The 69,655-nt window shown below is 60.2% G+C and overlaps 1 protein-coding gene across 1 annotated transcript; it reads left to right on the top strand.

Moving 5' to 3' along the window:
* The first annotated feature begins 16,550 nt into the window (after window positions 1-16,550).
* APCDD1L (APC down-regulated 1 like) lies at window positions 16,551-60,063 on the top strand. Its single transcript, XM_036009987.1, has 4 exons — window positions 16,551-16,912; window positions 50,738-50,876; window positions 53,655-54,207; window positions 58,843-60,063. Exons 1-4 carry the CDS (start codon window positions 16,864-16,866, stop codon window positions 59,614-59,616), a joined length of 1,515 nt encoding a protein of 504 aa, XP_035865880.1. The 5' UTR covers window positions 16,551-16,863; the 3' UTR covers window positions 59,617-60,063.
* The last annotated feature ends 9,592 nt before the right edge of the window (window positions 60,064-69,655 follow it).

Here is a 69,655-nt window from a genome sequence, read left to right as displayed (position 1 = left end):
AGCTCTCGGGTCCTAAGTCATAAATTAAGGCCCGGGCCTCTCCGCGTCCTTGGTCGCCTCGAGCCTCTCTCCCCCCACCACCCCCTGGTCACCACCGCGTATGGACGCCATTGCTTCCCTGCGAGCGGGAACGTCCCCCCCTTCCCCCCACCCTTTGGCACTGAGTTGATTTTGTCCGGGGCCGGTTTTAGATCATCCCTTCAAATGAAATAACACCAGAAGAGATTAATCACAGCCCGAAATTGAAAAGGATAAAGCCACATCCCATTGTGACCTTCTAATTTCCATTGTGACCGCCTGGCCAGCCTCCGGGGGAGGCGGGCGCGGGGTGGGTGGGGATTTTTTCCGAGTGGCCCTCCGCTCTGAACCCCGCGCGCCGCCATGACTATGACAGCTTCTTGGATTTATGAATTAAGGGCGACCTCATGAGTATTAGTTTGCGGTCTCACAATGAAAGCCTTGATCATAAATACTGCTCATCAGCCGCTATTCTATCGGCTGTAATTTGGGGGCTGCTGGTGGGATTGCTGTCTGCCGGCGAAGGTATGAGGTTGGCGCTCCGACAGCAGTGACTAATCCCCGCGTCACCGAGAGCAGGGTGGATATTAAGTCTATTTTCCAGGAGATGAAACCCAGAGAAAGGTTAGGCGAGGCTGGCCCTGCTCCACGGGGAGCTGGTCCTGGGGTGGAAATGAGAAGCCCAATGTCGTGAGCGCCAAGCCTGAGATAAAGCCTTCATCCATGATAAATTACAGTTTGAAAACTCCCTGCGTCGGTGTTCAGGCGCGCGCCCCGACACAACCACTGATTCGAATGAAAATAAGGGTGGAGGAGGGAACACAGGGGCGCTCAGGAGCGGGTGGGCGCGGGAAGGGCCCTCCCTCCCCGAAGGGGAGAGGCATCAGCCTCATGGTGACAACCCCCCCACCCCGCACGCCAGCTCCCTCCCCGATTGCAAGCCCCCTCCCCGCACACAGGAGAGGAGAGCGGGGGCGCGTCTGTCGGGAGCCAAGCTCGCTCTGCGCCTCCTCGGGCTCCCCGCTCAGCTGTGAGACGCCGGAGAGATGAAGACGGATGATTCCTCACGGGCAGAAGCCAAGTTCTGAAAAATGACTCCTTGCTTTTGCTTTCATAACTTTTCAAGAAACGTGGCACAACTGTCCTTTCTCTCCCCTCCCTTCCAAGTTGAACTGAAATTAATTTTTTTTAAAAGGGGCTGGTTATAAAAGAAAACCATAATGCCTCGCCACTGGGTAATTCCTTCTAGATCAAAGACGGGGGCTGCTGGTAAAATGGATGCCCACTCCGCGCACCGCGGGGGGGGGGGGGGTGCGCCTGGTGCTTGGCCACGACTCGGGGGGCTGGCTGCTCAGGGAGGAGCGTGGCGGGGAGCGGGTTTCCTCGCAGGAAAGCAGAACACAGCAAACAGTAGTGCGTAACTGGGAGGGAGGGGACGCCGTGGGGTGCAAGGGAAAAACACAGGACACCCGGCCGACTTTCCTGCCCAGAATGACTCGACCCCTTTTCTAAGAGTAGCCCTGTAACAGGGGACACACCCCCAGAAACGGGGGGACACGCCCCCGGAAGTAGGGAGGGGCTTGAGCTGTGCACGCTGCACTGGAGACTTCGCCCCCTCGCTAAACGCGCGGCTGGAGGAGGGGCGGAGGCAGACGGGGTCCACTGCGGCCTCAGCGGTTGGAAGGCTGGCCACGCCCACCGACTTTCGGCACGCATGGGATTCTGGGAGGAGAGTTTTGAAACGCAGCTCGCCAGAGAGCAAAAAGGACACTTGGTTCTTCCCACCCTGTCTAACCTCCCCCCAACTGCGGGCCGGGGCATGTCAAGGGTCACCAACAGGCCTGCTGACAGCGGCCAGTGTGGGGCTGGGAGCAGTGGCCTGGGGCACAGACTCGGAGAGACACCGGGAGTTGGACAGCCCCTGGAGACCCGCTGGGCCACCTAGGCTCATGGTAGCTCTGGGGGGTGGGGAGGGAGGCTCCTGGCACAACCTTGAACTGAGCTGGCGGAGGGTCACAGGGTGGTTTTTCTTTGGGCCTCGTAGAGGGAAAGGGCCTCGAGGCAGAAGCTGGCTTTTATTTCCTAAGACCTGGGCGACATTAGCTCTGTGAACACATTTTGTTCTTGTGTTATTTTCAGCTCTCGAACCTGTGTGGCACTTCTCACGGGACTCTTTTTGATGTCATACTCTCTGACTTTCTCACCCAGGTATTTTAGGCAGGAACTTGCTGTTAAATAAAAGATTCCTTCCTTTTTCCACTGAACTTCGTCTTTGGAGATTATTTGCCTGGTCGGTGGTGAGTGGTAGGACCACCCCCCACTCGCCCCAGTGGGTAGGGTCTGGCAACGGCCCCTCAATTTTGCTTTGAAGGTTCTCAGTCCAAGAGGTTCATGTGCGGTGAGGGCAGCAACCCCACCCACCCTGTCCACCTCCAGGGAAGGGCCCTGCCCCCGCCGGGTCCCTCCCTCGCCCATCAGTCCCCGCTCCGGTCAGTCCCCATCTCTTCCAGGGGCTGAAGAACTGGAGGGATGAAAACCATTGCCGACACCCACAGGGAGCACCTTCTGAGAATCAGGCTGCTCTGGAGGAATGCAGGACCCGACAACCCACTGAAGTCACAACACACCGCCACGCTGGCTGCGGACCAGGTCTCCCAGCTGATGGGCAGCAGGGACCAAACGCTCGCCCAGCCACATGCCTGGAGGGTCCCTGCTTTCCAGTTCGCTCAAAGGTATGAGCTGGTCATGAGGCGGGGGCCTGCAGCGCTATGTCCGCCCAGAGGGGGCGCCTTCTTCAAATTTACACCAAACACCACACAGGCCAGTGTGGGCCTAGGTGCAACCTGGTCGGAAGCCATTCTGACCTAAGCACCCCAGTGCCATGAGCCAGTGTATTGCTGGTCGATTGCTTAAGCCGGTTGGAGATGGGCATCTGTCACAGGCACCAGAGGGGGACGCAGGAATCAGTAGTAAGCGCCAGGACCGCCTTCCAGAGCAAAAAGAGGGAGGGGTGCTGTCTGGAGGGGCCGCCCACGGCTGAGCCTGACCAGGCCCAAAGGGGTCTCCCCACTCAGCAAAGCCCAGGGATGCCGCTGGAAGAGACGGACAGAAGCTCGAGTTTTCCAGATGTAGCAAAGTTTTGGCTTTAAAACGACAACATTGTGTCCATAAATATATGACAAAGAAAAACTGAAATGAAAAAGCAAACAGGTTAAATGAAAATAACTGCAAACAAAGGGAAGTACAGGAGCCTATTCATTAAGTGGGTGGTTGGAGTCCAGGGCCCGCGAGCTACCGCCGCACACAGACCCTGTCTGACTGTGCCTGCCCGTCCGTGTAAACGGTTCTCTCCGGAACGCAGCCAGGCCGGCGCTCGCACCCCGTCTGTGCGGCGGCCTCGGAGCCCGAGGGCAGAACTCAGGAGCTGCCCCGGAGACTGGGCACCGTGTGCCCAGCAAAGCTGAGAACATTTACTCTTCGGATACACACCCTGGTGGGACGGAAAGAACTACAAATAAGTTTTACAGATTTTAGGCATAATCCCAGTGTTCGTCGTGGTATTGGTGGTGGTGTTTTGGAAAAACAACACGTACATACATGTAACGCCAATAAGCCGTTCCCTTAATTACCGCTCCCCTAAGAGAAAACTACAAATAGAAAATCAAAGTAATTAAGTGAAAACCCTGTCATCTACATTCGAAATGAAGCCATTCCCCACGGCCGCTCGCTCTAGGCTCTGCTGCCCAGCCCCGCCCGCGGAAACAGCCGAGAAAGGCGGTGGGTTGGGGAGCACTGAGCCGCCACGCCGCCCGTACCGGGGTCCCTGACGCCCGCTGATGAGACCCGTCTGCTCCTGAGTCTGGCATAAGAGGCACCCAAGATGGGCCGGCACCCCTCATCACCCTAGAGCGCAAGGCTCCCTCGGCCGGCAAAGACCCCAGGAGACGGGCAGGGGGTGTCAGAAGGATGCAAAACGACTTGGAGAGGCCCCCACTGGACAATGTAAACCAAAGTAATCACGATACTTAATAAAAATTCATCAACTATTACCAGTTAAAATCCATGAGTTCATCATAATTCCTGAATTAAAAAAAAAAAAACAACCCAACTCATTGGTCCCCTTCGCAGGTTGCTAGGGACCTACCACATCTTCCCAAAAACTGGCAGACAAACAGACCTCAGCGTTTATCCTGCCCTTCCTGTACCAACGCGATTTGGGGGGGGGGACGCAAATAACGAGGAAATGCTTTTCATAGAATTCCAGCTAATACATCAATACAATTTGAGTCTCCCCATTTTGCAACCCTATGGCTATAACAGGCCCATCATTGGCTGATGAAACCGTTCCGTGAGAGGCTGATGGGGCACCTGTCGGGGGGCACCTCCAGCTGACCACACCTGCAGCCCGTGGTCAATCGATGACAACACCAGAAAACACGGAGGCACACGCGGTGGCGCCACGTGGGGAGCGCCCGACACTGCCTCTGAAACACCCCGCTCAGAGGCCCTGGCGTGACTCATCTCCAACTTCTGGAGCCGAGCACTCGCTACCAGTTTGCAGGAAGCACCGGGGGGACGTGTTAAAAGCTCGTGAAAAGAGACTCAACCTAATTAGCCATCAGGGAGATGCAAATTGGAAGCACAGCGAGATCCTCTCCACCCACCCGGTGAGAATGGCAGACGAAAACAAACACGGGACTGCCAGACGACAGCGAGTATTTGGGGGGCGGGGAGCGCGGGCTCCCCACCCGGAGCAGGGAGACCATTCAGCGGACTGCACAGAGAACCGCCCCCTCGCCTCGGCCCGGGAGCGCGCCTGCCGCCCCACAGGGACCCATCCAGACGGCGCGTGTGTGTGCGTGCACGTGTGTGTGTGTGTGTGTGTGTGTCTGTGTGTGTCGTGTGCAGTGGCCCCAGATGGAAACAACGCAAACATCCATCAGGCAAAACGGATAAGTAAATTACAGCGTATTCGTCGACAATCCTCTGCCCGGAGCAATAAAAGAAATACGCCCACAGGCAACAGCTTGCTGGAGTCTCGCTTCTGAAGCGCCGTGAAAAGGTGCCAAACGCAAACGGGGACAAACTAGATTACTCCCTTGAAGGGACACCCCAACGCGGGCAGGATGAAGCCGGAGAGTGCTGGATGTCCGGGCGGCCGTTCTCTCGGGGCGGGGGGGGGGGGGCGAGGAAGGGGCAGGTGCTGAGACCCGCACGCAGGGAGGTGGCCGACCGGCCTGGCCGAGGGCCCACAGTGGCACACTGTCGGATGACTCCCTGAAGCCCGTTTCTGGGTGATATTGCATTTCAGTTTAGAGGAAAAGATCGCTTCGGCTGCTGTGGGAAATCGGGGAGGGATGGGCCCTGCTGTGGGGGTGCCCAAGGAGGGGCCGGCCCGGCACCCCAGACAACTTTGTCTTCCTCATTTCTTTCGGCGGGGCGGTTGCGGGAGGGCGGCTCCATTGTACTGAGCTGTGGGGCTTTAAGAAAGGGTTCTCTACTCCTGGCTTACCTGATCAGAGAAGAACCATTTCAGATGATTTTAGAATCCCCCAGTGTGGACGTGCATTCCTCGCGGGATGAAAAATACCGCCAAGAAGCCCTGCGGGGCGTTTAGGATTAATAACATTGTTAGTGATAACATTGGTGTTTTGCAATAGACAGAGCCAATCAGCAATTATCTTAATTGTTTTCAGCCTAAGAGGACAAGGAACCACAGACACAAAATCAAAGCAACCGAGGACACACCGAGGGGACAGGATACACGTGTCGTGGCTGGGACCCAGCAGCTGGCAGCTGGACCCTCTGCTGTCCTCCTGTCGAGAGCTGTGCCTCTGTGGCCCTGCCCCCCATGCCCTCGGACCCCCACTCACCCTGCAAACTTCAGCTCCAAACCCACATTCCCACGGAAGCCTCCCCCACGCCCCCAGGCTCTGTGGGCCCTCTCCCTCCACCCTCCAAAGCCACCGTTTGTCATCAACTATGTGTGTGAGTGTGCGGTTACTTGTTGCCCAGAGGCCACTATCGCATCCCAACCTAACAACACCGACTGGTGGCAGAAACTCAGCCCGTGCTACGTGCCAGGCCAGTGCTCTCTCCCTGACACTCTCAGCAGTCACAGCTGCTCCTGTGTACGCAGCACGTGCTCCGGGCCAGGCCCCGCCCTGACCAGTGGAAGGTGCCACCCCTCGGCCACGCCTCACGTGGGTCCTGCACCGGCAGGGGTGGCTGGCCACCACGGTCCACGGACTGGGCTGCGGGACCGAGTTGCCAGTACTGACCGGGGCATTGCTGCGGAGGCCTTTTGTGGACAGGTTAGAGTCCACAGGGGACTCGAAATACAGGTGAACCTCAGTTGTTTGGGGGCCCCCCATCCAATCTGCTGAAAGGCAAACTGAAGCTCCCCCAAAGCAGCAGGAGTTCCACCGGCGACAGCAGCCTCGGCTCCTGTCCGAATGTCCCCGGCCCGCTGGCCTGGCCTGCCCTAGCCAGGGTCCCCAACCCCTGACTGATTCCTTAAAAGGCGGCTCATCCCATGTCCCTACGGGTTCTGTTTCTCTGGTGTGAGCCTGGCCTAGGTACCATCGACATTTATAAACGGGGAAACTGAGGCAGGGGCTGGCCTCCATAGTTGGTCTGCTCTGGAGCTGGGATTCACACCCAGGCAGAGGGGCTCCAGGGCCAGCCCCCCATCTGCCACAGTGCTCGGTCTCCAGCGACGGAGCCTGCCTTCCCACCGGTTCTCCTGCCGACTGGAGGGGCAGTGCATCCCTCGGGGACCCGGGGGCGGGGCCGGGGGCGGGGCCCGGGGGAGGAGGGTGTGGCCGGCTGAGGGAAGTCCTGCAGGCACAGAAGCTGGGTTAGAAATTCCTGCTGCGGACGGATGTGGGTTGAGCTGGGTGGGGGTGGCCATTCACCGGGCGCATCCAGCCTCCGGGAACCTTTCATCTCCCCCTCCTGGCGGATGAGGCCAGGAAGCCACGAGCGAGCGGAGGCCCGGCCCAGAGCACCCGGGGAGGTCTGCGGGGACACACCTGGTGAAGGGTCTCCCTCGGGCTCCCGCGGGTGTCTGGGCTGACTTGCTGCAAGCTGAGATCAAAGGACGGGCTGGAGACACTGTTTCACGGATCCGGGTGAATCAGCCAGACACGCCGGGGCCTCGACAGCGGCTGACACTCCTCCCATCGGAGGTGCTGTGTCAGGAGACGTGCCAGGCTGTCACGGCGACCGGAATGCCTCCTCGGGAGAGGAAACTTCCAGAAGCATGGGTCGCCGGCTGCCGGACTTGCCCTTCACTGTTTCAGAGGCTGTAACGGTGAAGACCCCCGGGCCCCCTTTCCAGGCAGCCTGCAGCCCCTCTGCGCGGAGCTGAGCGATCATGTTGAACACGCGTGCCCTCTGGGTTTGTGGAGTTTCGGGGGTCACGGACGTGGCTGGGCCTCAACGTCGTACCCATTACAGGAGGTGAGCAAGGGTGGCAAGACCACTGCCCTCTCGCTGAGGAGAAACGGAAGCTCAGAGAAGGGTCTTGGCCAAGGTCAACCAGCCAGACACTTGGCTGACAAAGGTGAGGCAAAGGGTGGGGGGGGCTCGATCCCCAGCCCCACCCTCTATCCATCTGCAGACTCCCTTTGTTATTGTTTTGCCGATGTTTCTGGGAACGTTCTCCGTGCCCAGTACTGGGCTGAGCACTCCCACTCGCTCCTCTCTCTGTAAATATTTCCCGTCTACACGTCTTCTTCCGCCCTAGGGTACGCTTCCACGGGCGGAGGCAGTGGCAGGAGCTACTCAGGAGTGAAGAACCGCATCAGATCCCCACACTCGCACACACACACACCGGCCAGAGTCCAGGAGACACTGGAATCGTACATAAAAACTCCCGCTCGTTTCCCATTTGTGTGCATCTGGACTGGCCCCACACTGCAGCACTGGTCTTCAGAGCCGGTCCTTGAAAACGGACCCCCACCAGCACGTGCTGAGCACGTGCCGTGAGCTGAACCCCACGCCACACGCGTCCCACGTGTCCGTGCTTTTGCTCCTCCTCCGCAGCAGCTCACACAGGAGCCCCGTGGCATGAAAGGGAGAAGAGAAACTGAGACTCACCGAGGGCAAGGTCACGTGGACTCGAGGTCACGTGGACCCTGTGATGTGGGACGCTGGCCCCAAGGCCCTTGTCAATAACCCAAGGGTTCCCCAGATCACACTGGCCCCGTCGTCTCCCCATTTTCACCGTTTCACCTACCACCTGGCCTAGGTCGGCTCCCTTCCTGTTATGAACTCATCCTTTAGAGAGAACACTTTTACCGGCTCACGTTTATTTTTGAAAGAAGCCAGGTGGCTTCCGATGTAGATGGCTGGAGGGACGCCACTCCCAGTCCTACGGCCGCAACCAGCAAGCACGCCGGGTGACCTGCAGCATCCCCTCACTCCAGAAGGCAGCCGGGGGCGCTGGACTCCCGGGAAACACAGGCGCCTCCAAGGGGGGACAGGGCTGGAGCTCGCTCGCCTGGGCTGGGTGCCCGTGGACTCTGGTAGAAAAACGTAAGCTGACATACTTACCCAATTGCTAGAGGCGGAGTATGGGCTACCGTGGCAATACAGGACTTCTAGGAGCCACAGATACGAGGGGAAGTCACTCTGCACCCAGCTCGTGTCCACGGCTGAGCTGGTGCTCGCTGGAGGATGGGAAAGGGTGGGGGGAGGACCCTGAGAAACTCCCTCCCCATGTAGTCCCGGCTGGGGGGCCAGCGGCCACCGCAGGGACAACATGGAGCCCCACCTTGGCCCCGCCCCCTCTCCCCCTAGCACTTCTAGGGTAAGGGCAATGAAACCTGGCCCTCTGAGGACACCGGTGAAACACCGCTGAAGCTGACTGACGGAAACAACCACAAAGCCCACCTAGCCACATTTTGCCGTGTGTAATGCACACTCTTCTTACCCAAATCTTTGAGGGAAAAATAAGGATGCACATTATACACGGGTATAATGAGTACATACCACAGGTGTAATAATCCATGTGCAATGCGCACAAAAACATGGGTGTGCATTACACACGGCACAATACGGTACATGCCTGGATGGCTCTTGGATGGGCCGGAGGCCTCCCCGACCTGTCTCTGGAGGTCGGACTGGATCGCACAGTGCCTGGCTGAGACTGAGGCGTATTCAGCACGACAGACAGCGCTCCCCACCCCCGCCACCAGGCAAACCAGCCCGGAGGCCCCAGTAGCGGCACCTGCCACTGAGGGAGGGGTAGGGGCGTGCAAAGGAACCATCTCTTCGGCAAATTATTCAATGCAAAGGAAGACTGGAAGTGAGGATGGAGCAGACATTGAGGAAAACCCTCGAGCAAACCAGCTCCCAACCTAACCACAAACTAACACAAGAGAACTGTCTGTAGTTGTTTTGGTTTTTCATTTTTTTGTTTTGTTTTTAAAATTTACTGCTTTTAGAAAGAGAGAAGAAGAGAGAGAGAAACATTCATTTGTTGTTCCACTTATCTATGCACCCACTGATGGATTCTTGTATGTGCCCTGACCAGGGATCGAACCTGCAACCTTGGCATATTGAGATGATGCTCTAACCAACTGAGCTACTCAGTCAGGGCCAACACAAAAGAACTTAGAAGCTAGTGGTACACTAAAGGTGTACACTAAGGGTAACTATAGCAACAACAGAATCTAAACCCAGCTGAACTCCTAAGTAGATCAACTCAGCACCCCACACTAAAGGCCCAGCAGAAATAAAGGCACATTCTATTTCCAGACATAAAAACTATTTACATCACTCTCTACTGTCCTACACAAGACATCTGGCTTTGAATGCCTCACATTTTTTTATTGAAACAAGTAGAAAAAAATAACGACATACTTTCAAGAGACAAAAGAGCCAACAGAATCAGACATAGATGTGACACAGATGTTGGAATTACAGGACAGGAATTTGAAGTAACTATGCTCAACATGCTACAGACTCCAGTGGAAACGAGAACACTGTGAATGATCACAATGGTAATTTCAACAGAGGAGTAGAAATCAGAAAAAAAATCAAATAAAAATAAAAAGTCACAGTAACAAAGATAGAGTGATTTCAAAAGATGCATTAGTAAACTTAACACAGGTAATTACAAATGTGAAGACAGGTCAACAGAAATTATTAAAACTAAAACTCAAGGAGGAACACGAGTTTTTAAAACAGAGCAGGCGCCCAGGAGTTGTGGGACGGCAGCAAACAGTCCAGCAGGAGTGTGGCTGGAACCCCACAAGGAGACGAGTGAATGGGGCAGAGGAGGTTTAAAGAAATAAGGATCTAGTGGACATTTGTAGAAAACGACACCCAGGTACACAAGAAACGTTCAACAAGACAAACCATATGCTGAAACCAATGTTAATACTCTTAAATAATTAAACTATAAAAAAACATTTCCCCAAACTAATGCCAGACATCAAAGCACAGACCCAAGGAGCTTCGAGAACACCAAACAGGGTCAATCAAGCAAAACCACACCTACGATATCCAGGCTGCTGAAAACCATGGCCAAGAGAAAACCGAAGGAAGGCAGGGGAAAACACGCGTCACCTGCAGAGCGGCACAGAGGCACCGGACTTCTCATCTGATACGAGGCGAGCCCAAAGACGATGGCAACGACACCTCAGAGTACAAAAAGGGAAAAAAAACTATCAACCCAAAATTCTTCCCGGCCTGCGGGCCATGTCCAGCTACCTGTTCTTGTAAATAAAGTTGTATTGGATTTATAAAATTCATTTCCATGTTGTCTATGGTGGCTCTCACACTGGAATGGCAGACTCAGGAAGTTGTGACAAAAAACCATATGGCCTGTGAAGCCTTAGAGATTTCCTATCTGACTCTTTTCAAGAATAGTTTGCCAACTCTGCTCTAAAAGATAAAAGACCTTCAGGAAAGCAGCGGCACGCTATTGTACGCTCTCAGTCCACGTGCAAAACTAAAACAATAACACCAATGGCACAAAGCAAGGGAGGGAAGAATAGTTAGCTTATTGTTGTAAGTTTTTAGACTAGACATAAAGCAATACCATTTTATTTGAAGTTAGGAGTTTTAAGATTCATATTGTAAAACCTAGGGCACTCACTAAAATTTTTTTAAAGAGACATAAATGGTAAGTTAATAATGAAAATAAAAGAGAGTTATACACAAAAGGCTGGAATATTAAAGAAAAGAGCAGAAATTGCTGAAATTGAGAACAGAAAAGTCTGGAGAAGATAAATGAAACCCAAAGCTGATTCTTTGCAAAGAATAAAGCTGATAAACCTCTAATAATAAAAATAACAGAAATTATCAATATCAGGTATGAAAGATCAAATAGCACATTGCAAATACTAAAAGATAATAAGGGAATATTACAATCAAGTCTATGGCCCCATATTTGACAACCTAGATGAAACAGAGAAATTTCTTGGTAGACACAAGCTGTCAAAACTGAGTCAAGAAAAAAATGACCTGAATAATCTTTTACCTACTCACGAAATTAAATGCACAGTTAAAACCTTTCCCAAAGAGAAAACACCAGGTCTAGTGGCTTCAAAGGTGAATTCTACCAAATAATGTAACAAAGAAATGATATCAATTTTACCCATATTCTCCTGGAATTCAAAAGAGGAAGGAACACTGCCCAACCCATTTTATGAGGCCAGCATTACCCTGAAGCCAAAATCAGACAAAGACATTACTATAAAAAAAAACACAATCAACCAATAACCTTCATGAGTGGAGATAAAACCCTTCATACGATACAAGAAAATCAAACCCAGCAGTGTACATAGAAAGAACAATTCATCGCAGCCAAGTGAAGCTGATCCCCGGAATGCAAGGCTGGTTCAATACTCAAAAATCAATCATCATGATTCACCATGTCAGCGGACTACAGCAAAATCAAGTGATTATCACGAGACATTCAGGAAAAGCATTTCATAAACATATAGCCATGATTTAAAAAAACATCTCAGAAGCAAAGGACTAGATGGGCACCTAGCCTGCTGATATAGGGCATCCATGACTGAGTTCATGGGTAACGGTGGAGGGCTGAACGCTTTGCCTGGACAATGCCAACCAGGCAAGGAGGCTGGCTGGTCACGCCCAGTGACCCTTGGACAGGACCAGTAAGTCACCGGGGGAATAAGTCATCCCCAGTGGAAAGGAAGAAGCAAAACTATCCGTATTCAGAGATTACATGATTATCTACATAAAAATTCCCAAAGAATCTATGAGAAAGCTACCAGAACTAGAGAGTGAGCTGAACGAGGTCACAGAATACAAGGCCCACGTACAGCAATGAACCGCACTTCTGTGTGCTAGCAACGAGCAACCGGAAATTTTCACCACAGGCCTCCCCCGGGAGCAGGTGCACAGGAAGCCACCGAGGACCCAGGCCGTTGGCAGTCAGACGGAGGAGCCAGGCCTCCACGCCCAGACCAGGCTCTCCCCCCGGCTCCATCTCGCACCAGCTGTGTGACCTCCATCCGACTCCTCCCCGGGAGTCCCAGCGCCTCGGGAGACCGGACCCTGCACCCGGACCCCCTTCCGCAGCCCTCGGCTCCTTACCGCCCACCCCCGCCTGCCCGGGAGCGCAGCGTCACCACCAGTGCACGGAGAAGGGGGCCGAGACTCAGAGTGAGCCCCGGGCCGGGACCAGGGTGCAGCAGGTGGGGCGCCCAGCGCTCAGAGTGGAGGGGGGGCTCCCATTTGGACACCCGCCCTGCACCCGTGTGAGCCTGTGAGGGGCAGCCCCTTCCCGCTGAGCCCCGGCCGGGCTCTGGTGAGTCACCAAGCGGTGGTGCCGGGGTCTGAGACCAAGCCTCCGATGCAAAGCCCACGCTCATTCCCCGTGGTTTGTTCATCCATCCGTTCACCCGCCCGCGTGTCGTGGGTCCTGTTGCACACAAGGCCCGTGCTGGGCACAGCTGTGCGCCGGTGTTTGTGACTCACAGCCAGACTGATCCCGTGGCAGTCACCGCAGGGGACCAGCGGGTGTGGGTTACCCAACGCCCACATGCTCTCTGGGGGGCGGGAGCACCATTTCCCTGCCTCGGTTTCTCCATCTGCGACGCGGGAAGTGGGAGAGCGGACCTGGTCCACGCCGGCCTGCCCAGCAGGGCGCTCTGTAGGCAGCAAGGGGCACAGAGAGGGGGGTCCATCGCACTCTGGCCGGGCACGAATTCACCCCGCGCAGCCCTGCCCGCCCTTCCCACGGGGAAGCGGCCTGGATGTTTACCTGGTTATCAGATAACCAGGCCTGGGCACCATTTCTTTGATCAGACACCCCTGATAACGAGCGGGGAAACAGACCGTTTTACGGCACCATTCCGTGGGGGGCGATCTGATCTTAACAGGGACAGGGGTGAGGGGGTGGGTGTTGTCGGGGAGCAGGTGGGCAGATCTGCTCTGCAGAGCTTTCCCGAGGTCCCCCCCCCCGTATCCCCCCTCCCCGGCTTTGTGGGAGAGCGGTGGGGTGGAAAGGAAACCCAGAGGTGAAGCGCTGGCCGCCCCTCTCCTATCGCCAGCATCTGGCTCCTGGCCACCTCCCTCGTGCAGGCTGTGCCGGGCCCCACAAGACCCCCTGTGTGCCCCCCGCCCCCGCCCCCGAGCAGCTCTGACCACCTGGGAGGGCCCAGCTCTGGAGGCCGAGATGCCATACCGCTGCCCATGGATGTGGTCACGGCCGGCAGATCGGGGCTGGAGAAAGAATTTGCCTCTCCTCCAAACAACCTTATAATTACCACCGCCTCCGACGTTCCGGGAGACCGCTCTGACTGTAAGAACGGGGTCAGGGACTGGGCGCACACCCCCCACCCTCCCTCCAGCGAAACTCGGGGTCTGGACAACAGATCCTTCGGGTTCCTTTCTTCCTGGTTAAAGATAAATACACGTTTGAAGCCGATACCCAGGTTCCAGCTCAGGTTCCTTCTTCATCTTTTGTTTGCTCTCCTCAAGGTTGCAAGAGACTCGTGCACACAGGATTCGTTCATTCCTTTGCTTTTTAACTTTTGGAGAGTGAAACCTGCATCGCCTTGGCACAGGTGGCTCACCTGCCCTGCGCTCCCGTTCCCTTGCCCGTACAAGGAAGAGCTGCTCCAGGTGGCCCCCAACGCCCTGCCAGCTTTGCCCACCCTCCCCAGGGTCACCCCACCATTGGTGTGGTGACAGGGAACCTGCCCCTCCCCCCACGGGACTCTCAGCCTCAACTCCAGGGTTCTGCTAGGACGTAGGAAGCAGTTCACAGGCGTGCTTCCCCGTCACTCCTAAGCCTCTCTGTTGGGGACCTGGCCTGCGACCCAGGTGTGTGCCCTGGCTGGGAATCGAACCGGCGACCTTTTGGTTCCCAGGCCGGTGCTCAGTCCACTGAGCCACACCAGCCGGGGCCCTCCCTAGGACTCTTTGAGGAAAAGCTGTTACCACGGGATGGACTTTCCCAGCAAAGTCGTCAGATCTGGAATGGGTGGCAGCCCAGTGAGACGGGGCGCCCCATGCAGAGCGGAGCACCTGGGGCCCGTGCAAGGCCCGGGGCGTGCTGCCACCTTCCAGCCGTGTGGCCCCGGGCCACCGGCCCGGCCTCTCTGAGCTCCCCGCCCTGGTTCTCTAAAACGGGGCCCACCATCCTTCCCACTCCTCCGCAGGTGGTCTGCTGGCAAAGCATATGCATTCAAAGCGTCTGGCCCTCCCCGGTCCGCAGTAATTATCAGAGGTTCCTCTTATTTAAAAGCCAGCACAGCAATCTGTCAGACTCTGTAGGGACAGGTCCAGCTCTGACAGCAGTACACTCAGTTCCGAAAGTGCCGGACTGTGACCTCCGCCCGGGAGGTCCTTGCGGCACCCATAGCGCTCCAACCCCCACCGGCCCAGCGCCTGGGACTCGGAGGCGCCCTCACCCAGACCCCCCGGGGAGAGCTCTGCCTCAGGCTCGGCCAGAATCCCATGCAGTTTTTAAAACGGTCCGTAACTGTGACATCTGCAAATTCAGAGACACATAATTGCCACGAATAATCATAATGATGCAACTGCAAATATTCACCCCTGTGCAACTCCTCCCCCCACCACCCCGAGCTTTACCCCTGTCCTGAGAACCTCCGACGTGGCTCAGGGCCGCCGTCTGCCGGGGGGAGCCCGTACAACGCCTCAGCGGGGCCACCTCGAGCCTCAGGCTGTTCTGGGCAGCCCGAGGAGACCGGAGGAGAACGTCCTCTCCCGGAAGGGAGCCGGTCCTCCCCTCCCGCTTCCGTTTGGGGAAGACCACGCCGGGGCCTGGTTCTGCACTCTCCGAGATTCTGTCCCCTCGGGAGGAGAAGAGTGCTCAGGACAGCACGGGTGGCCGCTGCTGGGGTCCCCGCGGTCCCTGGGAGCTTCTCCCAAGGTTCTTGTAAGGGATCAAAAGCTGGGGTGCTGCCTCCCGACCCCCAGGGGCGAGCAGCCCACAAACACAGACAGATGTGTCCATGTGCCCTCACAGGACAGGCTGGCAGCACAGGCGTGCCCCCTGGGCACAGCCCTGTCCCCGGGCCTCCAGGCCCCCAGGCCCCCAGGCCCCCAACACGGGGACAGTCTCCATCGCTCTCTTCTCTGATTCTCTCTCTCACGTCTTCTTGTCTGTTCTCCCTCCTCTTCTCTCTCCCGTCTCTCTTCCTTCCTTTCTCCCTGCGTCTCTTTCTCTCCCCCCACTTTTTTCCTTTCTCTTTCCTCCTCTCCCTCCCTCTGTCTCTCTCTCTGTCTCTCTCTCTCTCTCTGTCTCTCTCTCTCCACACCAGGCAACACAAAGAAAACAGGCACGAGACCAACCCATCTGCGCCTCCGCCCGCCACACCTTCCCTGCGCTTGTCCACCTGGTCGGTGCAGGAGGAGCAATCCCGTTAAATTTTCCCCAATTCAACGGGTTCTTTCTCATCTCCATCCATAAATCCAGTTACTCGTGGAGGGCCTCTTGCAAACTGTCTTCAAGCCTTGTCTGCCGCTTGGGAGCTGCCCGGGGAGGCCGGTGGCCTGGGGTGGGGGCGGAGGTGACTGGTTTAGGGACGTGCTGTCTGTCCCCCTTCACCCCCACCTGCCTCTGGGCTATCACCCTAAAGGGACTCACTCAGAGGGGAAGTGGGGGGCGGTGTCAGGAGGAGGAGCTGGGGCAGGAGGGTGGGGGGACCCGCCCTGGTCTGGTTGGCTCCACCCTGTTTGCGGGGATGCTCTTGGAGCCCGGAGAAGCTCATTACAGACGGTGGCTGCTGGCTGAGGGGTGCCCTGAGTCGGCAACATTCCCTGCACCCCTAGCCTGGCTCCACGTTGATGCGACTTTTCCAAGAGTATCTAAACAGAAACTTCAGGGGGTTGGAGAGCTAGCCGGGGGGCAGAGCAGCTTCCCCTCGCTGCCCCCTGTCCTTCCAGGAACCAGCCTGGCTAGGGGTGCGCTCTGGCGGGAGGAGCGCACCGCTCAGGTTTGGCCAGGACAAGAATTGAGGGAAGCCCCCGCGCTCACCGCGAAGACTCTGGAGGAGCCGAGGGACAGGGGACGGAAGGGGGTCGTCTGGGGGCTCTGAAGGGCAGGAGGAGCGGCGCCAGAGGGCTGGGCGCGCTGCGCTGGTGTGCGCGCAACGCCGGGGGCTGTCTCCACCTCTTCTGGCAACTTGGACCTATGAGTGCGCGGCTCCACTTACAGCCGTCAACAGCCGGAGGGAGGGTGAGCGCCGAAGGGGGCGCAGGGCCCTTGCAACTTCTTCGCGGGACCCCAGCTGGGCTGCCAGCGTCCGCTGCCGCCCGAGAGCCCCGCGCCCGCGCCTCACTCCACGCACCGTAGAGGCGCCCCCGGGCCATCCCGCCCGCCCCGACGGGATGCCTGCAGCCATGCTTCCCTACGCTTGCGTCCTGGTGCTTCTGGGAGGTAAGTCTCACGTTCCCACCCTCTCCCGCTCCCACCGCCGGCTCCCTGCCTGAGGTCGGAAGGCGGGGAGCTCGCCGTCTGACGCCCCCGAGGGTCCTCGGGAACTGCCGCAGGCGCCTGAGCCCGCTCAGGGATGCTGTGCCTGCGCGCTCCGCCCCGGGCTCACCTGGTCGGCACCTGCCGCACTTGCAGGCTCCCCCTGGGCCCGCGCGGAGGGATCTGTGTCCCTGCTTCAGTGTGCGCCCCCTTGGCGCTGTGCGCCCCTCGGTGCTTGACCTCCAGGCACTGGGAGTAGCCCCTGGGGCGGAGCTCCGGGGGGGGGGGGGCGGGGGCTGGGCCCTCCAAGATCAGGAGGATCCCGGGGCCACTGAGCCCCTCGGGACAAGGAACAAACCCCGGGTGTTCGTACCAGGGCCACAGCGTACCTGGACCTGTAGGCGCTCATGACGTGTGTTCTGACGCAGACCTTGGGCGGGGGGATTCAGGGGAGGGTGCAGTGACCCTGGGCCCAGGCTGGTGCCCACAAGCCTGCTGGTGGGGCGCGGGGTGGAGGAGAGGGGTGGCCAAAGGACCTGGGACCCCCGGAGAAGGAGACCGTGCCTTCCAGGACTAACCGCTGTCCCGCCGGGTCTTCTTCGGGGGCGGGGAACGGACACAACTCTACCCGTGCCAGCTGACCGCGCTGTGCCACCATGGGCCACAGTGACCATAACAGCCATCCACGGCCCCAGAAGTGCGCCCAGCCGGAGCACCCTTGCACCGGGAGGAAGGGCTGAGGATTCTGGCCCTGGCGTCAAAACACCTGGCTCAGAAGCCCGGGCCAGCTTCCACCACCTGCGGCGCCTTGGTCGGGCCCACCCACCCGCTCGTGGCCCCACGTCCTCAGCCATCACAGAGCCCTCGCCTCCGTGCACGCTTCTCGGGAAGCCCCGAGCCCACGGCAGTCGGACACCGCGGGAGTGCCTGGCCCGCAGGCAGCCGCCCAGGCCCCGCCCCCCGCCCCGGGCACTCTCTCCTGCATTCTAGTCCGGGAGCAAAGGCGAGTCTGCCTGCAGGGACCCCTCCCCCAGTCTTCCTCCCCTCCCCCCCCCATTTCTGAGCACATCTTTGGAGGAGAGATGAAGGGGGTCTGAAGGAAGGTCAAGGGTGGGCGAGTTAGCAGTTTGAAGAGTCACAGACACATCCGTGCACGGGGTGCATTTGTCACGGGGCTGGAGGCGAGAAGTCACACAGCTGTCCGTTGCTGGTGAGTCCTCCAGCAACGTCAAAAAAACCCCCAACAACAACAACAAAAACCCAGCCCAGGCAGCCCTGCTCCTTGGTTAGGGAGGGCAAGGAATGTCAAAATGGAAGGTGGGGGGGGTGGGGAGTGGCTGGGCGCAGAGGTGGGCCGTGGAGAGGGAGGCAGCAGGGAGCCGTCGTCTTTATGGTCTCCGCCACCCCCCACCCCCCACCCCGTCTGCTCCCTCCCGTGGGGCTGGGACAGTCCAGAGCCGCGGGACCGGCGGCCCCAGAAACCTGCAGTCTCGGCCTCGGTGTGGGGCTGTTGTCCTTGGCAGGTCCCGGGCTTCTCGTCATGCCAATGAAATCACTGCAAGCTCAACATCGCCGCTCGCGCTCGGGGCGTCCTGCTGCTTTGCTCCTTGGCGACCTCTCGTCGCGGCCAGTCAGACAGATCCCACAGGAGAGGGGAGCCAGGAGCGCCCCCTGGGTCCCCGGGGCGTGGGGGGGGGACGAGCCCCGCCAGCCCTGGGTGCAGACTCCGACGCTAGGAAGGGCGCCGCGCCCACGTGAGCAGCCCTCGCCGCGGCCAGCCCTGAGCCGGGCACCGTTTTCCACTGAACACTTTTTTCAACAGTCCTTTCCACCGCGGGCTGCCTCGCCCGGCAACAAGATCCCTCTGCTTCGGTGAGAGGAAACAGACCCCGGTTAATCCTCAGATACTTACACAATGTAGGGACCGGGCCGAGGCGTGCCTGGACTTCATGTCTGCTCCCCAGGTTCCAGAAACTCTGTGGAGAAAGTCACGCCAACGGGCCCGCCTGGTGAATGCACACTGAGCTCGTGCATGCACGCACGCACCCCAGGGTGCCTCGACCTCCACACCGGTTGTCCAGATCCGCCTGCTGGGGGCCACCCCGAGCACTGCGGGAGGCGCAGCAGCGGCCCCGGCCTCTGCCCGTGTCAGCCCTTGCCCAGCGAGGGCACCCGTGCAGGTCTGCGGACACCGCCACATGCCCCCAGCCCCCGAGGGGCCCAGCCGCCCCTGGTGGAGAACCTCAGGAATGGCTCCCTCAGACTCCACGGAGAGCTTTTCCGATGAATCCGTCAGAATCCCCGGTTGGATGGATGTTGTTATTCTTGCTCTGAGCGACCGGGAAATCAAAGGCACAGGGAGGCCCCGAGGAAAACCACACCGCTGGGCAGCTCCTAATGGGCATGTGGATTTTTCCCATTTGTTCTCGCTCCTTCTTGTCTCTGAGAACGCCTCTCGGCGGGCGCCAGGGGCCAGGCTGTGGGTGAGTGCGGCAAGGCGCCCACGGCAGCCAACCGTCCTCCAAACCCCGGGATGCCAGCTCCGTCCCGTGCCAGCATCCCAGCCCCCGGCTCCGGTTCCCTCCACAGCAATTTCTGGCTTTAAAAAATCTCCTAACTCAACAACTTGTACCTAAGGGGGGGAAATGAGAAACCACAGCTCCGGGTTTTTTTTTTTTTCTCTTTCTCTCTCTCTCTAATTTTTGGGGTCTAATTTCAGTCCTGCTTTTATCTCGAACCATATACTTGGCGATGGCAAGTTATCATTTAGAGACAGATTAGCTAGAACGAAATCACAGGCTCGTCCGTGATACATTAGTTATCCGTGGGGGACTCCTCTTTGGACGCGAGGATAAACACTGGGGAGCAAATGGACTGGCGTACGCTCCTGGGGGCGGAGGTCAGTGCTCGTATTAATTATTTAAAACAAAGACAATGGTCAGCAGAACCTTTCTCCCGCTGCCGCGCCAGGCGGGGTTGTCGGGGCCGGCCGTTTTGTGTATCCCTCTGACCAAAGCCTGTAATCTCCAAGTTCAAAATAACCAGCTCCAGGCGAAGACAGCGGCTCCCTTGATTTCAAAACCATCTGGGCGGTGAGCGGTTCCGAAGCCGCTTGCAAAGAAATATCGGTGTGATGCACTGGAAGTTTAACTATGTTAATGACAGCTTTTGAGCCAGCATGAGCCCCCGATGAAACTTCCAGAATACGGCGCTTCACCACCCAAGTCAGTCTGGAAAACGAAGAGCGGTCGCCTAATGTGAGGGCAGGGAGGCCACTGCCGGGCATTTGAACTTGAGGGCAACTGAGCGAGGTTAGGGGCCTCCGGGGGAAAATGACGGGCTGCAGCCCGCACAGCCGGGGGTCTTGGGCGGCGGCCAGGGGGTCGGTGTGGTCACTCCTTACACTGGAATGGCTCTCGGAGGTCTTTCGTGCACAGCCAGCTTCCTGTCCCCAAATGACCTTGCTACAGGAGACTGGGACCTGGGAAGCCAGGTACGCAGTGGCGGGGGGGGGGGGGGGGTTCGAGGCGGGTGGCCCTGAGAATGTCAGGCCTCCCAGCTGGAGGGCCGGCCAGCCGGCCGGTGGGATGCCGGGACAGCCAGGAGGGCAGGGCGGGCTGGGCGCGGCTGCATGCCAGCGCTTTGCATGCTGTCCGGCGAGCTGGAGAGCGCGCCCAGGACCTGGGCAGCCGCGGGTCCCACCCTCGCTTGGTCACCTTCCCGTTCTGTGACCTGTCACTGGGACAGTTCAGCCTGCGTCCCCATCGGCGCATTGGGAGCCGCGGTATCTCTGGCCTCGTGGGGTGCTGAGAGGGTTCGGTGAGGGCTGTGTGGTCGGGACTTGACCCCCAGAACCTAGAGACCCCTCGGTGCTGTTCCCGGGATGCGCCGAGTGCTCCAGACCCGGAGGAGAAAGAGGCAGCTCCTGCCCTCAGCCGGCCACCGGCCTGGTTGAGTTTGGGCGGGCCGCGTCCAGGTGCCTCCCATCGGTGGGTGTCCCCGGGAACACTGATTATCGCCATGGCACCGGCCACAGCGACAAAATGCGTCATTGCTCCTAGGGAGTGAGCCAGGCTGCTGCTCGTGAGCTGCCTCCTGCCCTCCCCACCCCCGCCACCACCCTAGCCGCGGGCCTGTGACCGTCACTTGCCTCTTCCGTGAGATGGGAACGCTGGCTGTACTCACGGCTGGGCCGGGTGAGGTGGGCGAGGGACGGATGTCTGGCATAGGGATGGCGGCGTGGCGTGTGGCACTCCCCCGTGCAAGGCCCTGGGGACCTGGGAGCCACCTCGGACCACTGACCCTGGATGGAGCCAGTCACCACAAGGGAGTGCACTCGGGAGGAGGTCCGGCGGCGCCCAGCCCAGGTTGGGGGACAGGAAGGCCCCCCTGGAGCGGTGATATGTCACCTGAAACTTGGAAACCACAGGAAGGCAGGAGGAGGGACATCCGGGGAGAGGGACCTGCGAGGGCCGGATGTGTTTCTGACCAGAGGGGAGGCCAGTGGGGCCGGCCAGAGAGAGAGAGAGAGGGCAGGGTGGAGAGGTCAGAGGTTGGCAGGGCTCAGTTACAAAGGGCCATGGGGACCCCAGGGAGGACCTGGACTTTGTGTCCAGGGCAATGGGGGGGCCCACTGAAGGGTATTCAGCAGGAGAGCAATGGGTAGCAATTTAAGTAGTGAGTTGCCCACCAGTGGAGGTATCTAAGGACGAACTGAGTAATGTGATGGTGGCAGTGGCTACAGAGGTGCCTGGGTTTGCGTCCAGGCCTGAAAGTCTCTGCTTCTTAGGAGCCCCACAACCCCCTAGTGCTGACATATGCTTTCAACCGTCATCTTAGTCCCCATCGTTCCCCCTGAACCCAGTGCCCAGTAGTGACGTCGGTGGTTGTGAGAAGCTACACTCGCCCGCACTGACCACGTCCCGCAGGCCCAGCGCGGCCCCCGAGCGGCAGGTGGGCACAGTGCCTCCCTGACCCCACCTTCCAGCGTCCCCGGGACGAGGAGTACACAGGACCCTCGCCCTCCCCACCCACCTCCCCAGGGCGCTGCTCTGGCCCCTCCCCCTCATCGCTTCCAACCGAGGACGGCAGCCACGTTCGGGGGCGTTTTGGGGGGTTGTGGACGTTGCCGTCAGATGCAGACTGTAAGGAAGTCCACCATCTGGGGTCCCTCGGGGTCCTGCCCAGACCGCTGTCCACACAGCCCTGCCCCCCACCCTTCCTTCCCCACTGCGGCTCTTCCTTCCAGCGCCCTCCGGCCCCTCCCACCCTCATCCCCACGGGCCTCACAGACCAACTCGCTTCCCCCCCCCCAGAAGACAGCAACCCGCCCGCTGCCCCAGCAGGACGCAGCCACACGGAAGGCTGTCGGCCCGTCCATCAAGCCACACTCCTTTCCACCGCAGCCTCGGCCCGCCCTCACACCTGCCGTTCCTTCTGCCTGGGGCGCCGCTCCCCGCCCCGGGGCTCCCCTCCACCTGCAGATACGGGAGCAAATCCCTGACGGGGGAATCGCCGCGGCAAACGTGGGTGCGGTCTCTGACGGGCCTCCCTCCCACGCGGGGCGCGCGGTCAGCACATACCCTTCGGGGAGACACAGTCCAGCCCCTAACTCCCCAGAGGCCCGCTCTGGTGGGTGGGCCGGCACCGGGGGCTTCTGGGAAGTGGCGATTCAGGAACTTCAGTGGTCAGCCCACGGGTGAGCAGAGACCATTGGGATGGGCCACACCCGGGGACCCCGGGGAGGGGAGGGAGGCCGGGAGGCCGGAGCCTCAACACCGGACACCAGGCAATAACATCAGCAAATTTTGAGGGAATGACGCACCCACGAAACATTGTGTATCACGAAAATACTGAGTGATACGGGAAGATTTTTTTGGCATAATGTTAGAACAGAAACACAGTGTTGTACATGGGATTTCAATCATGTTTTCATTGCGGGGGACGGCATCTGTAATTTTAGAAAAACTAGAAGAAAACATAAGAAACGAGTGGTTATCTCTGAGAGGTAGGATTATGGGCAATTCCTCTGTTTGTCATTTTAGGGTTTGTCTGTGTTTCCTGCAGGGTCTGTTCCCTCTGGGACCCCGAGGAAGGGGGCTGGGCATTTGCCGCCGCCCCGATTACAGTCTCCCAGACTCTTGGACCCGGAGGCTGGCTGGAACCCCAGCAGGAGGGGCTGCTTAGAGAAGTGATGGGGGCCGGGGCTTGCGAAACCCGGCCTGGCTGTGGGGTTGGGCCCCGTGTTAGAAGTGGGACCACCCAAACTGGCACCCGGGGTCCTGGGCGGCAGGGAGGGTCCTGGGCAAACTGTGCTGCTGGTGTTGGTCAGTCTGGGCACCCAGACGTTTAGGAAGCCCAGGACTCGGGCTTCCGGGGGCCCTGGGTGCTAAGGGCCTGTCCGCGTGCTCAGTCCACGGGCCACGGGAGGCCTCGCCCACCACAGAGCGGGACCGGGGCCGTCGGTGGGTCTTTCACCAACCCCCCGGGAGATCCGCTGTGCTAGTTGTTGGCCCTGTTAGCCGTGACCCTGAGGAGTCCCTGCCCCTGCCCCCTCCCTTCTCAAGTCCTCCCCCGCTGGAAGCAGATCTGGGTGGACAAGCGCTAGGTTTGCCCCTCTGGGTTCCATACCCCCTTCTGCGGGCAGCTGAAGGTCCCGCCCTGACGCTAATCCTGGAGGAATGTCAATCAGGGCCCCTCCCCTCCCCCCAGGGCAGGAGTCTGGGCGGAGCCAACAGGATGCCGGCCCCAGGACCTGGAGCCGCAGGTGAGTGTGTGTGTGTGTGTGTGTGTGTGTGTGTGCAACCAGAAGCTGCAGGGCAGCTCCCTGGAGGACAGGGGAGTCCGGGGGAGGAGCTGCACCCCCGGAGCCCCCTCCCTCCAGCGCGCCAAGGAGCCCACCCGAGCTTCCCTGAGCCAGACTCGGCTCCTGTTGCCCGAGACCGGAGCACCTGACCAATACGGCTCCGGCGTGCGTGTTTTTAAACCTACATTTTATTGAATATGCTATTACAATTGTACCATTTTTTTCTGCCCTGTACCCCTCGAACCAGCAATCCCCCACCCTCAGTTCATGTCCGAGGGTCGTACATAAAAGTTCTTTGGCGTCTCCATTTCCCATCCTATTCTTAACCTCCCCCTGTCTGTTCTGCACCTTCCATTTATGCTTCTTATTCCCTGTACCTTGTCCCCATTCTCCCTTCTCCCACTCCCCCGCTGATAACCCTCCGTGTGATCTCCATTTCGGTGATTCTGTTCCTGTCCTAGTTGTTGGCTTAGGTTTCGTTTTTGTTCTGTTTAGGTTCAGTTGTTGATAGGTATGAATTTATTGTCATTTTACTGTTCATAGTTTTGATCTTCTTTTTCTTAGATAAGTCCCTTTAACATTTCATATAGTAAGGGCTTGGTGATGATGAATTCTTTTAACTTGACCTTATCTGGGAAGCACTTTACCTGCCCTTCTATTCTAAATGATAGCTCTGCTGAATAGAGTAATCTTGGATGTAGGTCCTTGCTTTTCATGACTTCAAATACTTCTTTCCAGCCCACTCTTGCCTGCAAGGTTTCTTTTGAGAAATCAGCTGACAGTCTGATGGGAGCTCCTTTGTAGGTAACTGTCTCCTTTTCTCTTGCTGCTTTTAAGATTCTCTCCTTGCCTTCAATCTCGGGTGATGTAATTATGATACGCCTTGGTGTGTGCGTCCTTGGGTTTTGGGACCGCGCTCCCCAGCAGGGAACAGAATCATGTGCTCGCCTCAGCAGGTCCCCCCACCCCCCACTGGCACTAACCCCGGGGCTCCGTGTGCACGGCCCAGTCTGAGCTGCCCTCCTCGAGCCTCGGCACAATTTAACTCGGAGAAGGGGAGGGGAAGCAGTAGCTCTCACCCAACCCCACTCCTTCCCCGCAAACTCACGTAAGAACAGAGCGCGTGGCGTGAACACATTTAGCTTGGGATGAGCCGTGACCACAGTGAAACGAAATGACTTGTTCTCTGAAACACACACTTAGGCTTGCCTGAGCACGTGCTTTGGGCGGTTGGGTGTGGTTGCTGGCCTGAAACTTCTGTCTCCTGCTTGGCCCCCGGGGGTCCCCCGGACTCGGATGGGCTGCTGCCGGGGAGGGTGAGTGAGAATCCCGGGCTTTCGTGACAAACATTGGTGTTTGGGCTTCTCTTCTCTTCCACGGCCTCACAGCTCTTTTGCATCATCGTCTGCCAGGCGGAGGGTGAACTGGAAGCACCCACTGAACCCTCAGAAAGGACAGTAACGACCCCGAGACTAGCTGCACGCTCCCCAAAAGCCCCGCCCCACGCTCTCGGGGACGCTGGGCACCGGCCCGTGTGCGTGTTTCTGCCACGGAGGGGCGTCGGGGCGGCCCGACCCCCTGAGAAGTCCAGGTTCCAGGTTCCAGGTTCCGGGGGGCCGCCAGGGCCGTCCCCATCCAGGCTGCTGGCTAGCGCTGCTGATTGGGCCGGGAAGCCGGGCAAGGGGCTGGGCCTCCGGAGTCCCGTGGGGCTCCCTGGAAGCGGCGGCACCCCTGGGTCGGACATGTTCACGGCCGAGAGCCCCCGAGGGCCGCGGAGGCCGGAGCCGCTGGAGCTCGTTATGAAGAGGGTGAGACACAGTCCCAGTGGGCGTAGGTAATTGGCTCCGAAAGTTCTTTTCTTTCTTCACGCAGCTGGGGTACAAAGACACCCTCTCTCCCTGTCTGCCCCCTCTCCTAATTCAGGAGAGCCTCAGTGAGTGCGGGCCCTCACCGGGGTTTCAGATAACTTCATTTCCCCTCAGCTCAGGGGCGGAAACCTCGCTCCATCCCGGCGGCTGTTAAACCAGCCTGCAGCCGGCACCCGCCGTGGGCCGGCACTGCTCTGCACCCTGGGGACACGGCCGTGGAGGGGACACGGGCCCGGCGTGGCCCTCGTGGGGCTGTGTTCTAGGCTGGTGGGGGGTGGGGGAGCACAGGCAGCGCATTAAAAACAAACAAATAAACAAACAAGAACACTTGGCAACATTTGACGGACGGCGATAGCACTATGAATGCAGAAAAGAATGGGTGCAGGGTGCCGGCAGCCAGGGAGGGGGTGCTGCCATGTGGGGTGTCCCTAGAAGGCCCCTCTGAGGAGGAGGTGACACAGCAGCGCAGTCCCAGGATTGAGACGGAGCCGGCCACGTGCAGCCCTGGGACGAGAGGCACCTGATGGGGCCGGGCAGGTGCAAAGACTCCGAGACGGATGTCCCCGTGGCCCACGTAAGGAGCTGATGGACCTCTGACGGCTGGCGCAGGACGGGGTGACGGGGGGAGTCGGGGAGGCGGGCAGCCACCTCGTCCTGACTCCAGGGTGAGCCTCACAGGTACCCGGAGTGGAGGGTTGGAGGCATCTTTCTAGGGGGCCCGACTCACCACGCAGCAGAAATATGGAGATGGCTCCCCAGTATCTGATACTGGGGGGTGGGGGGTGATGGCACCCAGGTGGGGGGGGTTGTGCCGCCATGTAGCAGTGGGCAGGCCGGTCCCTCTGCCGGGGTGAAATGCCGTCTGCTGGCTGTGCCCACCCCAAGGGCCCCCTTTTTCTAACTCGCTCTTGAACTCAAACTAGCTTGTGAAGGGCTAGCTGTCGTCCGGGAGGGGAGATTGGGCTGGAGGCCGGGGAAGTCGGGGGTCCCGTCCGGCTGGGTGGGGCTTACGCTGTCGCAGAGCAGAGCTGTCCTGAGCCACGTCCGTGCTCACGGAAGGCGCTGTCCCCTGCAGGAAGCTGTGCGGCCCCTTCGCAGAGCCTGGGGGTGGCTACCGAGAAACGTGTCAGCGGCAGCAGCCACGGGGCTTTCGGGCGGGCGGCGGACACTCCAAGGAGGCGGGCCATGCCCCTCACCCTGCGTCCTAACTAGTAGAGCCGGTGGAAGACGCGAGGAATTAGAGGGCTCTGAAGCCGGGGCGGGGCCCGGCCACCCAGGTGGACACGCGACCCAGGTGAGACTCCAAGGAAGGGGGACTTGGAGCCCACAGGCGAGAACAGTGGCAGTGGCCCGAGGTGGCACCCACGAGGGGGTGACAGCGTGGGGGCAGCCTCCAAGGACAAGGGGCTATGACCAGAGGGAGGAGGAGGAGGCATCTCAGCAAACAGCGCTGGCCTAGGACTGCCATCGGGGAGGCCGATGTCAGCGGAGACCCCGGGTGTCAGCGACAGGAGCTGTGGACCCAGCTGGTCCCCGGGTCCCTGCAGAACCCTGGTGGCCGGTCACGACAGATTGTCCTCCAACTCCCCCTCCAGCCGGGCTGGCCCCTCCGGCCCCTCTTCCAGGCCCAGTGAGTCCTCCTGAGCCTCCCCCCAGGCCAGTGACCAGTGGCCTTCCTTTGCACGGGGGCCAACGCAGGAGAACCCAGGATATACACAGATTCCTTTTTTTTTCTTCCTTGAAGAAATTATATCCTCGTTAATCAGGAAATGCAACACTTGAAATTGCACGTAAGCGCCCTTTAATAGGCTCCCAATTACCGACGGGGTTCGTGTTGGAGCTGGAACTTCAGCCACTGCACCACGGGCTCTGATGATAATGCCGCCCCCCCGAACAAATTTCATTATTATTAGTGAGCAAGACACTTCTGAAGCTCGTTTACATTGTCTCTGCTTGGCTGACCTTGTGCGTGTGGAATTGGAAAATGCGGTTTGTATCGGAAGGCCTCTTAATAATGTTTTTTTTTTTTTTTTTTTTTGCAACAGGGGACTTTTCCATTGCAAATGAGACAAAGAACACCATTATTTAGCACAAAGAATGCCTCAGTCTATTTTGAAACATAATTTTCATTAGGCAGGTTTCTCACCGTAACAGGGATTTAAATTTTATTTTAAAAACAGCACCCACCCCCCGCCCCCCTCTTCCCGATGCAACACATATTTATGTATATGCCTTCCCGGGAAAAAAAACATCTGGAGAGAAAGAGAGATGCTGGTAACAGGAGCCGCTGCTGGGCGGGGGGGAGGACGGGGCGGCGCTGAGGGTTATGCTGCCGGCCTGCGCGCCGCATCCTTTTATAATAATGAGAATACATTAGCCAGGGCTGGAGGGGACGCCTCCCGCCCGCGGTATGAGCTTGGGTGGGATTGTGTCTCTCCAACCCCGCCCCCCCGTTCCGAGGTTGGAGTCGGAACCCCCGGGACCTTGGAATGTGACCTTATTCGCAGACAGGGCCTTCCGTGAGGGGCTCGGGTCAAAGGTCGTTAGCGGGGTCACCCTCCAGAGAGGACCGGGGTCCTCCTCAGCAGGGGGAAGGTGGCGACGGGGAGGAGGAGACGGGGTGGAGACTGGGAGAAGGCGCCGGCCCTGCCCACACCTCCCTCTGGACTTCCCGCCTCTCTCCGCGCACACAGGGGAGAATCCGTGCTGTCGGTCCGGGCCCCCCGCCCCGCGGGGCTCTGCCGTGGAGTCGGACAGAGGGAGTCCCGGGTTTCCTCCTCCGTGACGTGGGCTGTCCAGCTGGACCCCACGGGTGGGGCTGAGCCGCGGACCCGGCCCCTCCAGCCTCTACTCTAGCCTCGTTTCCACCCGCCCCGCCCCAGCCCGGGACAGGCCAGCTGCCGCGCAGGGCGCGGTGCCGTTGGAGGGGTTATGGTCCTGTGACCTCGCCGCCGCCGGCCCCTCCCAGAGCGCCTGGCACGTTCCCCACGCCCTGCATTCAGTCCTAAAAAAGACGCCCTGAGTCCGTGGCACTGCCGGGCAGGCCTCCCGCGCGCCCCTCCCTGCCCCAGAGCCCACAGCCCCCGCCCAGGGCCCCGGCGATCCCGCCGGGCTGCCTCGTGGAGGTGCCCGCGCGGTGCCCCCGCGGCCACGTGGCGCCCCTCCCCCACACCGCACAGTGACGAGCTAGCTAGCTGGGGTCCGGCCCTCGCGCGGGGCTGCAGCCCCTCTGGAGCCACCGCCCCCTTTATTCCTCGCCAGTGCTCTCCCGCGCCCGGCCGGGCTCGGCATGGCTGCTGCGTTCCCTGCACCCATGGCCATTTCTTTTCAGGATTCAGAAAAACAACCTGAACTCATTAACCCTGGGGGAAGCGGGACTGAAGAGCGATGCCCTTTGCCTCTTCCGCTCGTGAAAACAGTCCTCCAGAGCTGGCCGGGTTCCGCCCTCCGCGTGGCAGGCCCCGCCCGTGCGCCGCCCCGGGACCAGGCGAGCCAGCGGCTGCGCAGCCCTCGGCTCAGGCCCAGCAAGCAGGGGGCGGGGCGGGGCACCGGGTGCCCACCGCCGCGGAGGCAGTGACCTCAGCTGGGGGCGGCTCCGCTGACGGCCCCGTCGGGACCGAGGATGTTGGGGTGCGCTGGGGCCAATGGCCCAGGTGCCCGCTGGCCCATGTGGCACCAGGGAGTACACACTGAGCCATCCCCACCACCAGGAGAAGGCCCCCGCCTGCTCCTCCCTCCCCACAGCGAGCTGCTGGCCCCTTCCACAGGCGGGGCCACGGGGGCTCACCAGCCTCTCACTCGAGGTCACACGACCTAGACTCCATCCTCGATGGGTCTGGCCCAGCCGCAGGGCGCCCTGGCGGTGGTCCCTGCCTTCCCAGAGCCTCGGGCACAGGGAGGGTGAAGACCAGGCGTGTGAGGGTGAGAAGAAGCCGCACGGAAGTGAACGTGAATGTGCAATGCAGCTCCGAGGCCCTGGAGTGTCTTGATAAGACTTCAGCTCTTTCTCCTGTTTATCACCAACGGGGCCAGCTTCCCTGGTCTGCACTGCCTGCCCGGGCTGAGCAGGGGTGATGACCAGAACCCCCTCTGTTTCCGGTGGAGGCAGTGGAGGGGGCAGCAGGCCCCCGGGGAGGGGGTCCTGGAGGGCCTACCTGCACACCAGGTCATGGGGAAGTTCTCACCGAGGAGGTGACACTTGAGCCGAAGCGTGAGAATGAGCCACAAGGTTCGGCATCCTGTGGCTGGAAACCGCGTGTGCAAAGGCCCTGGGGCGAGTATGGGCTGAGTGTCAGTCATTTCCGCTGTCACAATTCCCACGGGCTGGGAGGCTTAAGCAGCAAACAGTTCCGGAGCCTGGGAGGCCCACGGTCAGGGTGCCGAAAAATTCTCCATCTGGTGAGGGCCCACTCCCCAGCTTTCCTTCCGCTGCGTCCTCCCGTGGCCGAGAGGGGCGGGGAGAGAGAGAGAGAGATGGGGAGGTGGGGTGAGGGGTGGCTCTGGTCTCTTCATCTCCTTACAAGGCCCCGAATCCCAACCTGGGGGCTCTGCCCCCACGACCTCATCTCAGCCTCATCACCTCCCAAAGGGGCCGCCCCCAGTGCCACCCCACCGAGCGGCAGGGGCTCTGCAGGTGGATTTGGGGGGAGCAGCGTTTGGCCCGTAAGGCCGGGTGTTGTGCGAGGTCGTCGGAGTGCTGGGGAAAATGACGGGAGAGGAGTCGGGGGCGGCGAAGACTGGGCTTGTGAGAGGTGACCAGAGCCCGTTCTCACCACATCGTGCTGGACGACGACGGCGAAAACGCGCTCCCTCTGAAAGGTGACGTGCGGTGGACAGAGAGCTCTGAGCTCACCTCTCAGGCCGAGAGCCCACACCGCCGGCGTCTCCCTGAAGCTTCCTGAAGCTTATGTTGCAGCGTTCTCGGGCCCCAGGCGTGGTTTCCAGCCGAGCCTGCTCGGGAGCCTGTAAAAGTCATCTCACGCCGTGCACAGCTGGCCTGCGGCACGGCCTGTGCCACTCCGGGTTGTGTTTCTGAGACGTGTGCGTGCTTTTTCACTGCCGGGGACTATCCCCTCTGCAAAGAGGGGCCGGTTCCTTTTCTCGTCGCCGGTCTGTCACAGCCGAGGCCACCACCGACGTTCTAGTGGTCGTCACCTGGGACGCGTGGGCAGGAGCTGTAGTGGAACCTGAGCCCCGATCCGCGCACGGCCCAGGAAGTCGCCCCAGCGAGGCTCCCACGGTGCACTGTCTTGCGGGAACGGGAGGAGACGCTCGCAGTGACGGCCTGGGTCGCTCCCTGAAACCTCCGTCACGCGCGAGTGCGGGCGGGCGTGGGCGTGCCGCCGCGTGCAGGTGCGTGGGCGGGCAGGCGTGTGCCTCGGGTCTTGGTGAAAGGTACTTCCGCCCGCGAGGTACAGGAAACGCCCGTGAGCCGCTGCCCTCACGGGAGCGCCGGAGAAGCCCCTGGACCGGACGGTGTCACAGGGCGGTTGTCCCGCCCCCTGCCCCCACCGGCGGCGCCCCCACGAACCGCCCCCCGCACCCGCACCGTTGGAGCCCACGATTGCCGCTGGGCGCGTGAGTGTGGAAGCCTCCCCTTGCTGGGCCGTCACTGCCGTGGCCCTCCGAGTGGACGTGAGGAGGTCCCCACGGCGTTGCCGACCACTCCGTGAACTAACTCCCTGGTGAAACGCTGGCCCGCGGTCCAGGCTGGGTCTCTGGGGCGTTGCCGGTCTCCCCCGTGACATTCGTGGGGCCCCTCCACACACTGTGTGAGTCAGTCCCGTGCCGGCTGTGTGCGCTGGGACATCTGCTCCCGGTCTGTGCCTCTCCTCTTCACCCTCTTCATGCTGTCCTTTGGTGACAGAAGTTCCTAATTTTATTTTATTTTTTTAAAAAAGATTGTACTTAAGCCCTGGCTGGCATAGCTCAGTGGATTGAGCGCGAGCTGCAAACCAAAGCATCGCAGGTTCGATTCCCAGTCAGGGCACATTCCTGGGTTGCAGGCCACAGCCCCCAGCAACTGCACATTGATGTTTCTCTCTCTCTCTCTTTCTTCCTCCCTTCCCTCTCTAAAAATAAATAAATACAATCTTAAAAAAAAGGTGTATTTCTTTATGCTGAGGGGGAAGGGCGGGAGAAAGAGGGGAGAGAAAGATGGACGTGCGGCTCTAGTTTCAAGATGGTGTTAACACTCTTCGTGTTTTGTTTCATTTCCTCTTTTGCTCTCTTGAGATCAGAAAGGTCTTCTTCTACATTTTCTTCTAACAGCTTTAGCACTTTGCCATTTACGTTGAAGTCTTTGATCAATTGGAAATTGACTTGGGGGTACGATGTGAGGAAAGGGTCTGATTTTTTAATTTTGCAGGTGGGTAGCGGACCGTGTGAGTCTGTTTATTGAACAGCCAGCTCCCGCCCCCCCCATCAGCAGCCCTGACGCGCACCGCGCTTACGGATAAGTCCATGAGTCAGCACCTGAGCTCCATTCTCCTCCGGCGGCCAATTTATTTATCTTTTCAGGGAACATACAATGTTGCAATTACTTTAGTTCTCAATAAACCTTGATCTGACACAGCATGCCCCCATAGCTTAATTTTCTTCCATTTCGGACACCTTTGCTCTTTCATATGAGTTTTATAGCCATCTTTCAAGATCCTAAAACTAACTCTAATAATCTGTTGGGTTTGGACTGGGACCCGGTGTCCATGCCTCGGTCCTGCAGAGAACAGACCTCCCGTGGCATTTCCTACCCACGAATGTATCTCTTCACTCACTCACGTCTTCAGTGAGGCCGTTCAGTGCATCTGTATCATTTTCTCCACATAGGTCTGACGTATTTGTATTAGATTTATTCCTGGATACTTCACACTTTTTGCTACTATTGTAAATGGTATCTCCCCACGCCACCCCATCTGTCGCTGTTACAGAATATAATTGATACTTTTTACGGTGATTTCTTTCATCCAGACATCTTCCTGAACACTCTTGTTGTCCCTAACCACGTTGCAACAGACTTCGACTTGTGTCCTAGACAACCGAGTCACCTACAACTAGGAGTACTGTCACCTCTTTGGGGATCCTCACGCCTTTCCTCTCTCCTGTCTCTCTGCTGGCACCCACCGGCGAGGGCGGAGAGCCACAGACGTCCGGCGTGGCGGTGGCCCCAAACGTCCCGCACTTCCCCACGAAGAGCTGCCATCACTGTGGGCGTGTGGGTGATGCCCTTACTCATCAGCAGCATAATTCACACTATTTCTCTTTTGACCAGATTTCTTTACAACGGTGCGGGCGCGTGGGATTTTAGTGAATGCTTTTCCTGTGGCCGTGGGCAGGTGATGAGGCTTCCGGCTCTTCTCTTTTAATCAGCAGGCGTGAAAGGCATTCACAGCTTCTCCTGGTGTGGATGAAACACTCGCATTGTTAGGACGGACCCAACCTGCGCCCACTGCCCAATCTTTTCAAAATACTGCTGCGTGGTACTTGCTAAGGTTTTGTTCAGGATTCTTGTGACCGTGTCCATACATGAGACTGTCCCTCCTCACACTGTCCTCACAAGGCTTCAGGGGGTCCGCCCCCCTTGAGGGTCCCGTCAAAGCCCAGAGCAGGGCAGGAGCCTGAGCGGGTGCCCACATGGGCATCGGTCCCACGGACATGGAAAGCGTGGGGTGCTCTGGTCGGTCTGGAGACAGCCCCCCGCTGGCTCTTCCCACACGGACGTACTAACTTCTGTCCCCTCGCTGTCACATGTTGGTGTGTCCGAGGCACTCGAGGGGCCCGGCGCATGGAGGAGATGGGCTGGGCGTGCCCCGAGGTCGTGGGCCATGTGCCTGTGTTTTGCAGCCACTCGCGTGAGCAGATGAGCCCCACCCACCTGAGCAGGTGTGGGCTGGCTTCCTGGGACACTGCAGCGGCCTCTCACGGAGCACCTGGCCCCGGGCATGGCTTCAGGGTGCACTGGAATGGGTCCTCTGGCACCGTCCCCACAACCGAGGGGCCGGAGGACAGACAGGGGGCAGGACCCCCGGCACAGCAGCTGGCAGAGGGAGGCTGCTCCCCACCCCACAGCCCTCATGCCAGGGTGGCTTGACGGGCTTCTCCCAAAACATGATAGTGACCCCCCAACACGTGACATCATCACAGTACGGTGGGGGCTGGAAAAGACTTTCCTCCTGGTCAGGAGCCAAAAACATTTCCAGGCGACAAAGGCCCCAGGACGACCGGGCAGACCTCCTGCTCCCGCCCACACCGGGGCAGAGCCGAGTCTCCGTGCCGGGAGGGCGGCCGCACCGTCCAGGCCGCACCGTCCCACCAGCGCCGCGAGGGGAGGAGCCACCCCCAGAGGCGAGCAGCCGGTCCCTAGAACACTGTGCTCGTCCTCCTGGGTTTTGGTGTGTCTGGGGTCTCTGCCAACTTTGTAGAATCTGTCATTTCTCATGAAATTTCTCCTCCCTCTAAATGTTTACTTGTCTGCCGATTTTGAATTTTTGTAAGCGTTTTCACTCTTTTTCCTGCTGGGGGGGGCGGGTCTCCCCCGTTGAATAAACCTCAGGCTCCACAGAATCTGGGTCTGGCCTCTGTGACAAGACTCGCCGGGGGTGGGGCGGCTCGTCCTCCCGCCCCTTAAAGAGCTGGGGCGGCGCTGGGACAAGCTGTCTGTTTCGAGCTCCGCTGTGAGCCCGGCCGGCCTGGGGTTTGGGCTGGGTTGGTGTTCTGCTTACTGAAGGGGTGAGGTACATGCACATGTATGTCTGTGTATACAGATATCTCACCCCCAATAATACACATGCACACACATATGTCTCACTCCTCAGTAATGTATATATATACACACACACACTGGATCTTAATGTTCTTTTTTAAAAAATGTATCTGCTGGATCTGTAGGTAGGTCCCCCTTTTATTGTTTTTATCCCCAACATATTAATTTCTCTCTGCTCTTCTACCCACTGCCCCTTCCTTCCTTCCTCTCTCTGTTTCATTCCTTTCTTCGTTCATTCATTCATTCACTCGTTCGCCAGACGCGCCCAAGGTTTATCTGATCTGCTAAGGATTTCAGAGAAACGTTCTGGACCTGACTGATTCTTCCGTAGCTTCGTTTTTCATTTTATTAAGGCGTGCTTTTTCCTCCTTATTATCTCTTTCCGTTCGCATTGTGTGGGCTTACTCTGTGTTTCTTGGTCTAACTTTTTAAGCGGAATGAGCATCTTGACTGTTCGGACTTCCGAGTTTAAGACGGACGCTTACCAGCCTGTAGCCGCCCCTCGCGGCCTCGCCCCGCCCACGCCCCGCGGGCTCTGGCGTGTGCTATTTTCACTGCCTGCTTAGCTCCAAGCTCCCTATTTTTGACTTTTATTTTGATTTCTTCCTAGATGCCTGAGTGTTTTGGGAGATTTTTTAATTTCCCAACACAGAGACCTTTTAAAATGGTTTTATTTCTGACTTTTAATTTACTGGCCCTGTGGCCCGTGTGATGCCCGTCTCTGGACTTGCTGGGATTTATTCTCCGGCCCAGCGCAGGCCGGCGGCTGTGAGGGCCGCGCGTGCGCTCCCTAACCCCTGGCACGGTGTTTCACACACGGACGTGCGTGTCTGGGCAGACGTGTGCACACAGCACACACACACAAGTAATGTGCACGTGTGCGTGTGCGCACGCACATATAAATGATCTGTGCGGTTTGTTCAGCGTGTTGCTGAGTGTCCTGCATCGTTGCTGCCCTCCATCTGCTTGACCTACAAACCATGGCAAGAGTTGCCCTGAACGTCCCTCCTCATGGTCATGGGTGTGTCAGTGTCTCCCTGCGCCTGTAGGGGTTCTTCCTTCACACATTTGATGCTATTTTACGACCCGGTCTTCCTGGCAGGCTGGATGGGCCTTTTACGAAGCGAACTCTACCTTAATGATGCCTTCAAAGGTGTATCCAATTTTACCTGGCGTCAGTGTCCTTTGACTCCGTGTGTGTGGAGCACGAGCTTGTCGGCCCCTTGATTGCACGCCCGGCGTCCTTGTGCGGCACGTGTGTGATGACGGCGATCGAGAGTTTACAGAATCCAGTTTGATCACGTTCTTTAATGGCTAGTACACCAGATTTTTTAAATCGTCTTTTTAGCTCCTATAAATTGTGCTGTTAATGCTTTTTCCTCCTTTCTGGTCTTTATATATATATATAAATATATATATTTATATATATATATTTATATATATATATTTAAGGGATTAGTTGGGTTGTGTTTATTCCAATTTCTTCTTTCTTCTAGTTTAGAAGTTATTGCCTTGGCTGAGTAGCTCCGATGGTTGGTGCATCATCCATATACCAGAAGGTCGCAGGTTCAAATCCCTGGTCAGGGCACGTGTTTCTCTGTCACATCAATGTGCCCCACCCCCTGCCCCGCCCTCCTCCTCTCTTTCTAAAATCAATAAATTTATCCTTGGGTGAGGGTTAAAAAATAAAAGTACAGCCCTGGCTGGCATAGCTCAGTGGATTGAGCGTGGACTGAGAACCAAAGCATCGCAGGTTCGATGCCCAGTCAGGGCACATGCCTGGGTTACAGGCCATGGCCCCCAGCAACTGCACATAGATGTCTCTCTCTCTCTCTCTCTCTCTCGTTCTCCCTCCCTTCCCTCTCTAAAAATAAGTAAATAAAATATTTTTAAAAATAAATAAAAGTACAAATAAGAAGTTATACAATGCTTCTGTTGTTTTAGGGGCAACCTCTGAAATTATATCTTAATATCTTAACACTTTTCCCGAGAGTGCAAGGAATTTAGAAAACGGACCGAATTGCTCCTCTCCCAATTGCATGCTGCTATTTCCGGTATTTTAGTTTTGCCTCTTTTGGACCCCACAAAATTACAGATTACCAACTTTTTTTTTTTTAGATTTGCGACCGTTCAGATTCTTTACTCATTGTAGCTTCTTTAAATCCGACATCCCTTCTTCATGAAGTCCTTCGTGTAGAAGGTCACTCGGCATAGCAGCAAACACCCCAGCATTTGTTGGTCTGAAAAAGTCTTTGTTTCATCCTTGTCCTTGAAAGGTTATTTGGCTGGGCACACAAAGGCAAGCGGATGGCTCTGTTCTCTTCTTCGTCTCTGTAGTGTCCTTCCGGGTCAAGGGGCAATTTATTTTTATCTATCCTGCTCGGTGGGCACGGTCCTTCCTGGCCCCAGGGTTCCGTGTCTTCCATCACTTCCGGAAAATGATCGGACCTTTTCCTCTGCTCACTGCTTCTCCTCGGCCCCATCTCGTCTTCCGAGAGACCTTGAACTTTCGTGTTGTAGCCCCTACATCTCTGAACTCCCTTTTCTTCGTGTTCAGCCCCCTCTCGTTCCCGAATTCAGGGTGATTTCTTTACATCTGTTTTCCAGTCCACTGATTCCCTTTTCAGCTGCATCTAATCTTCTTTCTGATGCAGCCACTGAGTTTTTATGTCAACAATTGTGTTTTTAATTCTAAAAATTCTATTTGATTCTTTTTCACATCTGTGTGGTGATTTTTATAGGCTTGTGTTTGCTGCTCATTTTTAAAAATCCCCTATTTTATTTCATCAAACATTTCTTACGCACTTTTTAAAAAATAATTCCAGTATCTGATGTTCTTGGGATATAAATTTTTTTCTGATAACTCTCTGTTCATAGTGGGTTGTTTACTTGCGTGTTTGGTGATCTCTAGTCGAGAACTCCTGTTGATTGATCTTTTTTCTTCCCAAAGATTATATTTATTTATTTTTAGAGAGAGGAACAGGGAGGGTGAAAAGAGAGGGAGAGAAACATCAGTGTGTGGTTGCCTCTCAGGTAGCCCCCTACTGGGGACCTGGCCCACAACCCAGGCCTGTGCCCTGACTGGGAATCGAACCAGTGACCCTTTGGTTCACAGGCCGGCGCTCAGTCCACTGAGCCCCACCGGCCAGGGCTGACTGATCTCAATCCATGGAAGATCTGGGAGCCTAAAATGACTGTGCATTCCCCAAGAGAGCACTCACGTCTGCTTCTCCCAGGAGTCAAGGGGCGCCAGCACCTAACCCCCGGCCCCTCCCCACTCCTGAGCACAGGCAGTGCTGGCATCGGCGCCGGCCCTCGGGACGGTCTGCGTGGGTCCCGCCGCAGCTCACTCTGAGGCCAGGGAGCTCGGAGGACCCGCCTTCTGGAAAATGACCCTTTACATCAAATCACTTGCGTGCCGTGAGGGTGTCCCTCAACTCGTCCGGAGAGCCACTTGGCAGAAGCAGGGTGCTGACTTCCGTTTCCCGAAGGTCACGGTGGCTGCTCCGAGGAGAACGGGTGACAGGGGCTGAGCGGATGCAGGGCGAGCAGGGCGGGGCCCCACCAGTCCCTCCGGGGAGAAGGAGGGTGGCGTGACCCGGACGGTGGCAGTGACAATACACAGAAGGGTGCGACTCCCAGTCAGCAGAGAACCCCGCTATTAACTTGTTTATTTCCAGGCACACAAGTGCGTGAATAGCCACCACCTGTCACCCATGTGCAATTTCTCTTCCACGGTTCATGTTAGATGCACAAAACAGCCAGTGTGGCCCGAGATGGAGGGACGCTGGCCCTGTCGCCTGCCGAGGAGGGAGGGAAAAGGAAGCAGCATCTTTGGAGGACAATGTGGTCAAGTCTATCGACACCGTAAATGCAAACACAACGTCTTGGTGAGGAGTATCTCTAAGGACACGCACAAAATCTAAACTAAGATGCATGTAAAGGATGCCCGACATACTGCATGACATAATAGCAGCGAAAAAAAGAGCCACAATCTGCAGGACCACCTACAGAGGCAGAGGACGGGCTGACCAATCAGGGCGCACCGGGCCCGTGGACCCCTGTCTGTCTTTCCCGCGAAGAGATAAGTCTAAGGCCGGAAGAGAGCGCTGATCGTTTAGGTGTAAAAAGCCAAGTGCAGAACAATGTGTAGAGAAAGAGAGCGTTCATAAACAAATTTTTAATAGCTGAATAAACAACACAGACATTTATATGCAGCGATCGGCATGAAACCATTTTCTGGGAGGATGCACAAGACACTGTTGGAATAATTCACTTCAGAGGGAGCAGCCAGGGCTTCGGGGCAGAGAGGGACTTCCAGCCTCCGTCTGCACCTTCCTAACTTGACCGAGAGTTCCCCGGGGGCCACGCACGCGGCTCCGGCTGGCCAGCTCGGCCTGCGTTCGCCGGCCCCTCCCTGAGGACAGCCCCTGCTGGAGCCACGGCCGCCTGCCCTCTGGTCCCTCCCCCCGGGAGCCCCCGAAAGCCAACCTTCCTCAAAGATGTCTAAAACCTATGGTTAAGATAAAAACACAGATTTCAAACAATAAGCACAGGATCCTCTTGTGTTTGTAAAACATGATTGGGGACATGCATGTAGCTGTGTGTAAGAAGAAAAAGGCCAGGAGGATGTGATCATTCGTTCAACAGAAATGCAACACGTGTCGGCCGTGGGCCTGGCCTCTGCTCGTCTCGGCATCCCAGACTCCACAATCTAAAGGGCCACGCGCACCCGCGGGTTAATGACATTCACTGGGAGCGGGGGGACTGTGGGTGAGCTTGTCTGTCACCTTCATGCGTTTCTGTATTTTCTGGTTTGTTGTTTGGCGCTGTGTGTGCGGCATGAAAGAACTTACGTACACGTAATGACGACGGCGTAAAACGCAGCCTCCCTGCCCTCTGGTCTCGCCTCCCTTCTCCAAACCCCCGCTGTCGCCCCGGCGACGCACCGACACCACAGAAGAGGGCCGTGTGTCTGGAAAGCAAGTGCAGGGGGGGCACGCTGTGTTCCATGCGCCCCCTCGGGGAGCCCCTCCCCACCTGTCCTTCCCTGGAGACTGACTTCCACCCCCCCCCCACCCCCAGACTCGCCTCTGCGGGCCCTCGGACAGCTGTGCGGCCCCAGGCCCGCCCCTCCCGGAGCCGGCCCACGATGCCCTGTTAGGTTCGCAAACGGCTCACCCCCCAAACGGAACTCCTCCCGGGTCCCTGTCTCTGGAGCGGCACCACCGTGCCCCCGGGGCCCGTCCGAGGGGGGACACCCACATCGCCCCCCCACTCCACATCTCCCGCCCCCTCCGCCACTTTGCCTGCGGGTCTGAGGCCATGTCTCATAGGTGGCCTTCTGCCCCCCTCCCCCACACCGGGTCATCCTGAGCACACGCCGACAGGGCCTTACGGCCTTGGTCCCCCACCACCCGGCCCGTCCGATGGCCACCATCCTGGGCTCCACGCGGCTCTCCAAACCCACGCTCTTGTGTTCCCTTATTTTAAAAATACCGTCGCCCCGGGGGCATCAGCCGCGTGCCCGCAAGGTCGCAGTTTGGCGTGCCCATTATCACTTGGGGTCGGAAGACACAGGCAGGTGGCCCCCCGTGGACTGCTGCCGCATGCCCCTGGGACCACGGCGGTGCCACCAGGCAGACCCGGTGCCCTGTGGAGAGCGCTGCCTTTCAGAATGCCTACAGGCCGTCCTCCACCCCGCTGCGTGGCTCCTTCTGTCTGAGGACACTCCAGGCTCGGCGCCCCCCGCCCCCACACATACATACAGTGGCTCTCGGCCTCTCCATCGCTCCCCACGACAACCCCTCCGTGAGCGGTGCAGCCCACACCGGACTCACTGCCTCCCTCCCAGCTGCTGGTTCACACCCCCCTGCCAGCTTCGCGGCCTCTGCCCGAGGACTCACTAAGGCCCCTCCCAGCCTGTCCCTTCAGCCAGCGCACCCGCATCCGCAGCTCATCCCCAGGGTGCTCGCGGCCAGGCCGGGGTGTCAGACCCTGCGCCCCCAGGGAGGCATCTCAGCCCCCGTGTAGCAGGCACACAGTAGGTGCTCCGCACACGTCCAGCAAAGAGTTTCCAGGCCCCAGACCCACTTCGGAGTTTCGGCCGGTCCGCTGGTGCACTCGTGGGACCGGAGCTGGACACGCTCAGGCTCCGTGTCCGTAAAAGGGGGACAGTCACAGCACCCCGCACAGCGGGCTGGTCAGGAGGGTCCCGAGGACAAGTCAGTGTGGGCTTTGCGGCCCCCAGAGCCTTCCACAAGTGGCGGCTTGTCGTTGCGGTGGTGACAGGGAAAGCGACGGCTAACCCGCTGTGGTCCCCCGGTCTGCGCCGCGCCACCCCCTGCGCTGGGCTGGCTCTCCCCGGAGGTGAGCACCGCCGGGTCCAGGGCCACCAGAGACGCAAGAACTACAAACCTGTTTATTTAACATTTAGGGAGCCGACGCATTTCCCTGTGCTCTGCCTGCAACGCTGAGGCCAATCTCTGCCTGCGTCTTTGGGATTCTATTTGTATGGTAATTTAAAAATAGGGTTTGGACTCTCAGCCAGCCTTTCTCCCGAAACTCTGAGAGCACATTAATTTTCTAGACGGTAAAATAATGCCGTAATTAAATATTACCATTTCTCTTAAAATAAAATCTGGTGACTCCTAACAAAATGGGCTTTTTTTTTTCCGAAACATGATGTCGGTTTTCCCACAAAATTGCACTCTGGGGAAATTCTTTATTTTGAATGTATGAGGAAGACCACGAACTTAATCTCAACACAATGTAGGAAAAATTGATTTGTTAAATTGCAATAATTTTTTTGCATTTAAAATCCCCACGTTTCCTGGAGTGGCCGACCCAAAGCCCCCCACTCCCGCCTCTTGTCTTGGGGGAAAGGCGAGAGGAGCTGAGATGTTTGTTTCATTGCTTATGAAGCTTCCCAGATGCCTTTCTTGTGGTTCCCATTGGAATGTTTGCCCTGTGTGGCAAGTATCTTTGAAAGGAGGCAAGGCTAGGTGACCCGGGTCCCCTCGCCGTTGAGTCTCCAAAGAGGTTCTCTGTGGGAGTGGACGCGAAGCGCTCCCACGTGGAAGACAGCGTGGGCCCCAGAGCCCACCTTCCCTGCGTTGCGTCTTCACCCAAGTCCGGTGGCCGGGAGGGACCCCGGTGGCCCTGGGCTGCAGGCGGAGGCCGGACGAGGTGGTGCCGGGTTTCACCGGGGCGCCCAACCGCCCCAACCAAAGCTCAAGAGGGCCCCCTTGTGGAGACTCCCAAGAACAGCCCCATAAGCGGTCCGCGTCCCCGACGCCGTGCCCGTGAGCCCCGACCTCTCCCGGCCCTTCCCAGACCCAAAGGCGCTCAACGGCGGCCACCATCGTCCACTCTTCTCTCCTCCGGACTTCACCATCTCTTTGAGGCGAGAAGGTTCCAGGGCCTTCCGAGGAAGACCTGGGAGGGAAGGAGGCCCCGAGGGCTCAAGAAGAGTTAAACTCCTCAACGTGCCTGCCCCAAGCTCCCTTTTCCGGGAGCTGTCACCACCGCCACACAAGCGTCCCTTTCTCATGGATCGTGTCAAAACCGCGTGGTCATCTTGCCAAATTCCTGTTCTATAGAACAATGAAGGCTTCAGTCTTCTGCCAAGAGAGGGGATGGGACTCGGCCCAACGGGGGAATGCGAGACACATGTTCCGTTTCGCTAACACTGGCTAGAGTAACTGCACCCCCGGGGAAACCCAGGCACGTCTCCGGCCGCCCTGAAACCCCACTCCTCCAAGCACAGGGTGGGGCGCGGCCATCCGTGGAGAGCGTTGGCCAGGTTCGGCGAAGATGACCAAGAGCCGAGGGCCTGCCCGCGTGCGGATCTGGGGACACAGGCGCTAACGAGGCCTGGTCTCCGAGACCCCAGAACATCTGGCTGGCAAGGGAGCATCTCCCATCCATCACCCGGATGCCTCAGCTGCTCGGAAACAGCTGGCCTCCGGCTGGAATTTCCCAGCGTTCCTCTGGGCTGAAGCCCCCGCCAGGGCCAGGCGTAATTAGCATTAGCGTGGGGCCCAGGGAGAGTTTTGCTTGAACGGATTTGTGCTGGAACATTCCTAAACAAACAAACCAAAAAAATCTGGCCGAAGAGCCAGTCCGGGGGAGCCAGACCGACTCCCCAAGCCCCCCAACTCCTTTCCCACTCGGAGAGCCGGGGGCTCCTCTTCCCTCGGCAGGGAGGGCCCCGCCGCGGGCGTGGGGAGATGTGACTAAGGCTGTTCCGTCTCGGAATCACCAACGCGAAAGCATCGCCTTCCCCGAGTGGCACCCAGCAAGGCCCACCTTTGCCCCCGACCCCAGGGGCCAGCCCAGCCTGGGACAGGTCACAGAGGATGGGAACAGCCACGACGAACCACACTAGTCCCTTGGCTGGCCTCCCGCCATGCTGGCGGTGGCACCTGCTGCCTCTCCCCAGCTCGGACCCCACTTCCCCAGGCCGCCAGGCCCTGGCACTCCCCGGGGCACCTTCCCACCCTCCGGCCCACCGGGGAAGGAGGGTGAGTTTCATGGCCCTGGGCCAAGCAGGGATTGGGGTGCGGACGGCACGTGATCTAGACCACGGGACGAGTGAGCTCCCTGATAATGCGAAGCCTGTTCCCCGCCCTTGGCCTTGAAGGTGAAGACCCTCGAATCGGACGGCGGGCGAGATGCAGGTGCGGCCGCAGGGGAACGAGTGAGGGATGGGACGCACGGCCGGCACAGCCGATTGGGGGCTGGGGCTCCTCAGGACGCGAAGTCCGTCTCCAGAGTTCTGGGCTTGGCTGGGGCTGCCATGGCATGCCAACCTGCCGCCTCCTCGGGGGACCTTACATGCGGAGTCTGCGTGTCTTTTGTGCGGTGTCTGCCGCATCAATAGCCGCTTTGTGAGGCTCACCGGCCTGGCCACCGGTGCGGACGTGGCACCGTCGCGTGACACACGTCCCCATGGGCAAGTGGCACCACTTCCACCCACCAGAGGTGATTCGGGGGGGCGGGGCTTTTCCTCTAAAATGTGCACAAGGTCCCAAGCCCAAACATTCTAGGTGAGTTACCTCGGGCCGAGGATTCTGGAATAAACCAGAGGGTTTCAGAATTTTTTTTTTGAAGCAGGAGAACAATTTTTTTTTACAAAGGAGATCTTAAATGGGATTCCGGTACATAAACCAGAGCAAAGGGTTTGCTTGGGTGAAAGTTGGGGGAGAGAAAGACCGGAGCCCTCCTCACTGGGTCTACCCTTGTCTCCCGAAAAAAACCTGCCAGTGTCCTCCAGAAGCAGCGTGAAACCCTCAGACCCGGCACGCCGTGCTTCACGGTCCTCTCCCGAGCTGGGGCCACTGGGCCTCGGCCCCGCCCAAGGGCAGCCTGCTCTACACCGAGCTGGGCTGGGCCCGTAAACGCACACCCAGTTCCGAAGACTTGTATGGACAAAAACACATGAACTATTTCATTAATAGCCTTCATATGTATTACCTGTTGAACTATCATATTTCGGGCTGGCTCACATATCATCAAAATTAATTCCACCCACTCCTTTTCTGCTTTTGTAAAGGTGGCTACTCAGAAACCTGAAGTCACGCAGGAGCTTGCATGTGTGGCTCGCGTCGCCCCTCGGGACGGACCGGTGTGCCACGGGTGTGGGCCGGGCCTTCTCTGTGGGTGTGACACGGCTCCAGGCTCCTGGCTCAGCCGAAGCAGGTCCCGAGGGTCAACGGGGCGTTAAAGCAAGCCCCCGCATCAGGCTGCTACTCCGGACCCGGCCTGCACTCAAAGCCCTCGGCGGGACCTGCGGCTCACGCTTCAGCGTCCCCTCACCCACTCCTCCTCCCTCTCCGGCCGCCTGGGCCCCAGCCAGTGAGGGACGCCCTTGCCGACCCCCCTTTCGCCCGCAGCCAGATTCTTAGTGACCGCGGCAGCTGCAAGCCTTCTCGTCCCCCTTCCACTCCAAGCCACGCTCACAGTGGGCGTCAGCGGCCAATCTCACGGGGCGGGGGGGACTCCTGAGGGGTGGGAGGAGGGGTCACCAGGGGGTCACGTGCATTGGTCTCGCAAAGCACAAGTAACTCATCCACTCATTCAGCCATTTAGTGGAAAGTGAGGATGAAAACCGGCACATCACTATGTGGAGGTATTGTTCTAAGTGTTGCCTTCACACAACTCAGTTACGGACCATCCCTCAGGCGCGTGCCAGGTACGGAGGAACCATCTGGACCTGCCCTCATGGAGCTGCACAACTGGTGGGGTGGGGCCAGTGAGAGAGAGAAAGGGAAGAAAAAGAAAGGGAGGAGGTAAGGAATGGAGGAAGGGAGGAAGATAGGCAGGGAGGAAGGAAAAAAGGAAAGGAGGAAGGAAGAAAGGAGAGAGGGAGGGAGGGGGGAGGGAGGAAGGAGGAAAGATAGAGAGCCCAGAGTGACACCTCAGTAGCAATGAGCACACCCAGCATTCAGATCTTGGTTTCTAAACACCGTTCTCCAACCAAAGGAACCAGGACTCCTTGGAGAAACGGCTGATTCCAGAGTTGGGGCAGGGAAAGTTCAAAACGGGCCTGGAAAATGCTCCGGCACCAGAGAATGAGGAAGCATCAAAAAAAAAAAAAAAAAAGACAAGAACACGTGTAAAGAACACACAGGCTGAGTTGGGGACGATCTGAGGCCCAGGATAAATGACGACGGCACCAGCCTGTGACCTGCAGGGTAAGGTGGGTACCTGTGAGTTCCCGCTGGTACGAACACCGATCAGCCGAAGAGAGGGATGAGTCCGGGGGCAGCGCTGTCTCGCCGCACGGTTCCGACCCGCACATTCAGAGAGGCCGTGGGACTGCAGAGCAGCCTTTCGGGAGACGCCGTGGTGACAGCTGTTGTAGGCAAGGACCACCCATGGTCACCAGCAGATGCTGAAATTGGAGGAGGGGGTGTATAATGAAAACCAGGATCTCTGCATTATTGCTACGCCTACCCCATAAGATAACGATCACGTATAAAGACACAATGGTGAGGAGACAGTGGGGAAACCCAGAACACTCCTCCTTAAGCACGTGGTCCAACTTAGCATCCCCGGTGTCGGGACAAAATGCCATCGTGGGCTTCCCACGGTGACGCCGTGGAAGAGCACACAACGGCCATTCGGCGTTTGTGGGTGAAAGGGTGGATGGAAGGGATTTGGGGGGACCCGGACTTGGGGAGGCCCTGGGTTGAATTGTATCTCCAAAAAGATGTGTCCAAATCCCAACGTCTGGTCCCTGTGCGTGTGACTGCGTTTGGAAGCAGGGTCTCCAGCGATGTCATCGAACTAAAAGGGGGACGGGTTGGATTTGGGTGTCTGGTGTCTTTGCAAGAGGGAGGAGCAGGCGACTTGGGGCAGAGACGTGGACACACAGAGAGGAAAGAGGGCCGTGTGCCGAAGAAGGCGGAGGTTGGGGTGATGGGGCCACAAGCCAAGGGATGCTTGCGGCCACCAGAGGCCACCAGAGGCCACCAGAGGCAGGAAGGTCCCTCCCACGGGGCCTGGGGAGGGACTGTGGCTGAGACGTCAGGCGTCTGGTCCCCAGCCTGGGAGAGAGCACAGCTCTGGTGTTTGAAGCCGTCCAGCGCGGGTGCTTTGTGAGAACGAGCCCAGGACAGGCAGCCGTGAGGTGGAGCGATGAGGGGACCTCCAGCCAGGCCCCTGCCTTCCAGCAGCCTCTCAGGTCACTTACCAAGTGACCACCGAGTCACGCCTACATCTACGTGCTACATACTATCTCCCGAGACTGGTTCTTAACACTTCAAAATCAAGTTCAGATCACGCCCTTTTTTCCCCCCATGTGTAGAGCGTATTTATTTATTTTTAATTATACTTTATTGATGATGCTATTACAGCTGTCCTGACTTTCCCCCCTTGGCCTCCGTGCCCCCAGCACCCCTCACTGCCGCAGACACTCCCCCCACCACTGTTCATGTCCGTGGGTCACGCGTGTAAGTTCTTTGGCGTCCCCACCCCCCACACTGCGCTTCACATCCCCGGGTCTACTATGCAGCCGCCTGTTGGTATTCCTTAACCCCCTCCCCCTCCCCCATCCCCCCCCACAGCTGCCTCCCATCTGGCAACCGTCAAAACCTCTCTGTGTCCACGATTCTGTCTCTGTTCTGCTTGTTTCTTGGTTTGCTTTTTAGATTCAACTGTTGACCGATACGTATTTTTTTTTGCCATTTTAGTGTTCATAGTTTTGATCTCCTTCCTTTTCTTAAACAAATACCTCTAACATTTCATATAATAATGGTTTGGTGACGATGAACTCCTTTAGTTTTTTTCTTGTCTGGGAAGCTCTTTATCTGCCCTCCAATTCTGAATAACAGCTTTGCTGGGCAGAGGGGATGGTTGTAGGTCCTTGCTTTTCATGACTTCGAATATTTCTTGCCAATCCCGTCTGGCCTGAAAAGTTTCTTTTGAGAAACCTGCGGACAGTCTTATGGGAGCTCCCTTTTGCATAACTAACTTTCCTCTTGCTGCTTCTGAGATTCTCTTTCTCTTCAACCTTTGGGATTTTAACTGTGATCGTCCTGGAGTGGGCTCTCTGGGCTCATCTCCTCTGGGCCCTGTGCTGTGTGCACTCGCACGTCTATTTCTTTCACCAAACGGGGGACGTTTTCTGCATTTTTTTCCCAAATAGACTTCTAATTTCTTGCTCATTGTCTTCTCCCGCCGGCATCCCGATGATGTGAATGTGGAGCCTCTTGAAGTTATCCCAGAGGCTGCTCATGCCAGACCCACCCCCTCCTACAACTCAGCCTTGGCCTTGGCCATGGGGCAGGGACAGCACACGGCTGCTCCGGCGAGCGGCTGCCTGTCACACCCTCTGAAATCAGCGCGTCACCATGGGAATAAACACGCAGGTGGCTGCCCCTGACAAACCCTGGCACCCACCCCGCCCCCCGGAGTCCCGGAGCATGCCGGTCGGGGGGGCAGAAAGGGGTGCCTGGTTTCTGCTGTCTGTGAAGACCTACCACGTCTCCATCTGCTCTGGGCCCGAACCTGAGACGCCGCTCCACCCCCTGCCCTGCTGGAGTCGGACCCCCTCTTGTCACCGGCTGTGGGCCCGGGAGGCCACCCGCAGCCCCTGGGGCATGAGAACAGCCACGGCCACTGACGGGGGCAGCCAAGGACAGGGCCCCTCTGTGTTTCTCCGGCCTCTGAGACACACCAGGCGCGCAGAGCTGCGGGTGCTGGGGCTGGAGAGGAGAGAGGAAGAGACGGTGACTCCTAATGAGTTGGGGGTGTCTTTTGGGAGGGGACAGAAACATCCAGGAAGGAGACGGGGGTGATGGTCACACAGCCTGGTGAATGTTGTCAACACCGCTGAGTTTTTCCGGTGCCCTTTAAAATGGTAAAAAGGGTGGGTTTTACGTTACGTGTATTTTACCATTTGGGGGAGAGGGACACCAGCCAAGGCCCTCCACCCCTCTGAACCTCGGTCTCCTCATCTGAAAAATGGGGCAGTGACCACATCTCCATCCTGCCTGGTTGTGCACGTGCCAGTTGTGGGTCCCCAGGAACCATGGGCGTGGGGCATTGGGCCATCGAGGCACTGGCAGGCCGCCTCCCCGGGGCCGGACGGTGGGGCGTCCCCACCACCACGCAGGCAGAGCAGCCGACCCGAGACAGTCTCAGCCAAGTGCCGCACTCGGTGGAGACGGAGCGAGTCCACCTCCCCGGAGGCCCCGGGCTGGTGCCACGCCGCAGGCCTGTTCCTGGAATTCCGAGTCCCAGCGAGACTCAGACCCGGCTGGAGCAGGTCAGATTTTAAACCCCAGCAGCCGGGGCTGAGTTGGGCGCTCCGGATTTAATTCCACAGGTAATGTGAACAATGCCATCTAATTTCAAATGTCCCTGCTCGTACGAGTGCAAAAGCAGCATAATTTTTAATTAGCGGGTAAACAGTAAATAATGGATGGCGGTAAGTGGACGCCACCGTTAATTAAAAATCCATGGCTGATAGAAATCAATTTGGCCCACGCATTTAAGCCCGTCTACCCAGGTCCCTGCTTAAAGTTGCTCAGCCTGGCCCCCCGCACCATCTGCTTCTGGCGGCTGGTTCTTTACTGAAGACTTTTCTAGGGGGAAAAAAGGAGGGGGGGGGGCAAGAGAAGACAAGAAAATGAAAAGACTTTCTCAAAAGCTGCCGCGGAGAGAATGTCACGTGCTCTTCCCGTGTCCGCGAACTGGGCGCGGCCTGGGAGCGGGCGGCTCCGCCCGGCGGCGGCAGGGGGCGCCGTCTCGCTGGGTGTTCCGTTCTGCGCGTGCGTGCTCGGCACGCAGGGGGCAGTCGCTGCATCACCTCATCTCCCGACGCATTAAAACCCTAATTTCTTGCAGCGGAGCGAGACGAACCCTTAGCGCCGGCAGCACTTGCCTGAGGATTCAGGACCGGGCCCTCCGAGAGAGCACGTGGGGGGGGCAGAAACGCAGCTCCCCGAGAAACCGAGCCCCATAGGACCCACACTGATGCCATGTCAGGGCTGGTTCGGGACCCGGCTCCAAGACGCAAGCTCGGCAGAGCCCAGGGCGCCCGCCCCCGCCGTGGCGCGGCTCCTGTCCCCACAAGACGCACGTGCCCGAGCCCCTCCAGAACCAGCCGAGGCCCCTCTCACTCAGACTCCCCCCCAACAGGGAGCCCCTCGGCGAAGGGGCCCTGGGAGCCCTCGGGGAGCCTCGTGGGGACACCGGAGCCTGCGTTCGGTGGCCGTTTGTTCTCACGGCTCCTGCTTGGCTGGCTAAAGGCAATAAAAAGCAGTTGGAGGAGAAAGCAGGACCACAGCAGGGACCCAGGCTGCACTGCACTCCTACCCTCTCCTCCCCCTTCCGTCCGTCACTGCTCGTGGGGCGCCCCGCATCCCACCGGGTCTTGAAAACAGACCCTTCCCCTTGCCCCCCCCCCCCCCCCCCCCCCCACACACAAGATGAGCAATGGCTCAGACGTCAGGCCAGAGCGGGACGGCCTGGAGTGGAGCCCCAGCGTTGTCACGTCTGGGCGCCCCGCACCCCAAGACAGCTAGGCCCGTGTCCCCGAGGAGGGCACTGCCGCAGACCCCGTGTCTGAGAGAGGTCGCAAAGGTCAGATAAGGCAGAAAACCACACGGGGCCAGTGCTCGAGTCGTAGGGTCTACACTTGTCATCGTCCCCACCATCCTCGTGGCTTCGGCCGCGTCAGCTGATCAGTGGGGACCCCAAGAGTCTCTGGAGGAGGCCCCTGACCTCCGGGGAAGCGGGAAATCCACTGTGCCTCCTTCTCCCGAGCGGCTGCTGGGGCCCCTGTCCCGAGCCTCCCCCGGCCCCGCTCCCCAATGGGAAGGTGTGAGCGTGCAGGGGGAGGGAACAGAACAGGCCACTCGGTTGCTTCTCCACACAGCACCCCAGCCTTCCCGGGGCCCCCGGGGCCACCAGGACCCGCCCCCCTGGGCTGGGGGACATCTTTGCCAGGACTGGAGCCCCTGCCTGGCTTAGGCCACAGGCTCGGGGGGAAGAGGGCCCAGAGAGCCCTGGAGGGGGCGGGCCAGGGTGGAGGCCGGGAGCACAGCCCGCTGCCATCACACGGGGACGCTGCTGGCCGCCAGGCTCCCACAAGACGCCACCGTCGGGGCCGGGGCTGGGCTGTGGAGCAGAGGTGGTTTCCAGCGGGGTCGCCCCTCTCCAGCTGCTGAGGGCCCTGGAGCTCTCGCCCCTGAGCGTGGGAGCAGAGAGGGAGCACCCCGACGCCAGGCCGGGGCCGGGCTGGTCTCCACATCAGGCACACTCACAGGGGCCCACCCAGCCGCCGTTCACACCCTTGCTCAGCCCCGGCCCGCTGTGGGCCTCCTGCGTCAGCCCCAGCGCCCACCGCACACTTCCTGAGCACCCACTGTGTGCTGGGCGCTGGCCTGGGACCCAGGAGGGGGAGAGGGACCGAGGAGGGGCCTGGCTCCAAGGCAGGGCTGTCAGCTGGACTCCTTGGGTGTGTGGGCCTCTCCCTGGGTCGAGGGTGCCTCTACCCAGGGGTGCGGGGCCCCTGGGCTCCCACCGGGGGTGCTCGGCCCCGGCAGCCAGTCCGAGCAGGGCCGGGGCTGCCAGGGGTCCGGCTCGGCACAGTAACTTTCAGAGGCTAGGATGGTCTCGCTCCAGGAGGCGTGGATTCCATGGGGGTCACATCAGGGGATCCAGGAGATGAGTTCTGAAGCTCCTTCTATGCACCCCAGTTTTTATCACCCCATCATTGTCTGGGGACTGGGGTGGCCTGAGGGGGCGCTGGGGATGGGGGTGGGCAGAGGGGGAGGCCGGGGCAGGTGGCACCCCTGGGAAACACTGGGATTGCTATGCTACCCCGGGGTCTGTCTGCTTTGCAGCCCGCACCACGGAGACGGACAGGACAGCGGGCCGTGACCGCCTGCGCTGGGCGCCACCTTGCCAGCAGCCTGTGGCCAGCAGAGCACCCGTGACCGCACTGCTGCCCCCACGCCTCGAGGGACCCTGGATCTCCACTGGGTAAGGCCCCAGGGACCCCTGGACCGTGAGCCCCCGGACTGGGAAACCGCTCTCCGAGCCTCAGCGCCCACACCCGTGAGGCAGGCACAACGTCTGTAGCTGCTCGAGGGGCCGCCGCCGGCCCCCACCCCAGAGCGAGTCCGGGAGGCCGCCCTGGGCACCTCCCGCCCCAGCCGCAAGCGGCACGTGCACACCTTCCCCCTGTTCCACACGTCCGGCGCCTACGCTGCCCACTCTTGCTGGGAGCCTCGTGTGAGCCAGCCCCGTGGGGACGAGCCCTAAACACACGAGCACAGAAACAAGTAACGCAGACTCAGGGTGGTCCTGAGCTCAGACATGACGGGAATAAAGCTGAGGGTGAGACCGTGAGTGACTAGGAGGGGTTTCGTGAGTGTGGTCGGGGGGGGGGGGCTTCTCGGAGGTGGTGACATGCAGCTGAGGGGTGAAAGAAGAGCAGTCAGCCATCCAGAGAGCCAGGGGAAGAGTCAGGCGGCCGGAGCAGCTGGTGCAAAGGTCCCGCGGCAGGCTGTGGTGGGCTGGAGCGTGCCCGGGGTCCCGCCTGCCTGTCTGTTCTCCTTCTAGCCTCACGCTGCTGCCACGTGGGGGCAATGGGCTCTGGGCCCTGGGCCCTGCCCTCGCGGGTGGGCGGGTGGGGAGTGCTCTCCGCAGCAGCCAGCCGAGTCCCCCCTCGCGGGGCAGGGGCGGGGAGAAGGGGCCAGTGGCCTCCTCCACAGCTCATGCGGAGCTGCTTTCTCCGCCACCCCCCCTCCCACCAGCCCCATTCTGGGATCAGGGGCTGGGTGGACCCTCCCGCTCCTCCCGGACCTTCTGAGGTCAGGGAGGAAGCAGATGCCAAACATCTGCTGTGGCCCCAGGGGCAGGGAGGGGACGAGAGCTCGCACAGCCTCTGGGATGCAGCCCCAGGCTCCCACCCAAAGGCACGGCCGGCCGGGGTCATCTCAGACGGAACTGGGGCCTGGGAAGGGTGAGGCCCAGCTGCAGGCTGCTCCTGCCCTGGGACAGCAGCATTCCGGGAACAGGGCTTCTGGAAACTTCTAGAACCTTCTTCCTAGAAAGTTCCCCTGTGTGCTTTCCAGAGAGGCTTTACTGCTTCCTGGAGTAGTGCAGAGAAGCATCCAGAGTCTGGGGACCACTGAGTGTCCAGCGTGACCTGCTGTGACCCCTCAGGCACACCGTGCCCTCCCGGGGCCTGCCTGGTCTGAGACGCGGGGGAGGGGGCGCCGAGGCCACCGCCCGGGCGTGCGCGCCACCCTCGCTGCGCTTACCAAACACTTGAGCTGGCATCGCCTCCCGACAGTTGCTTTAGACCAACTTGCTTTTGTCCCCTTAAATGTATTCATTTATTCGTACAGCTTTATTGAGGTGTAATTGGTACACAGTAAACAGCACATTCACGGTGTGCGCTAATTATTTTTAAAGGGAGCGTGATACCTCCCTGGGTATGGCGAGCAGAGCCACTCGCTGCAAATGGGAGGCAAAGCAAAAAGAAAGTCAATGGAAACAAAGCAACATAATTAAATGCTCACTAGATCCGTCGCCTGCCCGAGGCCCCGCGGCCGCTCTCCGTGGGGGGAGGGGAGGTCGGCGCCAGGGACGCGTGAGCACCCACAGAGATTTTTCTCCTTAGCACAACCGGAGACGTGGAGAGACAAAATCACGGGCCGTGTGTGTGCTGGGTGTGCGCCAGCAGCCCGGGTGCGACAAACACAGAGAAAGTAACGGTGCAGGTGGCCCTGGTCAGAGGGACGCTGCTGAAGGGGCAGCTGCGTGCTCTTCCCCCGCCCCTGGACTCACCCGCCACACACCCTCCCGGGCCCGTGGTAGGAGAGTCCCAGGGGTGTCCCTGCTCAGCCCAGGTGTGGCGTGGGTCTCGCAGTCACTCAGGGTTTCTTAGCGCCCCAGCCCACCCTGTGCTCACCACCAGCAGAACAGGGCCTGCGCCTGTTCTTGCAAATAAAGTTTTATTGGCACACAGCCATGGACACATTTGCACAGGCCTCTGGCTGCCGTAGCTCTGCAACCTTGAGTCGGTGCGATGGAGACCAACAGGCCCGCAAAAGCAAAAATAGTTACGGCCTGACCCTCTCCACCGTTGGCTGACCTCCGGTTCCCACCCACAAACCCGGCACGGGTGTGGGGGACGCCTGGTCAGGCGAGTCTGCCTTGCAAGAGAGATGGGCTACCTGAGCGCCGACCACCTGTGCCCATCGGCGGTCCCTCGGCCAGGACCCAGGCAGGTCCCGTGTCCCGGGCTCTGGGCCAGGCGCCTCAAGAGCTCTCAGCGCAGGGGCCCCCGAGGGGTGCCCGGAGCCCGTCTCAGTGCCTTTCTGGGACACCGCCGTGTCGGGGGTGTCCTGAGAGGAGGGAGCAGGGCCGCTCCCCGGGCTCACTCCCCCGGTGAGGGTCAGAAGTAGGAATGGGCCCAGGTCTCCAGCTGCAAAGCCTGTGCACGCCCAGGGCACCCATGGGGTCCACAGGGACCCACAAGGGAGAGGGTCAATGGAAGAAGGCAACCAGGATTGAGCAGAGGGGGGGCTCAAGGCCTTGTGTTGAAGCCACGAGGCATGGCGTGGAAGACCCCCAGCTCCCAGAGGGGAGCTTACTAGGATCACTCAGGGAAACTGAGGCCGCAGGAAGCCGGCCCTGAGCTGGGGTCTGCACTGGGGTGGAGGGGGTGGGAGCCCACCCAGAGGGGAGGGGCTGCCTGCAGGTCTCACTGCTCTCCCTCCCCCTCTTGCCCCCCCACCCCCGCCACAGCTGCGAGGTGCGCCCTGGGCCGGAGTTCCTCACCCGATCCTACACCTTCTTCCCCGGCCGCCTCTTCCGAGCCTACCAGTTCTACTACAGGGACCCCCTCTGCCGGGATCCTGCCCACTCGCTGGTCATCAAGGGCAAGGTCCGCCTGCGCCAGGCCTCCTGGGTCACCCGGGGTGCCACCGAGGCCGACTACCACCTGCACAAGGTGGGTATTGTCTTCCACAGCCGCCACGCCCTGCTCGACATCGCTGGGCGCCTCAACCGGACCCAGGCGGGCCGGGACTGTGCCCAGCAGCTGCCCCCTGCCCGGGCCTGGCTGCCCGGTGCCCTTTATGAGCTGCTGAGCGCCCGGGCCGAGAGGGACTGCATGGCCGCCCTGGGCTTCACCATGCACGAGCTCAGCCTGGTCCGCGTGCAGCGCCGCCTGCAGCCGCAGCCCCGGGCCGGGCCCCGGCTGGTGGAGGAGCTGTACCTGGGGGACATCCACACCGACCGGGCAGAGAGGCGGCACTACCGGCCCACCGGCTACCAGCGCCCCCTGCAGAGCGCCCTGGTGAGTGTGGGGCCCCGGAGGGCGGGCTCCGAGCCAGGCCCAGCAGGCCTCACCTGCTGTGCTCCCCTCCCGGGGCTGTCCCTGCTTCCCCAGCCTGGTCTGCTGGCCGCGGGACATCTGCACATGCTGTTCCCCCTGCTTGAGCTGTCTTCTCTGGGGTCTTCACAGGGCTGGCCTTTTTCCTGAAGGAGCCGCTCTTCAGCCTCCCCTCGTCTGACCCTCCTGGCACCTCCTCAAAGGGCCTCTGGGGGCCCCTTTCTGCCCCACTCAGCAGCCCTGGGCTGTGTGTGTTTCCTTGCTTATGGCCTCTAGGCTGAGACCCTCCACTGGGGCGAAAGCCTGCCCCTCCGCGTGTCCCCACACCCAGCTCGGCGGGTCTGGCTCACAGCCAGGGCCGCTCACGGCCAGGGCCAGTCAATGTCGGTGACTGAACCGAGGAGACGGCGGGCGTCCTCCAGGCCCTGCTGGGTGGCTACACAGCGCTCAGAGGTCCCCCCCCCCCCCCCCCCCCCCCCCCCCCCCCCCCCCCCCCCCCCCCCCCCCGGCCAAAGCTCCAGGTGGTGCACACCCATGGGGGTTGGCCCTGCGCCAGAGGCGTTGCGCGCTGCTTCGTGCTGACCGCGGGGAAGGCGGCGCGCCTCACCCGGGTGTCCCGGTGGAATGCGGAGCCGGGTTCCACGGGGCTGTGCTGGCACCCGGGGCCGTGCAGTCCTAACCGGCTCCCCGGCAGGCCGTGGACCACCCTCCCGGCCGGAGGCTACGGTGCAAAGGGAGCTGCCCTCTCTTTGAAAGGCACCCTGGGGACTCCGACACCGAAGTGACTACCACGTAAGCGTATTAACCCAGATTTTAAATGAAGCCGTCACAAACGTTCTGTCCGTCCGGATGCGCGGGAGAAAGAAACTGAATTCCGCTTGTGTCCCGCCCCCTGCGCCTAGCACCTGGCAGAGAGCCTGGCCAGTGTGGGCGGAGCCTCGTGGTCAGTGTGGGCGGAGCCTCGTGGTCAGTGTGGGCGGAGCCTCCTAATGGCTCCTGTGCGTCTGAGGAAGACCAGGGACCCCTGAGCAGCGGCAAGTGTGTGAAAGCACAAAATTAAATACATCTCATTTAAATAGAAGCCAGCGCTGTTCAAGGAGGTGCCGCGTCTTAGAGCATCAGCTGGTGACGCAACAGCCCTAGGCACGTGCGTCCTTCCTCCTCCCCTAATCTCCGAGCGGCCGTGAGGGTAAGCGCAGTTCCCGGTGTCTGGAAGACTGTTGGAAGGAGGGAGGCCCCGAGGCCAGGGGTTCCGGAAGCTTCTGGACTTTGTTGTCTGCGTTCACAGCCAGAAGAAACCTTAACCTTTATCAGAGGTTGGTCCACACCAAGGCAGGGTTCCGGCTCAAGGTTAAGAACGTCTGTGCTTGGCACCCGAGGGGTGGTCTCTGGAAGGGAGGATGGAGGGAGGGAGGGAGGAGCGGCTGGACGGGTGGGTTCGGGCGTCCCTGCGGGGGCTCTTGGAGCCGGGGGGCAACTGTCCCATCACTCAGCACGAACTGAGGGCCTACTATGCACTGGACACCAAGGAACTAGACCAGACGGGGCAGCTTCTCACCCCCCGGGAGCAGCCAGCCACCTGTCTGGGCACCCTACGGTGGGGGACTGGGGACGAGTGCACCCCTCTCCTCCCAAAGCAGGATGTGGGGGGCAGAGGAGAAGCACCAGACATGCTCAGAACCAGAAACCCAGCCTGCGTTCTTTCCGAGACCTTAAAAGGAGACCCCCTCTGTGGCAGCCAGGGCTCCGGCCTGGGCTACAGTCACCCCTCCTTAGGAGCAGGCCCTGGTGGGGGGGTGATGCCCGGAGCCCGCCCCCTCTTCAGCACAGACCCCCCCCGGGCGCAGAGGACGCCACCCTCGTGTCCCCCGAGGCTAGGCTCCGGCGGGCAGTGGGCTCCTGCCCCTGGGCCCCCCGTGGGCGCCAGTGCGGCCTGCCACGGGGTTGGGAAGCAGGACACACGGGTGTGTGTGCCCAGGCGAAGGATGCCAGGCGCGTGCACGTTACATCCCATGCCCCCCTCCGGAAAAAAGGTGGAGGGTTGTTTCAGAGAAGGAAACGCTGGGCATAACCCCCGAGTAACAGCCCCGGCGGCACCGCATGCTCGGCGGGGCCCCGGCCTCGCCCGCGGCCCGGACCACACGGTAAACAGGAACGTTTTTCAGAAGTTAATTTAAAACCAATTTGATGCCCAAATTCATTGCCTGGGTATAGAATCCTAATCAATCAGCCGGCACGCAGCCAGCATCATCTAAGCCCGGTGTCACCTCTGGGGGTTAATTAGAAACTGCATGTGCTGTTGGAGAAGCAGCTTCTGTAGCAGGCTCGCCCCGGGGGGAGGAGCCCGGCTCTCGCCCAGGCGTGCGCTGTGCCGGCGGAGGCCGTGTTTGTTAACACGTGAGGCGCCGGGCCTCTGCGGGAAGACGCCTGGAAGGTGTTCGATGGAGATGGGTCCCTCCCTTCGCCCCCCCACACCGGGCGAAAGCACCAGAGAGGGACCTTCCGCTCCTCCTCCTCCTCCTCCTCCTCCCGCCCCGCAAGCTGTGTGGGCTCTCGGTGGGTCTCTGGTCTCCAGAAACAGCATGCTCGCCCCGAGTCACCCAGCAGCCCCCTCGGCAGGGCTCTGTCTGCAGAAGACAGCTCTGCTCTCGGGGGAGGCCGGCCTGGGGTCACTCGGACTTGGTGCGTCGTGTCGTGGTGACACGCATCCGCGTGACAACGGTCAGGGTGCGGGCGGAACACCCGCCCTCTCCCGCCCATGCGCCCCATCAGCCCTCCCGCCACGGGCAACCCAGCCCGCCGGCTTCCGGCCCGCACGAGCCTCTCTGCCCCCCTTACCAGCATGTCCAAGCGCCTTCGAGGTCTCTGGGTCAGGATCCCCCAGATGGACAGCAGCACACCCCTCCCCGCGCTGGAAGCCCAGGCAAGGGCAGGTTCGTCGTAGGAGGAAACGATAAGCTTCCTGGTACAACGTGGCTGCCTGCAAAGGGACGAGAAAACGCCCTCCCTCCCCCAGGACGACCTTTCTGTGCCAGAACCCCCGAACACCCCTTGTTCCCCCTGAACGCCACCAGGGAGCCATCGGTGGAAGCCTTTTGTTTTTACGAGGAAAAAAAAATAGAAGCGGATTTCGCGGCCGGGTCCCCCCCAAGCAGCCCCCCCACCACCGCCGACCCACCCTGCAGACACCAGTGTCTGCTGGTCCCCCTGCCCGCCTAGCTCGGACAGGGGCCTGGGCCGAGGACGGTCCCCTTTCGAGGGAGGCTCCGGACTAATCGCCGGGCAGCGGCTCTCTGTCAAAAACCAAGGCCGAACCACCACCAAGGAGTCTGCAGGGGGCTCCTCTCCGGCCTCTGTGGGCCTTCTGCACTCCCAGGTGCAGGCCGACTCCCCCCCCACACACACACCCACCCACACACACCCACCCACACACACACACACGCGTGTGCGCGATGCGGTCCGGCACCCAGGTCCTGCAGACGTGTCTCCCTGTAAACCGAGCTCGCGAGACCCCGGACGGCAGGGACGACTGTGGACTGTGAGCCAGGCCGCCCAGAGAGGGAACAGGGTCACAGCCCAGGCCAGGGCGCGCTGTGGCTGCGCCCGACACCTCGGGGGCGGCCGGTCGTCCCCACTGTAGATGCCACCGCCGTGGGCACCTCGGTGTCCCATCCCCTCAGCCCAGGCTCCAGTGGGTGGCGTTCCGTGGGCGCGAGCACCTGCACCCCCGGTGCCACGTCCGCTGTCCTGGGGGGGGGGGCAGGAAGGGCGCCCGCCTTCCGAGGGGGGTTTCTGAGCACACGCGGCCTCTCCCCTCCTCCCGCCGGTGGAGACACAGACCCCCGGCAGGGGCGCTCGGCGTTCCGTGTGGAAAGGCGGTGGGTTCCGGCCGGCAGGGGCTCGGCCCGTCTCGGCCACGTCCTTGGCCGCCGCTCGGCCCGCTGGGTTCCACTCTCGCGGCTCTAACACGTCACGGTCACAGGAGGACCTGCCAGCCACGGCCCCTGGCCCTCCGGAGGCACCTGACATTGGGAGGAGGGAGAGAGGGTCTCCGTGGGCGAGGAGACCACCATAAACCCGGACGGCCGAATCTCAGGACTGAGCAGGCTGGGTGCGGGGAGGGCGGCTTCGGCCAAGTCCGGGCGTTTCTCATTCCCTCACCACTCAGCAGTCTGTTCCCGCTGGGAACCAGGCCCCGGGGACAGCGGCCACCGAGGCACAGCCCTGCTTCCGGGAGCTTACGATGCCACAAAGGGGAGGGTGGAGGGAGGGAGAGGTGACGGGTTTCTGAGTGGGCGTGGGGTGGCCCGGGAAAGGTCTCCCCAAGGCCGCCCCGGAGCCGAGGGCTGGAGGACAAAGGTGGAGCCGGCCGGCCTGCGTCCTGGGGCGGGTCCGGGGAGCAGGGACGGCGGGGGTGAAGGACCAGAGGAGACAGGAGCTCGCCTCGGTCCGGGAAGCTCGAAGCAGCCCTCGGGCCAGAGGCAGGGAGCGAAGAGAGTGACGGGGGACCCCAGACAGGGTAGGTCGCCCCAACGCCCTGTCCCGGGTGCACCCTGACTCCCCGCCCGGGACACCCACCGCCTCCGTCTGTCTCCCCAGCACCACGCCCGGCCCTGCCCGGCCTGCAGCCTCCTCGCCCGCTCCGATGAGCACCACCCGCCCGTGCTGCCCGCCCAGACCGCGCTGCCCCTGCACCTCGGCGGCCGCTGGGTCAGCCCCGGCTGCGAGGTGCGCCCCGCCGTGCTCTTCCTCACCAGGCTCTTCACCTTCCACGGGCACGCCCGCTCCTGGGAGGGGCACTACCACCACTTCGCGGACCCCGCCTGCCGGCGGCCCACCTTCACCGTCCACGCGGCTGGCCGCTACACCGGGGGCACGCCGTCCGCCAAGGTCCCCGGCGGCACCGAGTTGGTGTTCCAGGTCACGGAGGCTCGCGTGACCCCCATGGACCAGGCCACCACAGCCATGCTCAGCTCCTCTGAGCCGAGCAGCTGCGGGGGCCCGGGCATCTGGTCCCCGGGGACAGAGCGGGATGTCACGGCCACCAACGGGTGCCTGCCTCTGGGCATCAGGCTCCCCCACGTGGAGTATGAGCTCTTCAGGATGGAGCGAGACCCCCTCGGGCAAAGCCTGCTCTTCATCGGACAGAGGCCCACCGACGGGTCCAGTCCCGACACCCCCGAGAAACGCCCCACCTCCTACCAGGCGCCCCTGGTTCTCTGCAGTGGGGCTGCCAGGGACTTCGGCCGGCCCCCACAGCACAGGCCTCTGCTGCAGACGCCCCGCCTCCACAATGGGGGGCGCTGTCCTCAAGGGGCCCCTCTCCTCCTCCTGCTCCTGGTTCTCAGCCCGGCCTTCCTCCAGTGGCTATGAAAGGGGGACCCTGTCTGACCCCGGGGACCCCCGCCTGGTGCAGGCTCCGCCCCCTGTCCGGGAGGTTGTCCTGCTCTTTTCCCGTGCCGTGTCACCGACCGCCAGTGGCCCTGCCACTGTCGGCCCAGCCCGCGTCCTGGTGGCCCAGCCCCTGATTTCGGCAGCACCTGCAGAGTCCGTGCCCCGGCCGGTCGCCAAGGTGTGCGCACCAGCCGGGGCGCCGCGGCGATGGCAATCAATCGCTTTGAGTGTTGAATGTTCGCTCCGGATTTTCGGGGGCGGTTGGAGGACCAGTGCCAGGGATTGGACCTCAGGGGCACCCCCTTCCCTCCCTGCACCCTTGGGATCTGGTGCCGTGGGGGCGAGGCTCCGTGTGGGCATGCTGCCGCCGGCCTGCCCTGCACAGGCGGTTGCTTAAAGACCCTTCATCTGAATTTCACGATACACACTCAGACCGGAGCCAGGAAGGAGATACTGCTCGGGGCTCCTGGCCCTCGGGGAGGGGGCTCTGGCAGGGGGCTCGTGTCTGTGGAGAAAGCCCAGCTTCCTCGGGTTCTGCCTGCCAGCACCTGCGCACACCTGCACACACCTGTGCACACCTGTGCACACCGCACACCTGCACACACCGCACACCTGCGCACACCTGCACACGCTTCCTCGAGGCAGGCCTTGAGCTGTGCGCACCGCACCACGTGCGAAGATGTCCCCTCCCCCCGAGCCGGGGAGCGTGGCCGCCCTCGCCCGCCCCAGACAACGCCGAGCTGGGCTGGCCGCTGGGGACAGGTCTCTGGGGGAAAGTGGGGGTTCCCAGCCTTTGGGAAGCAGTCAACACTGAGGAGCGCGGTGATGCCCAGTGCTCTGTGCTTAGCCCTGCACCGCTGTCCCCTGTCTTCGCGCACCCCTGGCCTTGACTGACAGGGGGAGGAGACCAGGCCGCACGTGTCCGTGAGGCCGCCCTAGGAGAGGTCAGGCGACACGGCGACCTCCGGAGGACAGGCAGCCTGCTCCTGCTCCGGACGCCGACCGCTCCCTCGCCCGGGGGGCGCAGGCCGCGCCTCTCCCCACCCCGCCCATGTTCCGGGGCCCCGTCTGTCCTTTTTGAACGTGACCGGCCCCCTGGTGGGCCCAGGGGTTCCCGGGACTCGGTCCGCGCCGACGGCGGCCCCTCCCTCCTCCGCCGACTCCCGTCTCCGGCTCCTGGCACGGGCCCGAGCAGCAGCAACGGTCCGTGAGGCTGGTGCTGCGTTCCGGGGGGAAGCCGGGTCCTTCCGCTGGACGGTGCGGGGCGCCGTCAGCCCCCCGACAGTGCGCTCACTCGCCTCCCCGTTCTCCTTTAAAAAACCCACCGAGTTAGTACCGTCCGCGGGTCTCAGAGCGAGGAGTGTTCCCGGCATGTTTACCAAAGCCCCAGAAATAATTATGTGCGGCCTCAGACTGCACCGGAGTGGTGGGCGGGGTGGGGGTGGGGGGCAGCGGCGTGTCCTCGGCTGAGCGAGTTCCGTGTCTGAGGCTGGAGGCGACCATGCCACTATTTATCATCAAATTTGAATCTTTTTAATAAAATTAAACAGCCCGAAAACTGTTCCTGCCAGTTATTAAAGTCAGCCGAGGGGCTTGTGAGTCGCAGGAAGGGAAGCGAAACGTCTCCGGGAGAAAGGACACGCCGCCCAGTGGGGGTCAGCGCCGGCGCTCGCTGAGACGCGCCCCCTAAGTGGGTGCTGCGGCCCGGCCCCGCTTCGGACGCCGCGGGGGCTCCCAGGGCCCCGGGAATAAAACCCCAGCTCCCAGCCCCCACCCCCACCCCGTGTCTGCGAGGTCCCACCCCGCCCCGCCCCCCCCACTCCTCCCAGCTGCACCCTGCATCCTTCTCTCCCTCTCCATCTCAGCGAGCTGCTGCCTGCCCCAGGGCCTTTGCACAGGTCACTGTTTCTGCCTAACACCTCCCTCCCCAGGTCCTTAGAGACGTGGCTCTTCTCATGCTTCGTCTTAGACTGTGTGTCACCTCTGTGTCACCTCCTCGGGTGACACCATCAGCATCCCCAGAAAGCGGCCTCCTTTCCGCCCTGGTCCTCTGGCCCTCCCAGCACCCCGTGTGCATTGTGTGTGGTGTTTCCTGACCACGGTCCGGAGTGGGGGTTCCCATGGACCCTGCCTCCCCAGCAGCCAGCGTGAAAGGGAAGGACCACGTCAGCCACTGTGGCCTTTCCCAGCCTGTTCGGCGGCGCCCGGCTCGTGGCGCAACCTCAGTGACCCCTCACACCCACACGAGGAAGGGAAAGGGGTCACTGCCGGGTCAGGCACTGCGTCCCTGCAGGGCCTCGGTGGTGTGGGCGAGGGGTTTGCCCGCTTCTTGCCGTGAGGACCCTCAGTCAGGCTCAGAGGGGCGGGGGGCTTGCCGAGGTCAGCGGCAGCTGGGCCTCCCTCTCGGCTTGAGAGCGGAACCCTAACCCTCCAGGGTGGCCGCTGGGGGCTCGGTCCCCTGGCAAGGGTGGGATTCCTTGACTGTGTTTGGGGGAAGCAGTCCAGGGCTGCTTTGGGGGACCCGCCCTGAGCCGCCACCCCTGATGAGCCGCCTGGACTGTGGCCCGGTCCTCCATGGGGGTTCTGGAGCCATCCCGGTTCTGACGCGGACGGAAAAACATCCCGCTGGAGAGAGGCCCGTGGGCCCGCGCCAGGCTGGGGCTGGAGTGGGAGGGTGGGTTTGGGGCCCAGGGGCCTTCCTTGGCCCCCCACAGTGAGTCTGCCCCCCCCCCCCACACAAGCCGAGATGGCTTTAATCAAAAGCGGGGAAAGTGAAACCCACAGTTCTCGTTCAAAACAAAACGAAACAAAATTGATGTTCCCCATTGTATGTTCAGTCACGTTTAAAAGGGAGAAACTGGAGCAGGTGACAATTTCACAGCGTAAGCTCCCAGGAGAGCAAACGAGCTTTTTTTTTTCTTTTTTAATAAAAAGTTTAAATTGTATACAGCTCTCAGAGGCCCATTAACTAACAGATGCTGGTTATCAAAAGAAGTTATTTCTTTGCTTTCTCCAAGCGAATGTGTTTCATCTCGCAGCAGCGCCGCTGGCCCGAGGAGACGCCCGAGGTGCCCGGCGACTGGGCTCCGCCGCCTGGCCCCGGCCTCCTGGGGCCGGCGCTCCGGCAGGACACAGGCGGCCGGAGGGGCAGCCGCCTCCAGGCAGCACCGGGGAGGGGTCTCTGGGGGGTCCCCTCAGGGCCGTCCGTGCAGCCCTGGGGGAGGTGCCACTCTGGACGGCCTTCAGTTTCCTCCACACACACAACCCTCACTGGGTGGACTCGAGGTTGGGCTTGCGGGCAGACCCCCTCCGACCCCCTGCCTACCTCCGCCCTCCCCCAGCCGACGGCCTCCAGCCTGGACCCTCCCGGGGCCTGTGCCAGGCTGCGCCCCTCTGGGTTCCTGTCCTTGTTTCTCCTCGGCCTCTCTCCCCCAGAGTGAGCTCCTTGACGGGGGCCCACGCACCCCCAGTGTGTGCAAGACACACAGTAGGCACTCAGTGAGCACTGAATGAACAGATGCTGAGGACCAACCGGCTGGAGGCCCGGAACCCGGGCCTCCAGAGGACAACCACGCACCCTAAGCGCCAGCTTGGAATCTGGATGTTGTTGTTTTTTATAGGATGGGCGGAGCAGAACCTGCAGCCGTGAACCCGACCACACCTGTGTTCTGCCGGCCCGGCTGTTTAGGACGGGCAGTGGGGACAACCAGTTCCTAGAGCACAGGGCGACAGGGTCTGACACATGCGGGGTCCCTCGGGAATCTATCTCAGGTTTCTCGCACCTGCGAGACCGGGGGGCCTGGGAGACCCCCGGCCGTAAGCAGACACCCAGGGCTCTCCATCCCCCCCCGGGGAGCCCCTGGTCGGCACCCTGGTGCTCGCTGGGCCCCCCGGCCCCAGCCCCTGGACAGACCACCACCGGGAAAAGACTTGGGAGGAATGCACGTGGTGTTCCAAGAGCAGGGGCTTCAAACTCAGAAACTCCGACAGACAGCCCGGGTGTTTCCCGCTGCCAGCCGTCCTGTTCGTCTCCCGGGGTTCATCAATAACCTGCTACTCCCGTTCCTACAGGCGGTCACCTTGAGTCCCTCAGAAGCAACAAAAGCGACAAGAACACTTAGGCGGCCATTATTCTGGTAACACCCACCGCGTTGTTTAATGGGACCCAGTGGATCCACTGCGCCCCCCACAAGACCCGCGGATCCGGACGGCGTCGAACGGGGCGCCTTGGGGGGCGGGCTGCCCGACCTCTGGCCGAAGCGGCCGGTGGAGCGTGTGCCTCTACCTCCTCCTGAAACCTCCGCAGATTGTGGGCAGAGCCTGAAACGTCACCAATCACGTGGATGAACCCAAGCGGGGAAGAGAAACACTTGGAGCCAGCAGGAGGTGTCGGCAGAGTTCTGGATGCCGGGCGGCCCACGGGCAGGCCGCGAGGGACAGGGGGACAGGGCTGGCTGAGGGCGGAGCTCGGGGGCCTGTCCACTTGGTCTCCAGGGGACCAGTGCCCCGAGGCCACTGACTGGCAGGGGCCCGAACTCTAATGGCTTGTGTATGGTCTACAACAGAGGCTGCACCCCCAAACCCTGTCGCTGGCCCCAGTCAGACACACAGAGGACAGGGGGCGTGGTCTCCCCTACCTGGAGAGAATTTATTTATTTTAGAGAGGGAAGGGAGGGAGAAAGAGGGAGAGAGAAACTTCAATGTGCGGTTGCTGGGGGCCGTGGCCTGCAACCCAGGCATGTGCCCTGACTGGGAATCGAACCTGGGACACTTTGGTTCCCAGCCTGCGCTCAATCCACTGAGCTACGCCAGCCAGGGCTGGGATTTTCTTAAGGCCCTTCTTTTCTCTAGGCGACTCCACTGTAAGAAGTAAGAACACAGCCTGTGATGCACACAACACACAGAAGGTGTGTTCCTCGACGGTGAGGCTAAACTGCGGGGGAGTCAACAGGTGCAGGCAGGCTGTGGACCGCACGGGGGCCGCCCCTCTCACCGTGCCGTCCCGGGGCCAGCTGTGTTCGGCTTTCTCTGCCTCACGGGCCCGGGAAAGGCTTCGGCAAAAATTAAATTAAAAACACAAAACCCAACCCTACCACCCCCAAACCTACGGCGCCTCCTCCAGTGGCTTCCCATCCAGGGGTGAGGGGGCCACGGTGGGAGGTTTCAAATGCTTTGGGGTGGGGGTGGGGGCGCTGGGGGGGGCCGGTGCCACCACCGAGCGGGCGATGCCAGCTGATGGGACAAGACAGCACTTGAGGGTCCATGCACACGGGGCTCGCTGTCGGTGCCCGAGACTGCGGGAAATGCCCCAAGTGTGAGAGTGAGGGGACCACGGCCGTGGGCCAGCAGCCCTGCCTCGTGGGGCGGACCCCCTGGGAAGATGGGTTGGTGTCGGGGAGCACTGTCTGTGCTCTGGAGGAGTCACGTGTAGGACACGCAGCGGGACCCCAGGAGGGAGCGCACACGGGAACAGCCGGGCTCGGCCGGACGGGGAAGGCCCCGGCCCTCCTGCCCCCTCCCCTGACACTTCCTAAGTGGCCCCAAAGGTGCATGTTTCCCAAAGTCCTGAGCACTAAGTCTGCGTTTCTGCCAGTGTTCACTGTTCCTCTTCTTCTCTGAAGCGCGCTGAGCAAACGTCGCTGAGGAAACTCACACACACACGCACACACACACACAGGCAGTGGAAATCCACACCCGGGTGCAATGTCTGAGGGTATTTGCAGCTGCTGGTGGGGCAGGTCACGCCCATCGTGGGACCCCGGCGACCTCGCAGGGGTTACATCCGCCCGGGGACACCCTGACAAGGGTAGGGGGCCCGGGAGTGTGGCTCCCGTGGTTACAGCGCCATGCCACTTGCACCTCACAGCTCCGGTCCGACCTTTAGAAGGCTCCCACCCTTCTCAGCCCCTCTCTGAGAAGCTCCCCGGATCTGGGACGCTGAAACCTGCCCCTCATTTGCATCCTCTGTGCACATGGACCCCTGGGCACGCAAGTGGGGCACAGGCATTAGACAAGTGCCACCGTGAGGCGTGAGGGTGCTAGGCTCGGACAAGGGTCCAAGCTGCAGGGCTTGGCCAGAAAGGGTTCTTTACCTCCCCTCCCCTCCGCCCGCTCCATCCATTTCCACCCCCTTGGCTGCAGGTTCCTGTCAGCAGCAGAAGGCAGACCCCGTGTGCACATGCCAAGTGTGGGGCTTCAGGTGTTCCCTCCTGCTGGCGGGCCGTCAGCCCTGGGCGTGGCGGGCCTGCTCCCTTTGACGCCACGCACCCCCCATCTTCCCGAGTGTCTAGGTGGCCCTCACTCCCGTGGAACGCTGCTCAACCTCCTGCAAAGAAATGTGAATGAAAGCTAGGCCCCCTCCAGCCCCCCGGGCCTGCTGGAAGGAGCTCGGACGCGGGCGGTGCCGGGACCAGGAGTGGGCGCAGCCTCCCCGGAGGACGAGCCCCCGCAGGCCCCCTGGGACTCAGCCATTTCTAGGAACTGTCCCGCTGTTCCCACTCAGTCGAGGGGCTGCCTGCTGGAGATACATTTGCAGCAGCAAACCTACGTCAATGCACCTCTGATTCAGGGAACTCTGGGCCCCGCGCGCAGAGGAAAAGTACAGGGCCATTAGGGAAGCACACGGACACGAAACCATCTCCAGCGTGCGTCACGAAGCCGGAGCCCAGCTCACACGACAGGGGCAGGGAGGGGAAGGGGGAGGGGGGACGGGGGGAGGGCCCTTGGTAAGGAAGCACAAGGGCTAGGCGCATGCACGCGCACACACACACTCACACACATGTGCACAGAGGGTCTCTGGCATCAAGCAAGACACAGGGAAACCGGGGGCCTCCGGGGATGGGAAGGGGCTTCAGGGCTGGAAGGAAGCTGGCTCTGTGCTGGGTACCCTTGGCCTCACGCAAACTCTCACTGTTTGCTCGCAGTCCTTTGCCAAGAGAAGCTACAACGGTCTCGATGAGCGTGTTCACAAGGTAACGGTGTGGCGTGGAGAACCGTCAGCCACGGCTTTGGACGGGAGCTGCCCACGCTGCAGATTCGGAAGCCACGGGCACTGGCGAGGACCCGGCCAGCCGACGCCACAAGGCCCCCCCACCCCATCCCCCGGAAGACGCGGGCGCGGGCCCGGGCCTGGCAGGAGCTCTCCAGGCAGAAGTCGCCTCATCAGAAAAACGAGGGTGTTGACCTGAAACCATCCCTTACGTCTGTTTTCTGGCATAAAATATCTATAATTTTTCACTTAAACCCATTTTCTGCTCCTAAGCTGCAGTGAAAGAGCAGCGACGCCTCTACAATGTTCCTCTAAAGCACATCCGGAGGCTCGCGAGCCATCCATTCAAAATAATTTCACACCGAAGCATCCTTTAAACACAGTCAGAGCACAGTTTATGGGACATAATGCGGGGAGACGGCTCACGCGGGGGCTGGCGCCTCGGCAGGGCGGGCCCCATCAGGCCGCCGCGGGGCGCGCGGGAACACGCTGTGCCTCTCTCGCCCCAGACGCGGCAGAAATGCATCCTCCTCCTCCTCCTCCGCCGGGCAGACACGGACTCAGCCAGAGAACCCCGCGCTGGTTACCCGTCACACAGCCAGAAGGGAGAATGAATGGCGAGTCCTTTCCTGCAGCCACTTTTCCGACGAAGTCCATGTCCAAGCAGGAAACACACTCCAACGACATCAGAGAAACACTGTGCAAACCAAGGCACCCCAAGGCACCCCAAGGCACCTCTGGGAACTGTGGGTTTCCAAGCTGTGAATGTGCGTGGGAGTGACAAGGAAGGCACGCGGTGGGGCCTTTTCCCAGGCCGACAGAAAGCTGTAAAAGCAGGGCAGGGAAGAGCAGTGAGACCTCCTGAAATGCTCCTTTGCTCAAAAAAAAAAAAAAAACGAGGGGAGAGGAGGCCTAGGTCATGCCACGTTCCTCAGAGGAAGTTCCAAAGGGCAGCCGTTTGCAAACCGTCTTGGAAAAGGAAGCGCTAGGAACAGAAACGAGAGCCCAGTGTATTCTGCCTTTTCCTCTCCGCCTTATAAGCTCGGTGGAATCGCCTTACTGCTTGGGAATCAAGACCACAAAAACCGTCCCTCCTACTGATTAATTCCTCCCTAACTAACAGAGGCAGTGACTTGAGACATGTTTGCCGAGTGAGTGAGGGAGGGATAGCAAGAAGCAGTTCGTGTCCACGTGGTCTCGGGATCAGACAATAAGTTCTGGTCTTTGATTCCAAGCAAAAGGGGCAATGGGGGCAAAAGAAAGTTCTAAATGGAGGGCGCCCCAGAGGGTAGCCGCTGCATCTGGTTTACGTCCAAAACCCAAAAGAAAAGCTGGGAAGGCAGGCACACGGTTTGTAGAAAGAACCAGACCTCTGGGCTCTGCACGGGACGCCTCCGAGGCCAGGGCGAGGGACACGTGTGCTCATGTGTCACCGCAAAAAGCGAGGCGTCCTTGCTAGCGCGGAGCCTTAATGACACCGTGTTAAGATAACCGATGTGTCTCTCCTGGCTGGTGTTTACTGAGGAGAAACGAGAACGAAGAGGGGACCTGTCTGGTTTCTGTGAGCCCCCCCAGCGCTGGGGACCCCTGGGAGGGAGCCCCGGGGCGGCAGCCCCACCTGCGGCAGCTCGGGGCGCCCCTGCGGCTCATCACCATGCACGCGGGCGCGCGGGACGGGGAGCCGGCCCGGGGACTGCACCCACATGCATTAGCCCAATGATTAAACATACATCGGCGCCCGTGGGATAATAAAGTAACGGTAATGGGGCATTGTCACAGGATCAATGTTTCCAGGTTTCAGAATAAACATGAGCATTTATCTAGCCGCAGAAACTATTATCCCTCCCCTCCACCCCGCTCTGCTTTATTCAACTGACATCTTTTAATCAAAGCGATCCATACTGTGGCTGCATTCCAAGGTATCGTAATTGCCGATATTTATGGCAAGTTAGATAATAGCTGTATTTTGGTGGCCAGCTCTTTCTTCCCTTCCTCTGCCGATCGGACGCCGACATTTTCTAATGAATTAGTTCCATTAAGGGAAAAATCCGAAGTAATTATATTAATCGGGACAAGCTCTCACCCACCTCCACCGGCTTCGCTTGTAACAAGCGTGCACGGCCGTGTGTCTGTGTGTGTGTGCGTGTGTGTGTGTGTGCATTCGCGTCATCTCAATTTTTCAAAACACCTCTGTAATGAAAATAAATTAAAACGAGAGCTTATTTGTCAGTGGTGTAGATAAGGACGCTCCTCCAAGGGAGGTCTGGGGCCCTCCACGTGGGGGGGGGGTACAGGGGCGGGCCTCGAGTGCCAGGGCTGATGTTCTCGGAGCTGAGCCCGCGGGCCCAGCCTGGGGGACTGGACGAGGAGGGGGGTTTGGGGGTCTGGCCGGAGACGCTCTTTCCCAGCCTCCCCAGCCCGTCTCTCCGGGGATCCTCCTGGTCGGGGTCTGCTCTTACTGGCTCCCAGATTGGGGGGCGGGCCGAGCCCAGCACCCCAGCGCACTGAGCGCTTGCTCCCAAGCCCCCAGACTCGCTCCCCAGGAGCACAGGACGGATTGTCGGCCGTGGGAAAGGGGGAAATGAGTCCCTTCACTGTCTGAGGTGTGTTGTGCCAAAAAACAAGCAGCGCCCGAAGGCGAGTCCAGACTCCAGCGACTTTGTAACAACCGCAACAGGGAGGGGGGCGGCAGACACGCGAAGGCGCGCCCCAGCCTGCAGGGGGCGCCAGCTCGCTCGCCCCGCCCACGGGCCCCTCCGAGTGGCTCTGAGACCGTGGCTCTGAGACCGAAACCGCGTCTCAGCGAGCGACTCAGGGCCTGCCGCAGGGGCGGCCTCGGTTCCGAACCAGAGGTCCTAAAGAGACGCCCAGTTGCATCCGCTCGAGGCTTCGTCTCCTCCACTGCAACACGGAGACATGGGACCTGGCCACGGTCGCCTTGAGGATGAGGTCCGATCAGGAATGTTCCGGAAATGCGCAGGGCAGGGAGGGTGTGGCGACAGCAGCTCTCCCCACGAGGTTCCCGCGTGG

Source organism: Phyllostomus discolor, chromosome 9, assembly GCF_004126475.2.
Source record: "Phyllostomus discolor isolate MPI-MPIP mPhyDis1 chromosome 9, mPhyDis1.pri.v3, whole genome shotgun sequence".
NCBI lineage: Eukaryota > Metazoa > Chordata > Mammalia > Chiroptera > Phyllostomidae > Phyllostomus > Phyllostomus discolor.
This window is presented reverse-complemented; position numbering and strand designations above follow the sequence as displayed.

What these genes read in the sequence shown, in the direction of transcription:
- APCDD1L (XM_036009987.1), top strand. Translation starts at nt 16,864, where the DNA reads ATGCCTGCAGCCATGCTTCCCTACGCTTGCGTCCTGGTGCTTCTGGGA. An exon ending in CGTCCTGGTGCTTCTGGGAG is followed by an intron (nt 16,913 to 50,737) that starts GTAAGTCTCACG and finishes TCTGCTTTGCAG; the next exon opens with CCCGCACCACGGAGACGGAC. An exon ending in GCCCCCTGCAGAGCGCCCTG is followed by an intron (nt 54,208 to 58,842) that starts GTGAGTGTGGGG and finishes CTGTCTCCCCAG; the next exon opens with CACCACGCCCGGCCCTGCCC.